The sequence below is a fragment of the Zingiber officinale genome, chromosome 7B, assembly GCF_018446385.1.
Source record: "Zingiber officinale cultivar Zhangliang chromosome 7B, Zo_v1.1, whole genome shotgun sequence".
Taxonomy (NCBI): Eukaryota; Viridiplantae; Streptophyta; class Magnoliopsida; order Zingiberales; family Zingiberaceae; genus Zingiber; species Zingiber officinale.
The window spans coordinates 83,642,666-83,714,754 of NC_055999.1; the positions used below are offsets into that span (position 1 = coordinate 83,642,666).

General features: G+C 37.1%; 4 protein-coding genes across 6 annotated transcripts; 1 reads left to right on the forward strand and 3 right to left on the reverse strand.

The window, feature by feature from the left end:
* Positions 1 to 7,230: 7,230 nt before the first annotated feature.
* LOC122006164 (zinc finger protein ZAT4-like) lies at positions 7,231 to 8,625 on the reverse strand. The gene has a single exon (XM_042561549.1). The coding sequence runs from the start codon at positions 8,574 to 8,576 to the stop codon at positions 7,518 to 7,520; it is 1,059 nt and encodes a 352-aa protein (XP_042417483.1). The 5' UTR covers positions 8,577 to 8,625; the 3' UTR covers positions 7,231 to 7,517.
* A 360-nt stretch (positions 8,626 to 8,985) lies between these two features.
* Positions 8,986 to 15,176, forward strand: LOC122006162 (UPF0496 protein 4-like). 3 transcript variants are annotated; one of them, XM_042561547.1, is made up of 3 exons: positions 8,989 to 9,132; positions 9,249 to 9,453; positions 13,847 to 15,176. In XM_042561547.1, exon 3 carries the CDS (start codon positions 13,878 to 13,880, stop codon positions 14,988 to 14,990), a length of 1,113 nt encoding a protein of 370 aa, XP_042417481.1. In that variant the 5' UTR covers positions 8,989 to 9,132; positions 9,249 to 9,453; positions 13,847 to 13,877; the 3' UTR covers positions 14,991 to 15,176. The 3 variants fall into 3 exon arrangements, with proteins under 3 accessions (XP_042417482.1, XP_042417481.1, XP_042417480.1); XM_042561546.1 differs by having other exon boundaries at positions 13,852 to 15,176; XM_042561548.1 differs by lacking the exon at positions 9,249 to 9,453 and having other exon boundaries at positions 8,986 to 9,132; positions 13,852 to 15,176.
* Positions 15,177 to 36,286: 21,110 nt separating this feature from the next.
* On the reverse strand, positions 36,287 to 37,685 carry LOC122006165 (salt tolerance receptor-like cytoplasmic kinase 1). The gene is made up of 2 exons (XM_042561550.1): positions 37,127 to 37,685; positions 36,287 to 37,049 (listed from the first exon to the last, which is right to left on the reverse strand). The coding sequence occupies exons 1-2, from the start codon at positions 37,626 to 37,628 to the stop codon at positions 36,361 to 36,363; spliced, it is 1,191 nt and encodes a 396-aa protein (XP_042417484.1). The 5' UTR covers positions 37,629 to 37,685; the 3' UTR covers positions 36,287 to 36,360.
* Positions 37,686 to 54,767: 17,082 nt separating this feature from the next.
* LOC122004491 (probable protein S-acyltransferase 22) lies at positions 54,768 to 55,981 on the reverse strand. The gene is made up of 4 exons (XM_042559369.1): positions 55,897 to 55,981; positions 55,543 to 55,671; positions 55,366 to 55,446; positions 54,768 to 55,028 (listed from the first exon to the last, which is right to left on the reverse strand). The coding sequence occupies exons 1-4, from the start codon at positions 55,915 to 55,917 to the stop codon at positions 54,768 to 54,770; spliced, it is 492 nt and encodes a 163-aa protein (XP_042415303.1). The 5' UTR covers positions 55,918 to 55,981.
* Positions 55,982 to 72,089: the final 16,108 nt, after the last annotated feature.

The following is a 72,089-nucleotide window of genomic DNA, read 5'->3' on the forward strand; positions in this document are numbered from 1 at the left end:
TCTTCATTACTAATTTGCAAGGTAGAAGGATCAAAGTATTAATTGAGATTATTCACATTGTAAGAAAAGATTGTTTGACTTGTACGTTGTAGCTGCTATATGTTGTAGCAACTACCACATAGTAGCTGCTACAACATGTAGTAGCTAGGGCTTGTACGTTGTATCATAAACTCTAATAAAAAAAAAGTATATAGAGAGAAAAAACATATACTGGAGTGGTAGAGCTTACGATCAAGAATATTAAATCTATATACACACATACATACTTGTCTTACCTAACTTGACGGTCCCTTTTTCCCTACTTGATTTACCCTTTTGTTAATATTCCAAGTGGTTTTGGTTTGACTAATCTTGAGATTCACGATCTTTCCCTTGATTGGTCATCTATCAAGTAAATTCGAAGTACAATTCATGTACACTTTGAAATAAACCCTCAAAGATATTTCATCACCACACCCGTGTGGACCTTACTTGATATGTCCAGTGACAATCTATCATCTGTGTTGGGTTTTTCGGGCCGCGAAAACCGCTTTTCGCGTCGCGGAAACCCCGAATCGCCCAAGCCACGGATCTCGTGCAAGGTAAAACTTTCAAAAAATACGAGTACGAGTTTAAAACACGATCGACTCTTAGATCTACGAGGGAAAAACATTTGCCCTTGATGCGTGCCCTTCGTAATCCCGCAACGTCCAAAAGGTAGCCGGATCTCGAGACCGTCAAGCGAACGGTCCTCTAGCGGTATCCACACGAACAAGGAGTGGTCTTCTACCACTCAAAGATGGAGAGGAGAACCCACAAGTGTGCTAGCACTTTCTAGGGCTCTCGGATTGGATCTAAAAGGTGAGAAAGGAGAGAAGGGAAAAAGGAACTCACACACTCCTCTAGGTACTCTCCTTTTGTGACCTTCACACCACCTAGTTGCTTGGAATCAACTCTCACTTCTTCTCCACCATGAAGCCACGACCATCAGCAAGCTAGAGAGAGGGAGAAGCACCCAAGGAAGAAGAAGCATTGAACATCATTCAATTTCCACCAAATGAAACCCTCTCCTCACTTAGTGTGGCTGGCCACCACATGTGTAACCCCCACATTAATGTGGCCGGCCACATTAAGAGGATTAATGGTGTGTAACCTCCATGAGGTGACACACCATTATATAAGGGGATGATGTGGCATGCCATGTAGGATGAGTCATCCTCATGATGTGTCAATTCATCAAGTCAAAACTTGATGTGTCAACCTCTATTTGGTCAAGTCAAACTTGACCAATGCTCTTCCTTGTTGAGTTAAATCCAAGCTTTGATTCAAGTCAATTTTAATTTAATGAATCTCAATTCATTAATATAAATTGACTCATGAATCAAATTTAAATTAGACTCATTGAACAATTGAATCTAATTGAGTCTAACTCAATAAGTCTAATTTGAATCCAATCTTTGATTCATCATATGAATCTAATCCTATTGGTTCATCATATGAACCTAATCTCCAATCACATGTTCTTTGTGTGTGACCCAATAGGTTCTTGTAACGTTGGCAATGTTATAAACTCCTTTAAAAACATAAGCAATGAGCGGCATCTAGCAATACATCATTGCTACCCAAGTTACAAGAAATGTTGAGATCCAACATCACCTTGTGACTACTAATTGTGACTCCTCACAATATGTGACAAGTGTCCTTCTATCCTAGACATCTAGATTGATCAATGTGAGGCATGTCATCCTCCGACCAATCTAAATCTTGAACTCCGAGTAGACTCACTCAATCAAATGAGCTCAATATTTCATATTGACTCATTTGGGCCATACACTTCGTGGTCTCACTCTATCAAGAATATCGATGTCTCTCCGTCATATAGGAGGATAGATCCCATCTACATCACTCACATCCCTCTGCATAATTTGTTATATACCCAAGAATCGCCTTTATAGTCCACCCGATTACGGGTTGATGAAACTAAAGTACATAACTCCTTATGTAGGGATCCATGGTGACTTGGTCTAAGGACTAATAGTCATACTAATAGCCACGAGAGTATATGACACTCATATAACGATCCATGATACTTTCTCATGGCGGGTCATTCAAGTATACATGTGTCAGCTTGATATCTCTATATCCATGACTTGTGAGATCAAGTCATCGAGCTGACCTACATGCTAGTCTTATTGTATTAACATTGTCCCTGAATGTTAATACTCGACTAGGAATGATTTAGAGTAGTGTTCCCTATATCATCTCACTATCGATTCAACTAATCGATTGATATAGGTATGAACCTTCTACTCAAGGACGCTATTATACTTAGTCTATTTGGCACTAATACAAATAAGTATAATAACCAAACAAATGCCTTTATTAATATACAAGAATATGATATACATGAGTCCATACAATCATCAAATGATTGACTCTAGGGCTCTAACTAACAATCTGAATACCAGCTCGATCCTACCAAGAGAGCCTTTACTTGGTGTGCTTGGATCTAACTAGATGTTGTATTATATATCCAATCCACCTGTAACATTGAATTAACTTATTTGTCTCCCTCACGCCACTTGGCTTATCTATATACCCTCCAAGTTCACATTAAACTTGCTCAACCTATTGAGCACACAAGTGACAACTATTTAAGCCTCGTGATCATACCTGATTTATTAGAATGAGACCATGCTACTCCAAGTAAAGAACAAAACAAAGTAATCCGTATACGTCTTATCACAATTATGGGATCCACCATGTGCTTAGAAAAGGAAGCAAAATGTACACATTCTTTTTTATCATTAAATCATATTTAAATTTATCTTGTCGAAAACCAATACTTCATGTGGATGTTGAGATGGATGCTAGAATAAGTGCCAAAAGTTTGCTTGAGCGGAGAGATAATTAATGTGGTCAGGTTGGCCATTGAAATGAAAGCTCGGTCTTATAAACTGGTGGAAACAAAGAGATTTTAGAAAATAATTAGAGATAAATTCCAATGATTGCATAGGGAGTAAGGGTTGTCTCTAGAAGACTCGTAACCTACTGAACTCGGAAAGGAGAACTTAAAGAGTTTAAAATGCAGATCAGCTCGAGGAGCTCTGACCGGAGAACCCGAGGACTTCAAAGCGTTCGAGGAGTTCGAGCCAGTGACTATGGGTCTCCATAAATATTAACCTTGCCGACCTAATGGAAAAGGTTGACCCTCACGACTCACAGTCTTTGCCTACATAAGCAACGATAATATCGATCGGGGTAACACCATGTAGGGAATCATTATTACAGGGTATCAAATCTCAATCACTCTTATATAGTATAGATTTCACAATGATCTAAGGTTTTATTGTTTTCCTTGTTTTCCTTGTCACGCTCTCAATGTTTCCTAGTTATATCATCTTGAGTTTTTGGATGGGATCAACCATCGTGTGGCTCCACCTGTAACCATTGGGCCATTACAATGACATAACGTCATATAATTTCTAGCTAGTTCCATAGTGATAGATTTGGATCATAACGTTAAAAAGTTGGTATTTAGCCCCACCTAATAGTCAAGGTTCAACATTCTCTATATTTTAGGTTGGAGGAATGAGTTAAATCAATTCAGTTTTGTATTTTGAATTTTAAAAATCAATTTAGTAGATCAAACTAATTTTTTATTAAACCGATTAAGTCTTATTAAGATTTTTTGATTTTTTTTTATTTTTATTTCTAAATCTGCTTGGGTTAATTTGAATGATATGATTGGTGGTTTAATACTTTAATTATTATTGTTTGATTTGTTGGAAATAGATAGTTCAAAGTTTAGCCCTATGCATGATTACAATAAACACAAGCAAACCACTAAGGTGTTGACAGACAGGTAATAGAAACACTGGACCAAAGCCCAATAAGCTAGGCCCAAACTCAGTTAGCGAGAATTTTGGGTAGGATGAGATCCTTACGTAAAGCCTCATGAATGTATTAATTAGCTTCTATAAATATGATTACAAGCTGGCGACTTCCACTGCTGTCGGACCGGTAAAACAATGCTAATCACTAACCAAGAAGTTATACAAATAATTCAGCTGGGTTAGAATTAGTTCTTGTCGTTCAATAAATATACAATCAATTAAATTAATAAATTTAAATAATTTATTAAACTAAATAAATAAGATTCAACATGTATGTATTTAATTTATTAATATTCATAAATAAATATTACGAATAATATTCACAAATAAAATTTATGAATCATCTATATCAATAAACTCTTATTAATATGATAAATAAAAAAATTAAAATGAACAAACAAATTTCTATTATCAAATTCAATAATAATTAATCAGACATTTAAATAAAATTGAATGAAAGATTGATAACATCTAAATAAATCAAACTCATGAAAAAGAAACTAAATAAAATTTGAACCATTTTAACAGTTTGATTCATTTTCTCAACTTGATTAGCTCCATTAGCTTTATCAAATAAATTTGAATGATAAAATTTGACTGAACTTGACTCGCTTATAACCCTACCGTACTTGATGCAAAGCTCATCACCTCGCCTTCTTGTGAGTTCGCAGACTACTTACGAGTTATTGGCGGTTGCATGACCAGCCAACTTGCAAGCTCACGCCCACAATCTAGACTTCGGAAAACAAGAACTTTCATCAATGGCTTGAAAATTTTCTACGTGTACTACTGGAAATCATCCCCTACATTGTCTCTTCTACCATCTCAAAATGTGAAGTGTTTTATCTGCAGTGTTGTACTGATTTAGACTCTTGATTTTAATTCTTATCAAATGGCCAGTTGGCTAACATATGATGATGTTACAACTGAGGTCTAGAGTCAAATCCTAGTTATTAACCGGGTGTATGTCCTCTCTCATGTGCTATTCAACTGTCCAATATTAGTAGTCATTTATGATTTACCTCTTCTTCTGTGTTGACCCAAGGATGGACTAACAGATACGTTGGACGAGTGAATTGCCTTTTACCACCTAGATACAAAAAAAAATAATCCCTATAATACTGCTAACAGTACAATCCAGCACCAACAGAACACACCTCAACGGCTTTCGTCTGGCACTGACCAACTACTATTAACCTAAAGCCAACTGGTAGTTAGACATCAAGCATCATAAGAGACACTAAATGAGTAAAAAAGGATCAACATCAAAGAGAGGGGGACCAGGGAAGTGTAAAATGTGTGACTCACTGACAAGTTTCCATCCAGTTTATCAGTATACCTAAAGCTTTAGAAGAAAGCAACAAACTTAAATGCCACCTCTAAAATCTCTTTATGTGCACTGCTCCATCCCTCTTTAATAGTGAAACTTCAGAAATCAGTGCATTCCCCAATCTCTGGCTACTCTTTCGCTGAATGTGCATTTGGTGCCTTTAGGTTTTTGACTCACAGAAAGAACATCATGATTGCAGTTACCTAAAGCTTTGCAGCTTGTGCTAGCTTCCACTGACAGCCATTAAATATGCAGAGTTTTTGCAGATGCTCAGTAGATGCTTCCAGTATTTTAATAATACTAGTATGATACTAACTCTTCTCTATGTTTTCTGGTCACAACTTTTGATAGGTAAGGAAGCTTGCTTTCTCCTACAAAAGGAAGAAGTGTTTTCATTTCATTTATATACAGTGGATCCAGTTTGAGATTGCCGATCTAATGCAACTACAATGAACTAATCAATGGAGAGCATGAATCAAAGTTGATGAAAGTATTTGACTTGCCACTGGTGCACATGGAATGCATTCCAAGTAGGTAACCAACTTAAAGCAAAGCTATATCAATTATCTTGTTGATGAAAGAAATTCACCATCTAACCTCTCTTTTCAACACACACATTGTAGCTTTAAAGTGGTAGGGTTACTCTGTCTGTATGATTAAGGAACTTACAGAATATTCCAGTGGTGATATTGTGATCTTGAGACAAACTTCAATCATTCTCGAGCAACTACTAACTGCTACTAATAGACAAAGGTCATGCCAGAATTGATTCAACACACACATTGTTGGAGCAGTTAAAATTTTAGTTGGGATGGTGGGGCTCTACTACCAGGACCTAAACCAGTATAAGTAAAAACAATCAAGTCAAAAGAACTTCCTTCACGGTTGAACTGGTATGAGCATCGAGCAAAGAGAGAGAGAGGGAGAGAGAGAGATCACAAACCCCACACCCAACGCTCTCTTTGTTCCCTTTTGATCCAAGCCGACAACAACCAACTCATTGTCACAAGACCTGCTCATCTCGTGATATATGTTATTGTTCTTTGCTTCCTACTTTATTCCTTACCCCCCTTCAATATTTCATCCCATTAATTAGAGCCTTGTGGATGCTTAAATTCAAAGAAAAGAAAACTTGTGTCATGAGCATTGAGCAACTGAAAGCAACCAAAGGCCTACCTAACATGTGATTTGATCAAAGGAATACTTTACTACACTACTCTCCCTTCAGCTACAGTCCAGTCGATATACAATTCACGAAGAAAATGAAAATGGAGTTGCAGAAAGTGGATTAGAATAGGAAGGAGGTTGTGGTGGATGAGAAAGAAACAATTAAATGAGGAAGTCTTGTGCTTGATTTGATCCGTATTTTAAAACTAGAATTCAATAAATGCAGTTCGAGTTTGATTAGAAAAAGGGACTGTGAAACAAGGTCTAAAGATCTGATAGGGTCCAGCGCGATGGGACGGCCAAACTGTAAGGCCAAGGGAGAGTTGGAAGGGGGGTAAGAAGTGAGCGATGATTCCAAAGCGATGGCAATTAATGGACACACCGAATGTGAGCTCAACTCCTGCGTGGGTGCGGGTGTGCTTACTGCAACACGGTGCTTAATGGAACAGTGACATTAAGGTCAGATGGCAACAGAAGTGGTGACGCACTACGTTCCAAAAAGTGGAGTGAGGGAGCGAGAGAGAGCTCGATGAGCTTCTTTAAGAGGAAGAAGAAGTGGCCAAACACCAGAAAAGAACGAGTCACAGTGGAGCAGTGGGGTTTTACAGGTGGGGTGTGGGTGTGGCGGCAGAGAAGGAACAAAAGCAGCAGCAAAAAGTAGCGGTTCTACTCTGCTCACTGCTCAGCTCTGCCCTGCTTCCCCCATCCATTTCTCTTTCTCTTTCTCTTTCTCCTGCACACTTGTGACAGAATTGCATACGAAGAGTGGTGTTAGTCACTTGCTAATCCACCCTAAGACGATAGAAAAGCACATTTAGCAAAGAATAGATGAGAACAAAGAAACAAATTAGCAAGGGAAAGATGTCTCGTTGCAATGGATTCAACCCACTCTGTTCTTGATCAACTGATGCAGTGAGCAACAATGGCAACTCAAACAACGAAAATATATGCAACTGATTTAGCTAAAGCAAAAGAGAAGCAGATCCAGAAGCATACAAATATAATCACCAGCTTTATCCGACTGAAAAAAGAAAGAAAAAAAAAATTTGAGCTTCATTGTTATGGGTTCTTTATCCGTCCATTTCTTACCTCGAACTTGGACTCGGTTCCTGCTTGCTCAGAAGTTGGAAATGATGCTTGTAAATTCAGCTCGATGCGGGGTTGGCAAGGAAATCCATGTCAGAAACGGCTGACAGCTCGACCTCGTCCTCTGCCATTGCCGGCAAGTTGAGGTCGAAGAGACTGACGCCGGTCGCACGCTTGGTAGCGGAGCCGACGACAGGTGACATGCTCAGCCGAGAGCGTGGTGGCGGATAAAGAGGGACCGACACAGGCATGTTGCGGGTGACCGAAATAGAGGAGGAAGAGCTGAAGTGGGCTCTCTTGTGGCCTCCTAGAGCTTGGCCGGAGCTGAAGACTCTGAAACAGAAGGGGCACTCGTGAACCTTCGCCCCGCCATTGGCGTCGGCGGAGTCAGCCTCGCCAAAGATCTGGACGGGCTCCGCGGCGGAGACGCAGCCATTGTTCTTCTTGTGACTGGCCCGGTGGCCACCGAGCGCTTGGTACGAGCGAAAGATCTTCTTGCACGCACCGCACTGGTACCGGGTCCGCCCCTTCCGCGGCGGCATCGGAGTTGCCCGCGATGGAGTAATTTCCCGACGCGCCTCCACCTCCTCTTCTTCCTCGCCCTCGTCTTCATCGTTGGATCCATCGGAAGGGTGGATCTCTCCGGCGACGGTCCAAGAAGAATCGCGGGAGAGCATCATTAGGCAGAGGGCGACGTCTTCCGCCGGGGTCACGTCGGAAACGGAGCTCGCCGGCTCCGCCTCAACCGCGCACCCGCGTGGTCGCTTGTCCTGGCCACGGTGCGCTCGGGGAGACTCGGTGTCGCTCTCCCGGTCCTGGACGACGACGCTGGATCCCGCCGGCTCCGGAGCGGCGAAGGACGAAGAGAACTCAGGGTCGGCGAGGCGGATGCTCTTCCTGGGATTGGCTCTCAAGCCGTAAGAACCGGCCGCCTCCTTCCCCTCCTCCGCCTCTCCTTCTTGGGGCTGGCTCGACGAGGCGGAGGCGGAGGAATCTCCCGCCGGAAGCAGGGGAGCCACGGCAGCCAGCGAGGAGACCGCGTGCGAGCGCATGTGGCCGCCGAGCGCGCGGCCGTTGTGGAAGCGGCGGAAGCAGAGGTTGCAGCTGTAGCGCTCCATGGAACCGAAACCAATCAATCGCCTCAACTCAATTCCATCCTTCTTCGCAGACTAAAAAGAGAGCAGGCGACAAGAAGCCACTTCATCTCCCCCGCACCACCGCATCAACAAAGCCAGAAAAACAAAAATAAATAAAATAAATAATCAAAATAAATAATAATAATTTTAAAGACATTTTTAAAATTAAAAAATATTACTAAAATAAAATACATATATATATTAATCAGGGATTAGTTCTCTCGATCTAAAGCTTATCATCATTAAAGTCAGTAACAAACTCTCCGATAACAGCGTTCGATGTCTTCATGTCGATGACAAGTGCCTGCCAGATGCGATCATCTTGCCACATAAATAGCCTCAATCAACAATGGTTCAGAAAACGGTCCAAATATGGTTCGATCGAACCAGACCATTTGGTTTTACACGCATCCTAAAGCATTCGTGTACCCTCGGCATTGTCGATGTCTTCGGTGGAGTAGGGTTGCGGCGCCTGCTCGGCGGAGTAGTCGATCCAGATCTCGTTCTGCTTTCCTTCGGCCGGATTCCGCTTTCTCAGGTACGAAAGCTCTACCGAGCTCGATTTTATTGCCTTTTCTTCTAATCTTCTCAAGGGATCCATTGCTTGCGCCGAAAAACTATCCTTTTTATTATTATTATTATTTCCCGGAATAGATTGATCGACGTACCGAGTGTTTCTTTGGGAGAACGAAATGAAGTACGGTTCGCGTTGTTCTTATAAATGGATGGTGTGATTATCCGCACCTCTTTGTCGTTCATGGAGGAGTTGCCGATTTGAGATTTGGGCATTTCTTGATGCCTTGCGATTGTCGCTCTCTGCTGGTTCCTGCACGGAGAGTTAAGTATGGGTGATTTTATGGTAAGTTAAATAATCTTTTTTATTATTTGTTGTTGCCTTTCATTTTAAGCGATAATAGGGGTGTAGATTGGTGGAAAAAGCGCCATGGATAGATGTGTTTTACATTGTCCTGAATTATTTAGGTTTGCTCGTGGTATAGATCAGCCTTTAGTTATCGCCCCAAATCAAGCCAATTTAATGGTTTTACTGGTTTTTATTGAATGTGAATGTGCAGAAAATTGAGCAATAGGACCTGTTGATATTGGAAGATGTCAAATTGGGTCATTTTGTTCCATAATATCTAAATAAAATCATTTTCATTTTTCTTGACCAAACTAGGTTTTACTTTTTAGCCGAAGTAGCTGATTCAAAGAATCAATTTTGCTTTGGTGAAACAACTTGGGGGATTTGAAAAAAAAATTCGAAAAAAATATATAAATGGAGGAAAATGCTTGCTTAAATTTATAAGTAAATCTGTATTTTTATTTATAAAAAAGGTAAATTTGTTAATTACAATTAGACAAGTTAGTTTGTGCTAGACTGAAATTGACTAAATGATATTATTGTTGATTTTTTTTCACTTTTAATTTTATATTAATTTAGATATTCTCTTTTTTTTTTTTGGAATAATTTTCTTTCATAAAAAGAGTGGGTTTCTAACTTTATGAAATTTATGGACAAATAATTAAAAGTTAGTTAGAAAGAGGCAAATGGCCATTTATTTTCGTAGGTAAATATTTCTTGGTTTTAAAAATAGTCCACTATCAATTTCATTCTATCAAGATATTTTAATAAACATCTTGATGGACTAAAATTAGAAAAACAAAAGTATTTTTTTCCTTTTTAAATAAGCATTACTCTTAATTAATTAAAATAGGTATTTATTTGCAATTTAGAAGAAAATATTTTTTCAAGTCAATCTTAAGCTACTTCACCAACCAGCTTAACTAATTGAAATAGAATAATCTTATACTTAAAATTAAAAAAATATTTATTTGTATAAATAAATTTCCATTTGGCTCCTATTTTTTAAATTCTTTTCTTTGAATTTTCTTTGGAACCAGTCAAGTTGTTTCACGAAATAGCTTGATTATTTTCACATGAGACTGATTTGGGTATTTTGGAATATGAGAGCCTGAATTTGGCCATTTCATATTCCCATGGGCTCTATTCAGGTAATTGCTCAAGAAAATTACTAGGTTGTAACCTTGAATTCTGTGGATAAGTTAATTGTGGATGCAACCTGGAGCTCATATGTTTATGTTATAACTTGGTAGTACCTGTTCCAAAATGTTAAATTTTTATCTCAAAAATTTCTAACAGATGGTACCTATCATCACATCTGAGACTAGAATGCATTTTAAAAATCTCTCTTTTTATGAAAAAGGAAAAAAGGGTATATATCATTCTCCCAATATATATATGGCAAGTAAAGAAAGCATACCTGCTGGTTACATTGTCAAGCTATAGGATAATACCACACTAAATTATCTACAAACTACCAATAGAGACTGAATAGTAGTTGAGTAACAACATGCAAGCAAAGTTTACTACAAAGTATAAGAAGATTTTAAGAGCCTGTAATTGTAATGCCTTGGAGGTTGGCATCTGTCCAATACTGATCTTTGAAGCTTCCTCGGGTTTCTGTCAATCAAATTCTTAAGTTTTACTGGGGCCTTAACTGACCAAGAAACCACCAATCTTTCCCATTCACCACTAACTCTTGAGATGTTTTCCTTGGCTGTCTTTCATGAAGTATATTATTCCTTTCCTTCCAGACAGTCCACAATCAACATTGGCATACACAAGGAAAAAAAGCTTGGAACTGGTTCTGATATGATCATGATTAAAGAAGAACCACTGCTTGCAAGTTTCAGTGGACAAACCAGCCCACTCCCCAACTATCTCCTTGTATACCATTTGAACTACCTTCAAATTTTCAAATGGATATTCAAGTGTTGTTTATTGTTGATCACAATTGAGATTGAGAAAAAAGACATGGTCTGTTATTAGACATCCTCAAAGGTATCTTTTTAGCCTAGATTGATACATTAGCTGGAAACTGTGATAACCATTTGTGAAAAGGCTTACCATTAAGAAGCTGAAAACACCAAAACATATGGGGTCTTACTAGTGATTTTATTGATTGAAAACCATCAAGGCCGTGGATACCGACAATAGTGGACATTGAATTGCGAAATTAGACTTGAATCAACATAGTAAAACTGATAACACCCAAAATTGACAGTGAAACTACAATAAATTGTTGATTTACATGTTGGTAACATGAAATTTAGGGCTTCTCTCTAGACTTTCTGCTTTCTGTAGAGTTTGACCAGGCGAATTTGTGTAATGAATCAATATGCCCAAGAAGAAGAACATTGATAAAATGCATGAATACAACTAACAACAATCTTTACTAGTCGGACTCTGACATGATAGGCATACATCCACGGGGAAAGGGATTCTTTATAAACCATGAACACACTGCAGCCTTTCTTTGTCTTTATCATCTGAACACCTGACAATTTTAATAAGGTCTCTTCTTCTCCATTCTTATTTGATACCCTAGTTGTAGATCCAGACCGGCTAGAGGGGATGAATAACCCTAAAAATAAGTTAGAGGAATTCTCTTGCTTTTGAACTGGCAAGGATACAAGATTAGTTAGGCATAAACAATTAACATTTAAAAGAATAACAACTTTAAAACGATAAGTAAGAAAGCTAAGATTTACTTGGTTACAACCTAGTGGTTGTTAATCTAAGGCAGTTGAAAGGAGTAAAAAGATCTCCTTCGTTGAAGGCGGAGAAGCTTCATACATTCTTTGATAGCTCAGAAATTAACTATGAATTGAATATAGTAGTTGTTTAATTCCTAACTCCAAGGGGTTTTTTATAACCTCCGGATCAATTATCGTTAATTGGAGACGTCTCCAAAGCACTCCGGGGCGCCTCCAAGTGGATAAAACTATATCCACTCTTCAACAATCAGTCAACGACTAACCAACACCTTTCTGCATTTGAGGGCGCCTTCAGCTTCCTTGAGGGCGCCTCCATCAAGAGGCGCTAGGGCACCTCCAAGCTGCTTCAAGGCGCCTCCTTCGAGCAGGCACGATTGCGCCTTCATGCTCCTCAAAGGGGCCTCGGGTCCGATATACAACAGCTCCGCCACCAATGCTTGAGATGCCTTCAATACCCTTGGAGGCGCCTTCACTCGGGATGGCCTTCGCGTGGGTGATGCTCCGATCAACCGGAGTTGAATTCACCCAAACCCAATTCTGACCTTCTTCTCGAGCAGGCTTCTTCCTTGGCTTCTCGTCCCTCGGATGCGCTGTCTGCGTTCCTTCTTGTCCATCGGTATACTCTTCCGTAGCTTCTCGTCCCTCGGTTGCACCGAGCCCTTCGATTCGCTTGCCATGCCATCTTTCTTGTCTGCTACGTATTTCGCTCGACTTCTTGTATTTCTAAGTTTCTACATACTTAGACATAAGGTATCAAAATAACACAAGATCTAACTTACCTTGGTTGATCACATCAAAATCAACTTGGGGTACTTGCACTAGTTTTATAAGTAGACTGTCCAAGATCCCTTAGGGTTAGTTTACTTGGAATATACGAGGGAAGGAGGGAAAGTGACACAAAAGATGTGCATAATGATGATATGAATTTGTTAGCCTTTTTCTCCCCGTCCTGATTTTCTTTCCAATAAATTCATTCATGTCATCTGAAGCGAAACCAATTTCAACCACTCACTGGTGCTGCAATTGCCACCTTCCCAAGGTTAACTGCAGAGCCAGTTTCCTACCTTCTGGCTGGGTTTATCTGCATTGAACCTCCATCCTTGGAGCAAAAATGGATGATGAAAGGTGATTATTCTTATTGTTGTTTGCTATACTAACTAGAGCAACTTCAGACTTTAGATTTGATCGATCTAAGGTATGACCAAGTTGATTCTTTATTAAACTTTGGCGTATTAAGTTTGTTTTCCCCTTTCTATCATTCAATTATCAGATGCATGTGGTTTTCAGATAACTGATATCTTTCCTCAAATAAGGTTCAATGGCTTTAGAAAGTTTTTCAATGTATGATTCCATCATAGGAACTTCTTCATACCTCGTGATAATCAATGTCGTTGGATTTGTTGAATTTCTTTTCCAAGGATAATTGAATTAGGTTGGTTGCTCTATTGTTTGTCCTTTAGGATTTTCCAATTCTTAGAGAAAGTAATAGAGGCATGATTCTTTTTCCACTTTTTCACGTGAAGGAAACAAACTGATCTTATCCGTTTACCCTTTCTCGTCAATTTGTTAAAATTTAAGTTTTCCTATATACTATATTTTTTGCCGTATTGCCAATTCCTGATCTTTTTCCTTCTGCTCATTATTTGTCTGTGGTTATGTCTACCATTGTGAAGTACAGATAAACTCTATTTGAGTTGAACAAACATGAGCCGACCACAAAATGGACAGAGAAACTTCTTTCCTTTTGGAAATCCTTTTCGGATTTACCTCCACAAGGGATCTAATTTCTCCCCCAAGCTTCGTGAATTACTGTTTTCTTTTGAGAAAAATCTGGCAGAGCAATTGAAGAAGCTGAAGCCTAAGAATGTTGAAGATGTCTTCACCCTATCTTGGATGAGACTTTCGATTCAGTTCTTATCAGATATGCATAATAGCATAAGAACTTTAATAACTGATCTTCAGTTACCTGTTTCTGACTGGGATGAAAAGTGGTTTGACATATATTTGGACAGCAGTGTGAAATTGCTTGATATCTGCATCGTATTAAGTTCTGAGCTGTCTAGATTGAATCAAGGCCAACTGCTTCTTCAATACGTGCTGCATCTTTTGGATATCTCAGCAGGTGATACTTCTTCCGAAGTACTTACCAAAGCTCACTTGCATATTCATGAACGGATAGAGCATTCCAAATCTAAAAGTTCTAAACTAGAAAGCTGTCCTGCCATGATAGTGTGTCTTCAGAGAACTCTTGGTTATCCGAAGGTCAAGAGCCCCAAAGGTAAGGTATTGATGAGGGCCTTGCATGGAGTCAAAGTAATGACTGTTTTTATTTGTGGCTGCTTTTTAGCAATGCTATCAGGGTGCTCAAATGCAGTGGTAGACTCACATGTTTCCGATGGTTTCTTCTGGTCTGAAGCCTTCAGTGACTTGCAAGTTGTTTTGAACAAGGAAATAAAGAGACAATTTGCTGGTGGGAAAGTGAAGGCATGTAAAGAGATTGAAGAAGTGGAAATGGTGTTGCATAGTTTGACCAAGAGTTTGAGTTGCAAGAAAGAACATCTACAATGCAGCACAGGCATCAATCTTGAGGTGGAAACAATTCCACCAGCAGAAAGCTCCCACTCAGAAAGTCACAGGATTGAAGAGTGCGCCACAAAGTTGGCTGACAGAGTAAAGAGGCTTGGGGATGAATTAGATTCTCTTTCAAAGGAAGTCAATGACTTTTTCCAAAATGTTTTAGTCGGACGCGATGCTTTGCTTTGTAACCTCAGAGTATCTGCTTCTTTGCAGAAGAGCACCAACGAAATGAAGTCATGAGGTAATCGTTTTTACATGTACTTGTATGTGTATTGAACAATATGCCCTGGCAATGTTCTGTGTTCATAGTCATTCTCCAGTGTACTCATTGTCCAATTGTACTCTATATTGTTCAATGTGTGCCGGCAAAGTGGTATGCAAAAGTTGCTTAGTGGTGCTAATGATATTAATAGAGCTCGTTATGGATGTGCATTGTGGGCCTGTCTTTGTTGCTTATTTCATAGAGCTTCTTTATTGCTTATGTTCAGATGTTTTATACGATCGTCAATAATAATGACTACATATTTTATAGGATCATCCAATATTTTTCTTTATGGGTCCGTCTGTAACAATGCACCATTTACAACTCTTATCCTTGCAAACTAATTTCGTTTTGTAGCTTTTGGTCTTTTATATGTAAACTCAAATCCTTTTTGAAATCACATAATTTTTTAAATTCTTTTTTCAAGATTTTACCATCTAGTAACACTTTAGATAAGGATGATAAAAGCATAATACTTCATCTAAGGATGACAAAAACATAATAGTTCATCTAAGGATTATGTTTAAATTTTGATGAATTAATAGATAAATTTTTTTATAAGATTGAACTTATCATCTCAGAATTAGTGAAGGATTGAGTTCATACTTCGATGAATTAATAGATAATTGATCTAAAAATATTGGATTGATGTATTATCCTTTGTAAATACTTCTCAATTTCATGGGACTAGACGGATCATCTCATAATTAGTTAGCGTATGTTAAATATCTAGTGTTAATTAAAATAAATAAATAGAAGCATAATAACTATTATGATATTCACTAAAATTAATAAAAATGTATTACTCAAGAAATTTTAAGTTCTTTCACCAAGCTATTCTGTGTTTCGCATTCTCATATGTTGTATTTAAGAGTATCTTTAATGCAAGGGTTTTAAAAAGGTTCGTGAAACTAAAAAATTGGACGTGAGGTTTGGATTTTTATTTTAAAAATAGTAGTAAAATTTTGAAGTTGTTTTTTCTTCAACATTGGGAATGTGGGTGAAACCTATAAAAAAAAATATTAAATGAAAAGTATATTAACGATATTAAATACAAATAATAATAAATAAAATATATAATTTAATATAATAAAAATATATAATTTAATATAATAAAAATATATTAAATGTCAGTGGGTCTATAAAAAAAAGTTATAGGGAAATTTTTTATAGGAAAAAAATATAGTAGATTTTTATAGTTTTGATGTGATATATTAAGAAAATAGTAATTCATGATCTATAAAAATAATAAGAATAATAATAATATATATATATATATATATATATATATATATATATATATATATATATATATATATATATATATATATATATATATATATATATATATATATATATATATTAGTTTAATCTAAAATTTAATTTGTTTAAGTCAAGATTTGCTACATTAAATGCATAGTTAATCCATAGTGTTTAAGTAATCCTCCTCCAAATTCTTATAGGTCATCTCTGTTGTATTACTGATTACATAAATACAGTAATCTATTTGCATCAAAATAGTAAGCATATAATAAACTTGTAAATGAAAAGAGTAAGGTTGAGAAATCGTGTATCTCTGGTTGAAGCGCCGGCGTGCCGACTGTCTTTAGAGAATTTATTGCCGCCCATAGTGCAGAGGCTCTTCGGCAAAATTCTCCCAAGATCCGACAACCACTCGCGTCGTCCGTAGGTGCACTCCAAAACGAACGCCACACTCGGACTCAACCTCAGATCGCAGAACCAAGCCTCAGAACAGGGAAATAGAGGGAAGAAAGAAAGAAAGCAGAATGCTCTGTTTTCTGGAGTGAGTTAAGAAGGAACAGAGGAAGTGTATTTATACACTCCGAAGCAGTGCACACAACAAAGCGTACGTCGCTTCGCTTCCTCACGTGGACAGGACCGCATCGCTTCTCTTCCTCTCGCGGACAGGTGCGTCGCGTTGCTTCCTTACGCGGACAGAACCAAACCCAAGTGCGCGCAGGTCAGAACCTAGAACCAGACCAAACCGGAGACTGGCAAAAACAAACTAGGCCGCCTGCGCGAGGCCCACGAGTTGGGGATTTGCACCCCCCTACGCGCGATGATCGTGTGCGTCGCAGAACCAAGCCTCAGAACAGGGAAATAGAGGGAAGAAAGAAAGAAAGCAGAATGCTCTGTTTTCTGGAGTGAGTTAAGAAGGAACAGAGGAAGTGTATTTATACACTCCGAAGCAGTGCACACAACAAAGCGTACGTCGCTTCGCTTCCTCACGTGGACAGGACCGCATCGCTTCTCTTCCTCTCGCGGACAGGTGCGTCGCGTTGCTTCCTTACGCGGACAGAACCAAACCCAAGTGCGCGCGGGTCAGAACCTAGAACCAGACCAAACCGGAGACTGGCAAAAACAAACTAGGCCGCCTGCGCGAGGCCCACGAGTTGGGGATTTGCACCCCCCTGCGCGCGATGATCGTGTGCGTCGCGCCCGGTTTATGGATTTTTGACTCGAACCCCCCGAAGCCACCTGATTTGGGCTCGACCCGCGCATGCGTGTAGGCCCCCCTTTACTTTGCTAAGTAAGGATGGAAGAGCTCCATATATAAGGTCTTCCAACTTTCTTTGCTTAGCAATATGGGACTAAATATATACACACATGCATTACCAAAACAACCTAAACCAAAAAATAATTTGAATTAAAATATCAAACTCAACCATCTCTTCATCCTTCTCCATAGTTCCATAAAATATTTTCTCAACCTTAAGTCTCATTGTCATGCTCATCTTCTTCCACGAGCTCATAAAGTATTTCTTTTAATCATCTTTGATGCTACTCGGGTAAATATGATCAAGTCATAGGTCTTTTCAGATCTACTATACTCAATTAGCCTCCCTTCTTGCCTAGTGTGGCTCAATCAGCCTTAGACCAAGCCGTCACATCAAAGGTTTATTATGCAAGAGCCAAGAGGAGTTGGCTCCTCCAGGAGTTCACTTCTCATCACATTTGATGCGGTGTCAATATTTGCCAATGGTCTCCTAGAGAAAGTGGCATTAGCATGACAACAGGCAAAACCAGTAGTACATACCCATGGTTGTCACAACAGAAGAGAAGACTCATTCGTGTGGTCAGTCAATGAGCGGTGCCTCAAGCATGCAATCATCCACGTAGCTCAGCCTGAGCAGATGTTGCGATCGATATGGATCCTCTTAAACCAAGGCTTTATAAGCTTTCATACAGGTAGATGAAGGTATGATTCTCTGGACACTTGCAAAAGCTACCTCGTTTATTCTTCTTCTTGAGCTCTTCATTAACTTGACTATTGGAGGGGCAACACTGTCCCCAGACTCATGTTCGTTGATCCCTCAAGTTATGTCTCTCGATCGATCCTTGGCTACCAAAAGAGGAGGAACGAAGGAAGGAGTCCAAGTGGGTGTAAATAGACACCATCAATTTGACGTTGTCTGTGGGAAGAGATATAAAAAGCTACAATAAGAAGCATTAGGAAAGGTCGCATGGTGAACACCCTGGAAATGATGACACTGTTGGTGCGGTTAGCACTAACGGTCTAACTCAAGTTTTGATGAATGACAAATCAGGTTAAGTTAGGTTTGTTGTGATCTAACACTCTGAGCGAGTGTGCAGACGAAGTCCAGATAGGTCGACGGGCTGATCGGATGTCTGGCACGAAGTCCAAGCGGGTCGACGGGCTGACCGGACGCTTGGCGAGAAGTCCAGCTAGGTCGACGGGCTGACCGGATAACTGGCGAGAAGTCCAAGCGGGTCGAAGGGCTGACCGGACGTCTGACAGGTAAGTAAGGTAAGTCACTAGAGGGGAGTGACTGTAAGGACGCGTTCCCGGGAAGGAAACATTAGGCGTCGATTCGGCTTAGATCCATATCGGATATCTAAGTCGAGATCGTGACTAGATTCCGGTCTCGGAAAGACGGAATCTAATTCATACTCTTTTTTGCTTATCTATATAACTGTGCTAACAAACTATTTTGCAGGGCATACTTATTATTTGCCTCCGGACTAACATTTGTCTTGCAGGACGGATTCTGCGGGAAAACAAGGTTCGGGCGCCCGGAAGGGATCCGGGCGCCCGGGAGGCAAATTTCATCCAAACTCGCGCGTCGCCACGTGGAGCTTGCTGGTTGGACCTGCCACGTCCCACCAGGGCGCTCGGAAGGGATCCGGGGCGCCCCGAGCCTCATATAAAAGGAGGGTCAGAGGGTCAGAGGGGAGCTTAAAAACAACAACAAAAAGAAAGTCTTCTACTGCTTACTCTGCTGCTCTACGCTCCTGCGACGCTGACAAAGCTCCGACAACACGCTCCTTTCCTTTTTTGTTAAATTCTTGTCGGTATTTGCTTTAGTTCCATTAGCATTCCTGTACTTTAATTTGTAACAATTTTCGAACTGCTAGTGATTGCCCACCGAAAGCACCCTTGTGTGCGGGCCTTGGAGTAGGAGTCGACACAGGCTCCGAACCAAGTAAAACCAGCTTGTGTTAGCATTGTCCTTTTATTTCCGCTGCGCGTAACTCTTTTCGAACGATTTTGTTTATCGATATTCACCCCCCCCCCTCTATCGAACGCTTACGATCCAACAAGTGGTATCAGAGCAGGTACCGCTCTGATTTGGTGCAACCACCAATCAGACAAGAGGGGGATTTGTTTTTAATTTTTTTTTTCTTTTTTCGGAATTCAGTGTTTCGTAAAATTTCAAACTGGTGTAATTACCTTTTTGAAAATTTCCTTCCGTCGTAAATACATCTAAATTGGTGTAACACCAATTTAGCTATTTTTTCCCGCACTACTAATCCAAAACCAAGTCTTGGAACCTCTCTATTTGTTTTCTTTTTGCAGATAAAACATGTCCCAATTGGAAGGCTTCAGCACAGTATGTCCTCCCCTATTCAACGGGGATGACTTCTCGTACTGGAAGAAAAGAATGGAAGTCTACCTAAAGACGAACTACGATCAATGGTTCAGCGTCATAAAAGCCTATCGAGTGCCAGTCGACAACTCCGGAAATCCACTAGACCCGGAACAGTGGACTCTGGACATGAGAAAGAAGGCATCAACAGAGAACAAAGCGATTAACACACTACACTGTGGATTAACAAGGGAAGAGTTGAACCAGGTCGGACCACATCAGAATGCAAAAGAGATGTGGGACAAATTGATCGCGCTGCACGAAGGAACCAGGGACGCCAAGGTAATGAAAAGGGATTTACTATTAAATAGAATATTTAATATAAAAATACAGGAAGGAGAAACGGCGAGCCAGCTACACGCGAGGATCAAAGACATCCTCAACGGACTCCACGCGATAGGCCACCAAATGGAAAATAGGGATCTGATAAGGTACTCCCTAAACGCCTTTCCGCGTAATTCCTTGTGGGCATCCATCGTGGATGCCTACAAAATTTCTAAAAATTTATCAAAATTAAAACTAGATGAACTCTTCTGTGAATTAGAACTGCATGAGCAAATTAACGCCGTGGTCGAGAAAGGTGTAGCCTTATTTGCAGATCCCTCAAGAGAAAAGAAGAACGAGTGCCCGAAACTGAAGAACGACAAACCAAAGCTAACCAAAAAGAAGGCGCTCAAAGCAACATGGGACGACACTTCCTCGGACGAATCGGAAGCCGAAGAAAAAAAGAACTAGAGTTACCTCGCGCTGATGGCCCGCGAAGAAGAATCGGAGGATGAATCGAAAGACGGGTCCGAACTCGAATCGAGCCACGAGTCTGTACTCGTTTCCGAAGGTTCCGAAGAGGTATGCCGAAATCTAAACCGAAAATTTTTTAAAATTATTTCCTGCTTAAACAATAAATTAGTAAAAATAGAAAATGAAAATAAATCACTCCTTGAGGAAAATCAAGACCTCAAGGAACAAATCAAAAGCTCAAGTCCAACTCAAGATCTAACACTTGAGGAGGAGAATCTAACACTAAAAATAGAAATTAATAATCTAAAGGAAATACTAGAAAAATTCACAACAAGGTCCAAAAACTTAGATTTAATTTTAAACAATCAAAAAGCAAGTTACAACAAAACTGGACTTGGTTACAAATCAAGTTCAACTAAAACCTTTAAATCATTAGTAACCCAACACAAACCAACACGTAAAGCTTGGGTTCCGAAAGCGTGTCTCACCACGCAAGTAGGACTTAACCAATTCTACATACCTAAAGAAAAAATATATTATATAAATTCAAATAAACCAAAACCAAAATACAAACCTAAATCAAACAACTCAAAATCTAAAACCCACCAAAAATTAAACTATCACCAAGTTAATTATAATTATAAAAGAAATAGACATAAACCAAAGAACAAAAAATTAAATTAATGGTCATTAATTCAGGGGGAGGCTCCAGAATAGCTGGCACCTCCAAAACTAACCTACCCGGCAGGGTAACCCCAACCAACCTACCCGACAGGGTAATTAGGACTAGTTAAAGAGGGTTCAAGTTTAACTTGAAAAATGGTACTGGTGAAGTTTTGGATGATAGTACGTTAGGGAAGCTTAGTCTATGCATGTCTAGGAAGATATGGCTTCGACCTGGTGCATCTGGCTAAGTGGAACTGACCGAAGCTACCCTTAATGAATCATAACCAGTTAGACCAAAGTTTTGTACTAAGTCCAGTGGATAGGACTATTTGGAAAACCTCGAAGGCATGGTTACCTTAATGATGTCTGAGTGACTCATCATAGTCCAGAAGTTTATCCAGAGAACGCCTATTTGTTGAACCCAAAGCTAAACCTGAATCTAACACAAGTTAAAAACAAACCCTAAAGTTGTACCTAATTCATCTCACAAAATTATATGATTCCTTGATTGACAACATAGATTGGGTGAGATGATTAAGAAATTTAAATTAATTCAAATTAAAATAAAATTAAATTAAAATTAATTCAAATTTAAAATTAAATTAAATTTAAATTAATTTTTTTTTAACTCAAAAAATTATTTTAAAAATTAAACTTAATTTTTTGTTAAAAAAAAATTATTTTAAAAATTAAAATTTATTTTTTTTAACTTAAAAATTTATTTTAAAAATTAAACTTAAAATTTTTTTAACTTAAAAATTTATTTTAAAAATTAAACTTAAAATTTTTTTAACTTAAAATTTATTTTAAAAATTAAACTTAAATTTTTTTTATTTAAAAATTTATTTTAAAAATTAAACTTAAAATTATTTTTACTTAAAAATTTATTTTTAAAATTAAACTTTATTTTAACTTAAAAATTTATTTTTTTAACTCAAAAATTTATTTTAAATTAAACTTAAATTTTTTTAACTTAAAAATTTATTTTAAACTTAAAAAAAAACTTATTAAAACTTTTTTTCCTAAAAATTTATTTTAAAAATTAAACTTTATTTTTTTTAACTTAAAAATTAAACTTAAAATTTTTTTAACTTAAAATTTATTTTATAAATTAAAATTATAATTTTTTTAACTTAAAAATTTATTTTAAAAATTAAACTTAAATTTTTTTTTAACTTAAAAGTTTATTTTAAAAATTAAACTTAAATTCTTTTTAACTTAAAAAATTATTTTAAAAATAAACTTAAATTCTTTAACTTAAAAATTAATTTTAAAAATTAAACTTAAATTTTTTTTAACTTAAAAATTTATTTTAAAAATTAAACATAATTTTTTTTTAACTTAAAAATTTATTTTAAAAATTAAACTTAAATTCTTTTTAACTTAAAAATTTATTTTAAAAATTAAACTTAAAATTTTTTTTAACTTAAAAATTTATTTTAAAAATTAAACTTAATTTTTTTTTTAATTTAAAAATTTATTTTAAAAATTAAACTTAAAATTTTCTTCAACTGAAAATTTTATTTTAAAAATTAAACTTAATTTCTTTTTTAACTTAAAATTTTTTTTTACATATAAATTTTTATGTTAAAAATTATTTTTTTTTGTTTTTTTTTTAAAAAAAAACGGAGTCAAAAACCAGTGGCGGGCGCCCCTGGCATACGGACCCGGGGCGCCCGGAGGAGATCCGGGCGCCCCACCCACTTAACCTCGGGCGTCCGGACTCCCCTATATATAGGGGGGCAGGGCACCCCCCTCTCTTCACACCCCCAAGCTTTCCTCCAAAGCTTTCTCCAAGCTTTATTGTGAAAGCATTCAAAATTAAAATTTTCTCTCGCTCTGCGGTTAATACGCGCTCGCGAATCAATCGAGGTCGTCAGTTCTAAAATTATTTTAGCAATGGCTCCTCGGTAAACCTCCTGTCTTCTATTTAGAGTTTATTATCGTATGTTTATTTTTCGTTAATTAGTATTAGTTTATTTAGGAAACGTTCTAAATCTGGTGCTGGACCCTCTACTCCCAGTATTGATCCTAGGTTTCCCACTGATGAGCTTAGGATTAAGTTTGAGCCAACCATCTACATGGCCATTAGGACCAAATGTATAGATAGAGCATTCTTTTTACGCTCTTGCATTCCAGCTATGGAGACTATAAACCACTACAACCTTCAGAACCTTGTTGAGTGCACTAGCTCAGTAAACGTAAGTTTGTGTGCAAAATTTTACAACAACCTAGTAAAAGTAGACGTCCTTACCTACACTACTAGGGCAGCTGGGACTGATATCACGTTGTCCTCCACTGCCATCCGAGAGTTTTTTGGAGTTACGAGAGTCCACCTGTCCTTTTCAGTGCTATCCTCCCAGGGAGCTTCCCTTTGGAGATCCCTACTCGCATGTCACTCTTGATACGATTTATTCATATTTCTTTAGGGGCGAGCGAGTACCCACTGTGACCCAGTTTAGGTCAGTTACCCTTCGAGTCCAGGACTACGCCCTTTATAGGGTCTTAGTCTTTTGCATTCTACCACGTAGCACTCGCGACATCACGATGATGCGCCCATTCCATTCCTTTCTCCTCTATGCTCTGTGTCATATGCTAGATATTGACATTAGTCTGCATATCTTTTCCACCATCATTTACTCGGCCGGATATGTGACGAGCGGGCGAGTTCATATGCCCTACTGTCACATTCTGACAGCATATATGTCCTCTTTGGGCAATGATGTCACCGCAGGTGACATTCGCTATATGACCGAGTTTGACATTATAGGAGCTAGGAACTTTTCCCTAGCTAGTATTCATATAGATGATGAGGGTATCATGACCTGGCAGAGGGAGGCACAGCACCAGCCGGACTCAGACGCACAGCAGGAGGAGGCCGATGAGTTCTTTCTCGCACTCTTTCCTGACGAGGCCGCTCCTGCCCCAGCACCAGCTCGAGCCCCACGTCCCGCTCCTCGCACTCTAGCCGATCGAGTATCCGGGCTAGAGAGAGCCATGTCAAGTCTCCAGCACGAGTCCTCCGAGTTCCACCGAGATATACGACGAGAGATCTCCGATCTCCGACGAGAGGTGCGACAGGAGGTCACTGATTTACGGCTAGATGTGCGGCAGGAGATCCGGCAGGAGATCTCCGACCTATGACGGGACATACGAGAGGACGACCGGGCTCGTCACACCACGACCGGCTCAAGGCATAGGCCATTAAGGCCTATGCCTAGGGCCCCTATTATATTGGGGCCCACCAGATTTTATATATATATATATATATATATCTAGATTAATTTAAAAATATATATATGAAGTTGTATATTAAATATTTAAAATTACGATTAAAATAAATTTAGTCGAGATTTATTTTCATTGGTAATTTTAATTTTTTACTAGTCAAATTATATCAATAATTTTTAATTTTTAATAGATTAAAGTCTAGATGAGTTTTTTTTTACTCTTGTTAAATTTAATTGATAATTTTAATTTCTTACGATTAAAATTAGATTTGGTTAATAATTTATTTTTATTTTTTTATTAAAATTTAATTAGTAATTTTTAACTTTTTACTGGGAAAAATTTAATTTACTAATCAAAATTAAGTTTTGTTAATAAATTAAAAATATTTATGAGTTATATTTAATTGATATTTTTTATAAAAATTTAATATTACACTATTAATTTTTTCTAAATTTTATTTTTTTCTATCTACTCCTTGGTTATCATTTTTTTAAAAGTTTTATTTTTCTTTCAATTTTTTAATAATTCACCGTTAATGTTTATTAGTTAACTATTTTTGATTAAATAAATTTTCTTAATAATTTATTAAAGTTAAAATTGATAAAAAGATAATTTAGTTTATGAAGCTTCTTCCAATACAAGATTTCAAGAAATAATTTATTTTACGTAATGACTATATCTAGTACTCAAACTTATGTCTCAAGGTTACATACAATAATTTTATTATTGTGTCAAGACTTTCTTTCCTTAAAGTTAAAATTGATTGATATTTTTAAATAACAATTAAAATGCATATTAATAATATTATAATAATTTATTACTCGTTTCCAAATTAGTTAACATAAATATTTTTTATTTTTTAAATTTTACTAATAAAGAAGTGAAGTTTGACGCAAGATAAAGTTATTGATACGTGACATAGTTTGTCACTACTTCCAATTGTAAAAATTATTATTGACAATATATGAAATTGTTCTTTTAAATTTTACTAATAAAATTAAATGTCACCCCCGAGACATGGTTGAGTTGGCTAATGCACAATGGGCAAGGGGTTGAATCTTGGTAAAGCTGAGAAAAATATTCTTCCCATAGTAGTCAACTACAGTTTCTTGATTTACCTCCTCATAGATGATCGTAAGATTGACCGTGTTAAGTTGCTAGGGTGGTAACTTCTACTTTTTACTATAACTAATAAAATTAAACATCTCTAATAGTATTTATTTTAAAAAAATATTAAGGTCTTATTTTTTTCTGCCTAGGGCTTCAAAAAGGATCGAGACGGCCCTGCGTCACACTGAAATATTGGCACTCCTTCGGTCGATGGGTTCCGGACCACCTCCATCATCATCTCAGTAGTCATGATTATTATGTAGCATTGTTATGACACTATTACAGCTGTTTGCAGTAGATATTATTCTACCCTACTGATTTTCCTTTTCAAATCTGAGTGGTCATACTCTAATTTAATAGACTAAGATTTTCAAAATTCAAAATTGTTTTCAAATTGACTGTTTTAAAATTCTAGGTTTTCATTTGTTTTAAACCTTTAGAATTTCAAAACAACTTTAGCCTTAGACTAGAAAAATCCTCTTAGAAATCATGTTCCCCCAGGACTAATATTTGAGCATCTCACCAACACCCTAGGATTACCTTGCTTGTAATTGACAAACTTAGAAAGAGGAGAGATGTATAGGCCAATTGCCTGGACTTAAGATGCTTATGTCAGTGCATCGACATAAGTCTGGGCGTTAAATACAAAACCTACATTAATCAAGTTAAGTTATTCAGCTTAGTCAACCACTAACTGATCACAATGAACTTAACTTGACTAACCAAGTGAAAGTTGTCATCTTCTGATAGTCAGTAAGTAACTAATTGGTTAGACAGTTATTTTCGATGTCAGGTTTAAGGGGAGGATTAATTAGTCTCATCTTTATTTTTCCTTTACTATAATTGATTTTTGAAAAATACTTTCTTAAAAAATATTTTAACAAATCTGACTTATCTTTGTAAAATCTACTAAACTTGGTTTTTGTAAATAGTACTTTTGCAAAAATTATGTTTAAAAAGGTGGTTTAACTTTACTAGCTCATTTTAAAAAAAATTCAAGAATTAGATCTAGCTTTAAAGTTTGATTTGAAAATTCAATTTCACCTCATTTTGAAAATCTGGATTTTGCAAACTTGAAAAATAAATTTGAAATTTTGAAAAATCAAGTTAGATTTGAATTATTTTTTTTATCTGGAAACTTATGCTTAAGATTTTTTTTTCACTTTTAAAAACTGATTTTGAAAATTTTAAACCTTGAAGTTTTGAATGGTTAATTTTAAACTGATTTTTTTTTCAACAATAAGTTTGTAAAGAATTCCAAATTGAAACTTATTTTGAAAATTCAATTTCTTGAAACTAAAGCTAAATTACTCCCCCAAGTTAACCTAACATCATTTCCTACAGTTTTTTTTATATACATTCTATATTGTTGATTGGTTAATTTGTCTTCCTTATTTGATGAATGTCAAACGGGGAGGGATAGGTGGTTAAGTTAGAAAAAAAAATAAAAATAAAATTAAAAACTAACTTAAACCTCATACTAGAACAAAATGTTTAAACTCTTACTCGCATATTTTTACTAATTTAACCAGGTTGTCATTCCATCAAAAAGGGGGAGATTGTTGGTGCGGTTAGCACTAACGATCTAACTCAGGTTTTGATGAATGACAAATTAGGTTAAGTTAGGTTTGTTGTAATCTAACACTCTGACCGAGTGTGCAGACGAAGTCCAGACAGGTCGACGGGCTGACCGGATGTCTGGCATGAAGTCCAAGCGGGTCGACGGGCTGACCGGACGCTTGGCGAGAAGTCCAGCTAGGTCGACGGGCTGACCGGACGCTTGGCGAGAAGTCCAGACGGGTCGAAGGGCTGACCGGACGTCTGGCAGGTAAGTAAGGTAAGTCACTAGAGGGGAGTGACTGTAAGGACGCGTTCCCGGGAAGGAAACATTAGGCGTCGATCCGGCTTAGATCCATATCGGATATCTAAGTCGAGATCGTGACTAGATTCCGGTCTCGGAAAGACGGAATCTAATTCATACTCTTTTTTGCTTATCTATATAACTGTGCTAACGAACTATTTTGCAGGGCATACTTATTATTTGCCTCCGGACTAACATTTGTCTTGCAGGACGAATTCTGCGGGAAAACAGGGTCCGGGCGCCTGGAAGAGATCCGAGCGCCCGGGAGGCAAATTTCATCCAAACTCGCGCGTCGCCTCGTAGAGCTTGCTAGTTGGACCTGCCACGTCCCACCAGGGCGCCCGGAAGGGATCCGGGGCGCCCCGAGTCTCATATAAAAGGAGGGTCAGAGGGGAGCTTAAAAACAACAACAAAAAGAAAGTCTTCTACTGCTTGCTCTACTGCTCTACGCTCCTGCGACGCTGACAAAGCTCCGACAACACGCTCCTTTCCTTTTTTGTTAAATTATTGTCGGTATTTGCTTTAGTTCCATTAGCATTCCTGTACTTTAATTTGTAACTATTTTCGAACTGCTAGTGATTGCCCACCGAAAGCACCCTTGTGTGCGGGCCTTGGAGTAGGAGTCGACACAGGCTCCGAACCAAGTAAAACCAGCTTGTGTTAGCATTGTCCTTTTATTTCCGCTGCGCGTAACTCTTTTCGAATGATTTTGTTTATCGATATTCACCCCCCTCTATCGAACGCTTACGATCCAACAGACACAACCATATTTAGAAGAATTGGAAAGTAATATCTGTTGGTGCAGTTAGTACTAATGGTCTAACCCAGGTTTTGATGAATGACAAAATAGGTTAAGTTAGTTTTGTTGTTGATCTAACACTCTGACCGAATTTACAGGAGAAGCCCATACAGGTCTACGGGTTGACCAGATATCTGGAACGAAGCCCAGCTAGGTCGACGGGCCGACCGGATAGCTGGCACGAAGTCCAAACGAATTGACGGGCTGACCGGACATTTGGCACGAAGTCCAGCTAGGTCAACGAGCTGACCGGATAGCTAGCACTAAGTCCAGACGGATCGAAGGGCTGGCTGAACGTTTGGCAGGTAAGTAAAGGTAAGTCACTGGAGGAGAGTGACTGTGAGGACGCGTTCCTGGGAAGGGAACTTAGGCGCCGATCCAACTTAGAACTATTTCGGAACTCTAAGTCGAGATCGTGACTAGATTCCGGTCTCGGAAAGATGGAATCTAAGTCATACTCTTTCTATTTGAATTATGAACTGTGCTAATAATCTATTTTGCAGGAGATATGAGTGCCTCAGACTAACGTTTATTTTTTGCAGGAAAGAAACTGTTGGAAAACAGGGTCCAGGCGCCCGGGAGGTACCTAGGCGCCCGGAGGTGAACTTTTATCATCTTCGCGTCATCACCACGTGGAGCCTCCTGGTTGGGTCAGTTACGTCACACCGGGGTGCCCTGATGGTTTCAGGGGCCCCGAACCTCCTATATAAGGAGGGTCAAGGCTGAAGCTCCAACAACAACTGACAATCAGATCTTCAGTGCTCCTGCGACGCTGCCAAAAGCTCACCGACAAGTTTCTTTCTCTTTCTGTCTTAGTTTTCATAATTTTCAGCATTTTTTTTACTAATAATTCCTGTACTTTCGTTGTAATTCTCATTTCGAATTATTAGTGATTGCCCACCGAAAGTACTCTTGTGTGCGGGCCTTAGAGTAGGAGTCGACACAGGCTCCGAACCAAGTAAAAATTACTTGTGTCATCTCTCTTTACTTTACTTTTTCCGCTGCGTACTCTCGTTAATTTTTAAATCGATATTCACCCCTCCCCTCTATCGACTTTCACGATTCAACAAGTGGTATCAGAGCATGTACCGCTCTGATTTGGTGCAACCACCAGTCAGACAAGGGGGTGACATTTTTTTCGGCTTTTCAATTTTTCGCATAATTCCAAACTAGTATTATTATCTTTTTGGAAATATTTTCTCGTTGCAGTTAATCTAAAATTGGTGCAACGCCAATTTAGTTTTCCTCTATTATTTATATTTCCTCCCGCATTACTAATCCAAGACCAAGTCTTGGGATGTTGCTTGTCTAGCTACTCTCTTGTGTGCAAGATGTCTCAGATCGAAGGCTTTAATACAGTGCATCCTCCCCTATTCAACGAGGACAATTTTCCGTACTGAAAGAAAAGGATGGAGGTCTACCTGAAGATGGACTTCGACCAATGTGCATGAAAGATGAATTTATGTTCCTTACTGTGCTTATTCCTGGTCCAGCCAATCCAAAAGATAAGATAGATACTTTCTTACAACCTCTAATTGTCGAGCTGAATGAATTATGGAATGTAGGGTCGGTGACTTATGATATTGCAAGTAAAACTAATTTGACATTGCATGTTGCTTTATTATGGACGATCAGTGATATTTCAGCATACTCAATGTTGTTGGGATGGAGCACGACTGGTAAATTAGCATGCCCACATTGCATGACAGAGTTTGATGCATTTTCATTACCTTGCAGTGGGAAGGTATCTTGGTTTGATAATCATCGTAAATTTCTACCACTGGATCACCCTTTTAGGCGAAATAAGAAAAATTTTCTAAATAATGTTGCAGTAGAAAACCTCCCCCAGCAGTCCATGCTTTAGGTGAAGAAATCATTGAACAAATAGATAGTTATGGATTTCTCCCAGTATCTCAGCCTAATTATGATGAGATAAATAAATATCTTGTTAGGATGTGCAAGTGTGGTTGGAAGAAAAGGAACATATTCTGGGAGCTGCCTTATTGGAAGTATCTACTCATTCGACACAATATAGATGTGATGCATGTTGAGAAAAATTTCTTTGATAATATCTTCAACACTGTGATGAATGTACTTGGAAGAACTAAGGACACTGCAAAATCACGTGAGGAATTAAAAGAACTAGTCAACAGACCAGAGTTGCATCAGAATGAAACAACCAATAAGTTTCTAAAAGTTTGTTATACATTGGACAAAGATGGTAAACAAGCTTTATGTAGTTGGTTAAAGAAATCAAATTCCAGATGGATATGCTTCAAATATGGCTCAATGCGTTGACACGAACAAATTAAAGATGTTTGGAACGAAGTAGAGAGACATTCGGTTGATTCACAACTCTAATCTACATCACAATTACTTGTAGATGGTAATGCCACTGACGAGGAGATAGATGATGGAGAGAAATCTAGCAGTGAGAATTTTGCTGAACTAACCGAGTCTAGCGACGACGACTTACAAACTGTTAATGTTGAGTAGAAATGCTTCTAGAGTCTAGCATTGATTAAATTTTAACATTATTATTCATCTAGTAAGTTATGCTTCAATCATGTTTTGTTGCTTATTTATCATGTTATTAAAGACTTATTATGATGTGCTATAATATTTTTTATAGATATCAGGTATCATGGCAGATCTTCCAGCACCACTCCGTGGATCCACCGTCCTTAGGGTTGTTGGAGAGTCGTAAGTATTTTTTTATTATTAGTAATTCAAGTTCTTTATGTATAACATATATCTTATGTCTTAATATTGTTTATATGTTGGTTTACTCCCGACGATCATCGAGTATCGACATATATTACACAGAAATTTAAGGAAAGAGTCTGCATATCTGGTACTACATGGAGACATGTAGATGCTACAACTAAGGATTTTTATTATCAAGAATTTGTGGTAAGTAAATTGAATATGTACAATATATTTATCCTTTAATATACTAAAATTTTAATTTTTAATTGTAGAAAAAATATACGTGGGAGGACGGGCACGAGGTAGAATTTGCAGCAACTTGGAATATTTATTGTGCCAAGTTGTACAAAGACCTATTATACTATGTGAGAAAGGATGACACACTGCTACCTTATGTATTCGACGAGATCTGGAGTGCATGGACGACCACTTGGTCTGTAGAAAGATAGCAGACAAAGGCTCTAAAAGCTCGAGCGAATAGGAATACAAAGTTAGGTGGCCCGAGTACCGGATCTGTTCGGCATACATTAGGATCTTGATACATTGTTGATCACGCTATGGATCTGGCGATTTTATTTATTAATAAACTTATATAATTTTAGCCAAACTTATTTGTGCATGTAGGAGCATTCTTTAGAAAGACAACCCACTTGCCTGGAGATCTTTCTCAAGACTCATCAGAGAAAGGATGACACATATGTTGATCTTCGATTCAAGAACATTGGGGTTTGAATTATTAACTTGCAATTTATATTTAATCTTTAATAATGATTAATTAGCTTTAATAATTGTGTATAAGATATAAATTGTATATTTTTCTACACAGGAGGAAATGACAAGTAAGGTTGCTCAGGCATCTCAGCCACCGGTAGAGGGAGGGGAGTCACAGGATCTATCCATCCAGCAAATAAACCAAATTTATTATGATGTTGTGGGTGGAAGGACAGAACTCCTCCCTCTATGGCCTTGGCTCCCAGGCCAAGGTGGTATTTGATCGCTTGAGGACTCCTAGGGGCCATGCGAGTTCTTCTTCTTCTTCTGAGGTGGAGTCATTAAGAAAAGAAAATCAAGAATTGAAGACTCAAATGACTACAATGGATCAGAGGTGGGAGAAGAAGTGGGCTGCTCAGGAGCAGGCATTGGTCCAGATGCAAGCAATCATTGCTAGATGAGACCCATCACAGCAGCCCCATTCACAGTAGCCCCAGTCAAAGGAGACCCGAGACCCATCGGAACCTGACCAAACCCCGCTGATGATTAGATATTTTTGAGGTATGTTCAACTATAACTTGATTTTTTTTAGAATTTCTTAGAAATTAATTAAGTCAAATATATTTATTCTATTGGGATATTATTAGATGTTTATCTTAAAGTGTTTTACATTTTTCAGGAGTTCATATTGATACATTCACCATCACCACTATTATTGGTTATCCAAAATATAATCCAGGTATTTGTTTTACATGTAAAATTAGTTATATATTACAATGTTTGAGTTATATTACATTTGCATCAATTTATTCTAATCATAATCTCTTGTATTTGACTTTTACAGGATTATATTTGGATATATGTATAGGTGATGTATCATGGTAAGTATTTTTGATATTTTGTATTTGTCGTTCACTTATATACTTTTAGATACTTATGATTGTGAGTACTTGACACTTGGATATTATTGTATTTTGGAGATTTTACATTTGCCATTCACTTATATTTATGTATTATATTGTATGTTGCATTTTGGAGATTGTGGATTGATTTATATTGTGATCTTGTTGTTGTATGTTGTGATTTATATTGTGTGGATTGTGATATATGTATGAATTGTGTTTGTGATGTCATCGCTTGTGATGACTTGTATTTATATTAAAATTGTATATGGGAAATGAGTAAAACAAGAGCAGGTTTTTATTTTTTTTTCAATTTTTTACCGACGAAATTATGGTTTCCGTCGGTAAAATATCGGTAGCACAGTAATTTTTGCGATATATTCCCGACAGAGATATGGATTCCGTCGGGAATTCCCGACGGAATCATTAATTCCGTCGGTAATTTACCGACGGTATGAAGTTTCCGTCGGGAAATTTCCGACTGGAATTTATTCAGTTGAAAATTTGCGTTACCTGTCGTTTACTTTTTTACCGACGGAAAAAGTTTTCAGTCGTTAAATTTACCGACGGAAAATAGAATTCCGTCGGACCTTACCGACTGAATTGTATTTCCGTTGGTAAGTTGAATCACCGACCAAATGACTCCCGATACTGTAAATTCTGTCGGTAATGTCAAATATCGACGGAATATTCAGTCGTTATTAATTATTATTTTTGTAGTGAAACATCTTACTTGTATTCTATATAAGATATCTCTTTAAATCCCTCAATTCTTTTACAAAAGTGATCCTAAATACTTAAAACTCTCAGTTACAGATAACTTGTCATCTCTTATCTTAATAATTATCTCATTACGTCTAATATTACTAAATTTAAATTTATTTTTAAAAACGGTTTGAATCTACATAATAATTTTGATCAAAATTGCTAAAGGGACTTAGGTGTCCAAAATTATTAAATAATGGTATAACATCTTAACACAAATATATGAAATTGCAGAAGAAATTAAAACGCAAATACTTTGATAAGAATGATAATATAGATTATAGAAGCTAGGTGAGAGGTTAAGTAAAGGTGGTAAAAGGTGATTTACTAGTTTCTAATATTTCTATCAATTCGTCCGTAGGTCAATATGTAAGAGGTAAATCATGGATAACTACTAATCATTAGTACAGTGGTCAAGACATGAAAAAATATATGCTCAGACATATCGAGTTTTAATCCCAGGACGTCGGTAAATGGTTATATATAGGGAGATGTTGGGCTTTTGTTTTTGTTTTTGTTTTTGTTTTGACAAGATAGTAAGAGTGTAACAGTCTGGAGATGGCCAAATTTAGCAAAATACATTGGATGGAACATATGATAAATTATAAAAAATCAATAAGGGAAAAAAAGAGAAATTGTCCTAGGCCCTAACTACGAATCGAACAGGTAATGCCGTGCTTAGAAGGGAAATGAGGCAGTATGTGAATATATACCCTTCTGTTTTTATAATTAATTAAGAATTCATTAAGCATGTACTTTTTAGGTTCGAAAGACACTGGCTACCATGCATTCATTGCGAGACAAAACTCGAACAAGGCGAGGGATTGTTTAAGTTTATTTAATAAAATAATCAAATCAAGTCCAACTATTAAAGAAACTACAATTACTTAAACTTAACTTACTTACGAATTTTATTCGTTTAAATATTATTAAACTTTCAATTTTGACTTATTTGATTGTTTAAAGTTTTTATATTTTAAAATTTATTTGATTGATTAATGAATTTAATATTATTGATCATGTCTGAAATCGATAGGGACGACGCACCAAGTAGGTGACTTTGGTATTGACTATGTGAAAACTCTAAGTTAGAAAAGATGACTCCGAACGGTCATACGTGTCCAAAAGAGCGTTAGCAACCGGATCAAGGACTGGGGATCTCGACACAGACTCTCCAATGCTTAAGTCAGTGATTCGATTGAAGGCGATGAACATTAATTGAACAACGACTATGAGTATGTAAAATTGTGTAGCGTCACATACCTATGCTTGTAAATAGAGAGTCTCTTTTATAGTGTTATCGTTTGTCTGTAAACGAATCTTAAAGTATATCCAAAAAAAGATAAAATATAGAGATGCTCTGACACCTTTTTCAAACTGGACTCATAATCCTTCCGTTTGGCAAAGTGAAAACTTCTAATGTACAATTTACATATAAAATATTCTTTGTCATCCATAACATAAAATGCCAAAAAGAAATGTTGAACTAGTGAAACATTAATGTGTTATAATAATAGGTCGGCTAAGTCACCTCTATCGTTCGATTGGACCTTGCTTTCGGAGGGAGCCGACTCTGATAAAGGATGTAGACCACCTTGAGAACTCGATTCGCCAGGAAGATTGATCGGCTTAGATCGGCCAGGAAGAGTGGTCGATCAGTTAGAGTGACAAATCGATGAGGAAGAGTGACAGATCGACCAGAGTGTCCATTCAGCGAGCCAGAGTAGCGGATTGACCAGGAAAAGTGGTGGATCGGGCAGAATGGTGAATTAGACAGAGTGACAAATCGGTCAAAGTAACAGATTGACCAAGAAAAGTAGCGATTAAGACCCACTAACCGGGTCAGTCGGGAAAGATGGTCATTAATTTCCCTTAACTTTATCACAACTCAATTTGTTGATTTGACCTTCTTTACCCTCCCTCGTGGTCACTCTTCCTATTCTCCGTATCAATTACAAACTTATTTATTTATTTATTTTAAGTGTTTTTTAATCTCTTTATAAATTTAATATAAACTTTACTGATAAAAATTATTCACAAATATTATTAAGTTCAACTAAATGAGTTATATATATATATATAATTTTTAATAAAATTTGATGTCAAATTTGCTATGATCATTTAATTTATTTACATCCTTAATTAAGTGGGAAAGGAAGCTTAAAGCAAAGGTAAAATGATTACGATGTGATCTGAATATTACTGATTCGAGTTGTGAAACAGTCTTTTACAAAATAAAATAAAACTAACCCTTTTCAGGATCCATATTGAAGAAAATTTTATATACCGGACTACTCTTGCATCCTTAATTAAGTGGACCTCTCCTGATTTTGGAACTCCAATCACCAAGGAGAAGACCATGTGCTCAACTCATGGTACCAGACTCTATATACTCGACAAATTAAAGATCACACTAGTCCTCGAGATTGAGAGTGACCCTTCCATGACTTCCAGCCTAGCAGAGCGGCTGGAAAGCAGGTCGACTGCCTCTGCTTTCAGCTTCCATGCCATCCATTTGTGGCCTGACCACCACTCTTGTGGCACTACATGAAACACACTTGACTTCTCATCATCCAGCTTTAAGCAAGCTCATTACATGCCTGCCAGAGGCTTAGGCCTCGGCTTCCCTACTGCACAAGTAATCTGAAGAGCTCGGTAGCTGAACAAATTTAATGCCAGCTTCAACAAAACTAAGAGAGAATTGAATGCCTATAGCAACAGCCTTCACGGAGTCAACAACAGCACAGGACATGCAGTAATTACTTCGATTGGCGCCATGTGATGTCTGATGTCTACACTTCTTATCTCACATTTCTTTAACTGTAAAATTACTCTCGTGTGACTTGGACATCACGAATTAGAGCTTATATCCTTTTAAATAAAAGATATGGAGTTGTTATTAGAGAGCTTAGCCAAAAATTGATGTCATAGTAGAGTAACTAAACTTCAACCAAAACTCTCTTTTAGGTATTCAGCTGCGACGGACTCGATGGACGCCGCCGCTGTCTTCTGTCGCAGCATCGCCGCCACGTGGCACATCGACGGGCGGAGGCTAGGGTTGTCCCCGAGGCACATCGCCGCCATTCTTAGTACCTCGGCCGCCTCTCCGGCGTCGTACTCCCCTGATAAGCCGGGGTCCACCGCCTCCGATGCCCGGCCCTGCGGGTCCCGCAACGCAGGGGCCATTTCGGCCGTCAGCCGTCTCTCCCTCTCCGCGTCGAATGCCTCCGCGCCGGTGACCAGCTCCAGCAGCAACACCCCGAAGCTGTAGACGTCGCTCTTCTTGGAGATCACCCCGCACCGCAGGTAGTGCGGGTCGACGTACCCCGGCGAGCCCACCACCATGGTCCGCCCGGATCGCGGCGGCGCCACCGCCGCCGAGAAACCCACCCGCGAGGATCCGAAGTCGCACAGCTTCGCCGCCATCCGCCCGTCGAGGAGCACGTTCGCGGCCTTCACGTCGCCGTGCACCACCTGGGGGTCGCAGCCCTCGTGGAGGTAGTCCAGCGCCTGCGCCACCTGGTGCGCCACCGCCATCCGCCGCGCCCACGGCAGCACCTCCCCGCCGCTTCCATGGAGCTTCTCGTGGAGGCTCCCGTTCGCCACGTACTCGAACACCAAAGCCCCTTCCGCCTCTGTAATCCCGATCCAAAATTAACCACAAATTACGGAAGATGCCCCAAAGGGGGGCGATTTAGGGCAGATAAAATACCACGGTCGTCGCAATAACCGAGGAGGCGGACGATGTGCGGGTGGCGGAGCCGTAGGAGGACGTCGAGCTCCTGGCGGAACGCATGGTGGAGCCGCTCGCTGGGGCGGTGTAGCTTGAGGGCGGCGAGGGAGGAGCAATCCGAGAAGCGGGCGAGGTAGACGGTGCTGGATCCCCCCTCGCCGACCACCGCGGAGAGGGAGAACTTACCGGTCGCCGAATCTACCTCATCCCACCTGAACCGCCGGGGAACCGCCGCCTGCTTCGCCGCCGGATTCCCCTTCTCCGGCTCGGTCTCATCGGCGACGCGGGCCTGGCCTGGACCCATCTCCAAGCGGCCCAAGTCCCGAAAGCACCCGGCGGACGGTATGCGCCTGCGGAACATCCTGACGCACGCAACGGTCGCCGCACAAAAAGTTAGTACGACGACGGCGGCGGAGGTGAGAAGGCCGATGAGCAAGGCCGAATGCATTCTCCAGAGAGTCGAGGCCAATACCAGAACCATGAGAGGGCGAGCGAGTAACAGAGGAGGGAGAGAGTATATTTATACGGAGATAAAAAATTTCATTTGGCCCCCAATAGTTTGATCTTTTTTCACATATCCCTGTGTTTTCGATAATAAATGACTTAAATTTATAGGTGGTTCTATAATTTGTAAGTTTACGGAACCATGAAAGGTCAAGACCATCATTAAAAATATTTATAAATTGTAAGGGTGTTTTAAAATAAGTAAATTATGGGGGGAGTGTATCGGATTTAGGAAGTCGAGATGTAAGGACTAAGGAGACGGTGGGGCCTACTGCTAATGGAAGAGAGGATGGTTTGTTGGTGGGGGCAGTGATCTATCACGTTGGAATATTTAATTTGTGTACTGGTGTATTTAATGCTATGTGGCATTTCCAACGTTTTGATAGTTTCATAATTTACTAAAGAAATGAATTTATCCCCGCTGTTTAAAATGGGGCAGGAGTCTTTCCGGAAGTGGGGAAAAAAATAAAAAAACACATCTTAATTGTTTACCATGTTAAAAAGGTACTATTCGGAATACTTTTCCTTTTCCTTCTATAAAAATTTTATATAAATCTAGAATCTTTCTTAATAATTTATTATGTTATTTAAAAATTAAATTTAAAATTATAAACAAAACTTAACATTATTAATTTCAAATTCAACTTATCTGTTCTTAGAGGTTTAAACTTAGATCGCAAACGATGCTTAATATTATTAATTCAAATTCACCTATGTTACAAATTTAATTAAATATTATTTCAGAGATCGACTTCCAAATTAAACATGGCGAGACACTAGGCCTTCTTGGGTATGAGATCATCCACCACTTCCTAGACAAAGCCTTTCGACGAAATTCAATATTTAATCTCCTTATAGTAATCCTAAGTTTAACCATTAAGAACAATCGAATCACAAGATCGAAAAACAAAAGAAACACAAAATCGAATCATAAATCTGAAACCTAGAATCGTTAGCCTCTTGTGTTTGGTATTTCAAAATCCATACAAAAGATGAACTAGTTATGATCCGGAAACAAAACTAGTTATACATTTTGTAGCTTATAGACCCCACGATCTTCTGTCATATTCCTCTTTTTATCTCGGACGTCGTGTGAGCGACGATCTACCGAGATGAGAATCCACCCAAGTCTTCTTCCTTCCAAGTTTTGGCCACTACCACCAAAATCCCAGGGATGCTAGGAAACAAAGCCTCCTTTCTCTCCTTCTTCCTCAAACAAGATCCGGCCACCAAAAGCTCTAAGAGATGTGATGCCACTAGCCTTCAAGGAAGAAGAGAAGAGGATGAGCAAGAGAAGAGGGCTGGCCACTACCAAGGAAAAGAGAGGAGAGGAATAATAGATGTGTTCACTCATGGGGCAACCCCTCCCTCTCTTTTATAATCCTTGGTCATGGCAAATAAGGAACATTTTAGACATAATTAAAACTTCCTTATTTTCCTTACCAATGAATAAAAGGAAAATTTAATTAAAAATTTCTTTTTATTCTTTCTATGGCCGACCACCTCATTGAGCTCCAAACAAGAAAAGTTTTAAACACAAAATTAAAACTTCCTTATTTGTTTCCCTTCATAATAAAATAAAATTAAAATTCCCTTCATAATTGGTTATAAAAGGAAACTTTTATAAATTAAAATCCCTTTTAAAACATGTGGACGGTTAAAAAAAGAAAAGTTTTCTCCAAAATTAAAATCTTCCTTTTCAACTACAAATAAGGAAAGATATCAAATCTTTCTCTTAATATTTTGTAGAAAGCTATAAAAGAAAAGATTTAAATTTAAAACTTTCTTTTAAAACCATGACTTTCACATAAGGAAATATTTTAAAAAATTAAAACTCCTTTTAACCTAATGTGCCCGGCCACCCTACTTAGGCTCCAAGCTAGGGTCGGCCACCACTTGAACCCATCTAGCCTTGGTTTGGCCGGTCCTAGCTTGGGCTCCAAGCTTGGCTTGGCCGGCCACTTTAAGGTGGGTAAGAAGATAGGTTTGGGTGGATATAAGAATTTATAAATAAGAAGCTACGACAGGGACCGAGAGGAGGAATTGGTTTTGGTCTCTCGATGAACTTGAGCTTCTCGTGTTCGCCCCGAACACCCAACTCGAGTTCATCAATAATAACTCATACCACTAAAGAGTTATTATTGAACTACCGCACCAATCCCATATTACTATATGGGCTCCTTCTTATCATGAGTGTGTTAATCTCCCTGTGTTTAAGATATCGAATGTCCACTAATTAAATGAGTTACTGACAACTCACTTAATTAATATCTAACTCCAAGAGTAGTACCACTCAACCTTATTGTCATGTCGGACTAAGTCAACCTGCAGAGTTTACATGATAATCCTGTTGGTTGCTACTCGGAAAACCTATAGGTTCCACTGTACAAAAATTTTGTACAAAGGTCTGAACCTTTTCCTAGCTACCATGTGTTCTTTTAAATTAAATTTTGGATCGCCTGCGGAACTTAACACGTTTGATCCAAAACTTAATCTATTTGTTCTTTTAGGTTTTGACTTGGATCTCCTGCGGAACTTAACACGTTCGACCCAAGTCTCCTTAAGTTATTAATTCCATTAAATATTAATTTCCATAAAAGGTTCCCAGTACTGACGTGGCGAGGCGCATGGCCTTCTTGGATATGGGAGCAACCACCACCGACTAGACAAAACCTTTAATAGAAAGCTAATATTTAATTTCCTAAAATAACTTTAGGTTAACCAAATAGAACAATCAAATCACAAGGAAAAGAAAGAAACAAAAGAACACAACCTCGAAAAAACATATTCGAAATTCTAGAACGTAAGCCTCTTGTATTTGGTATTATTTCCATAAATAACTAGCATGATGCGGAAATAAAATTTACTAGTTATACCTTGTAGAAAAACCTCTTGATCTTCTACCGTATTCCTCTTCTAACCTCGGACGTTGTGTGGGCAACGATCTTCCGAGACGAGAAACCACCAATCACCTTCTTCTCCTCCTAGCTAGGTTCGGCCAACAAAGAGGAAGCTTCACCAAGGAAGAAAAACAAAATACTAACCAAGCTCCAAGAGATGCTAGCTTTCTCTCATTCTTCTTCTTCTTCTCCGAGTAGTATCCGGCCACCACAAGAGCTCCAATAGATGGGTAGGGTTCGGCCACCACAAGAGGAAGAGAGGGAGAGGTTGGCCGGCCACACCAAGGAACAAAAGAGGGAGAGGAATAATAGATGTTGTGTCTTGTGAAGGCACCCTCACCCCTTCTTTTATATTCCTTGGCCTAGGCAAATTAGGAAATTTAATTACAATAAATTTTCCTTAATTTCCTTGACATGATTTAATTGAGAGAAATAAAATAAAATTTTCCCAATTAATTTCAAGTGGCCGGCCACATTATTGGAAAACAAAAGAGGACAAGTTTTAATCAACAATTAAAACTTCCTAATTTGTTTCCGGAAATTTTAAAAAATAAAATTTCTCTTTAAAATCTCTTCATGGTTGATAAAAGGAAATTTCTATAATTTTAATTTTATCAACATGTGAATAATTTTAAAGAAAAATAAAACATCTCTCCAATCTACAAATAAGGAAAGAGATCTAATCTCTTTCTTTAATCTTTGTAGATCTTTTACAAGAGAGATATTTTAATTTTAATTCTCTTTAAAATATATCTTCCACATAATAATAAAAATTAAAATTAAATTTCTTTTTAATTTATTTTGGCCGGCCCTACTAGCTTGGGTTCAGCTAGGGCCGACCACGCCGGCCCTAGCTTGATCCCAAGCTAGCTTGGCGGCCCCCTATGGGTGGGTATAGAAGGTGGGTATAGGTGGGTATAGAACTCTATAAATAAGAGGCTACGATAGGGACCGAGAGGAGGAATTGGTTTTGGTCTCCGATAAAATTAAGCATCCCGTGTTCGCCGAACACAACTTAATTTTATCAATGATAATTCATTCCACTAGAGAACTATCATTGAACTACCGCACCAATCCCAAATTACATTTTGGGCTCCTTCTTATTATGAGTGTGTTAGTCTCCTGTGTTTAAGATATCAAATGTCCACTAATTAAGTGAGTTACCGACAACTCATTTAATTAATATCTAAGTCCAAGAGTAGTACCACTCAACCTTATTATCATATCGGACTAAGTCCACTGCAGGGTTTAACATGACAATCTTTATGAGCTCCTCTTGAGGACATTATCAACCTAGTATCTCTAGGACACTTCTTTCTATAATCAACAACACACACTATAAGTGATACCATTTCCCAACTTATCGGGTTTATTGATTCAACGAACTAAATCTCACCCATTGATAAATTAAAGAAATAAATATCAAATATATGTGCTTGTTATTACATTAGGATTAAGAGCACACACTTCCATAATAACCGAGGTCTTTGTTTCTTTATAAAGTCAGTATAAAAGAAACGACCTCAAATGGTCCTACTCAATACACTCTGAGTGTACTAGTGTAATTATATAGTCAAGATAAACTAATACCTAATTACACTCACGACCTTCCAATGGTTTGTTCCTTTCCATCATGGTCGTGAGCTACTGTTTATAATTTATAAGGTACATGATCTTCTGTGTGTGACACCACACACCATGTCATCTACAATATGAATTAATTGAACAACTACATTTATCATAAATGTAGACATTTGACCAATGTGATTCTTATTTCTAGATAAATGTTTATACCAAAAGCTAGGCTTTTAGTATACACTCAACACAATCTCCCACTTATACTAAAAAGACATATCTGCTGCCATATATCTGATTCCTAACCCTTCAACATGCCCATCAAAAGCTCTTGCCTTAAGGACCTCAGTGGAAGGATCAATAGGTCATCACCTGATGCAATCTAGGCGGCAACAACTTCTCCTCGTTTATACGATTTCTCGTATTGGGTGGTACTTGCGCTCTATTGTGTTTACTTGCCTTATAGACTTATGGTTTCTTCGAGTTTGCTACTGCACCAACATTATTACAATAAATTGTAATAATTTTTGGACAAACCAGAAATCATATCTAAGTCTATCTTTATTGAGTCATACAGATTTTAATGGCTACCTCAGAGGCTTGCCATATACTAAGCTTCTATGGTGGAGTCCAGAAAAACACCTATGCTTATCACTCTTCCATAGTTATGACTTTATCTCCTAAAATAAACACAAAACCCTGAGGTTGACTTATTATTATCCCTATCCGATTGGAGGTCAAAATCCATACAACCCATAGGAACCAAATTAACTTCCTTGTAAGCTAGCATATAATCTTTAGTGCCTCTAAGGTACTTTAATATATGCTTTACTGCAGTCCAATGTCCTTGTCTGGGGTTACTTTGATATCTGCTAACTATGCTCTTGGCAAAACAGATTTCTGATCTCGTGCATAGCATACATTAGGTTGTCTAACTGTCGAAGCATAAAGAACTGCCTACATGTCCTCAATCTCCTTTAATGTCATCGGAGACATCTCTTTAGATAAAGACACTCCATGCTTAAAAGGTAAGAAACCTTTTGAGGAGTTTTGCATGCTTAAAACGAGCAAGGATTTTTCCGATGTATCAAGCTTGGAATAAATATATTTTTTCTTGTGATCCCTTATTACTTTGATCTTAAAAAAATATATACATTCTCCCAAGTCCTTTATATCGAATTATTTGGACAACCATACCCCTACTTCTGACAACATTTTGATATTGTTTCCAACTACCAAAAATGTTATCTACGTATAGTACAAGAAATACCACCATGTTTCCATCACATCTTTTGTATACACAAAACTTTATCCGTTTACTCAATAAATCCATAGGTGTGGATTACTTTGATAAACTAGATGTTCCAAGACCTTGAAGCTTTATATCAGTCCATAGACTGATTGAGCTTGCACACAAGATGCTCTTAGCACTTTGCAATGAACCCTTCTGGTTGTTTTATATGGATGCTTTCTTCAAGACTTCCATTAAGGAATGCTGTCTTGACATCCACTTGCCAAATAGATAAAAGAATCTGGATAGACTTAAGCATGGCTACCAGTGAAAAAGGTTTCCTTTTTCATCAAGCCTTGCTTTGAAGGTTTCTACCTTCCTGTCTATCCATCTTTTTCTATTATAGACCTTTTACACCCAAAGGCTTTTACACCACTTGGTGGTTCTACAAGCTTCCAGATTTTATTAGAATACATATATTCTAATTCTATTATTCATTACTCTTTGCCAAGATGCTTCATATATATCTTGGAGTGCTTCGTCATATGACCGGGGATCAGGTTCATGTTTACCCAGGATCAAGTCCGAAGACTCTCCCAAAAACATGAATCTTTCAGGCTGCCTCACAACCCTCCCACTACGACGAGGTACTGTCTGTGGTTGTGCATCATGTGTGACACGTGTTGCAGTCTCTTGTGGTACTTCATCTTGTACTGTTGGTACTGAAGTAGACATGTCCTCTCTAAGTTCTTCTAAAACAACTTTACTACTGGGCTTGTGATCCATTATATAGTCTTCTTCTAAAAACTGGGCATTGGTACTAACAATGACCTTCTGGTCTTTAGGACTATAAAATAAACCACCTTTCGTTCCTTTAGGATATCCTACAAACACGCGAACTTCTGTACGAGATTCTATCTTATCAGCATCTGGTTTCAGCACATGTGCTACCCCAAATCCGAATATGTCTTAGACGGGTTTTCGCCCATTCCACAATTCTATGGGAGTAGAAGAAACGATTTAGAAGGTACTAAGTTCGAACATATCTTCTGTTTCAGAGCATATCCCCAAAACGAATTTGGTAATTCGAATAACTCATCATTGATCTAACCATCTCCATAAGAGTCCTATTCCTTCGCTCTGCTACACCATTCTTGGGGTGTTCGTGCGAACAATTGGGATTGAATCCCACCTCGATAAGTAATTCCTAAACTCTCCTAAGAGGTATTCGCCACCACGATCGGATCGTAGTGTCTTGATACTTTTACCTAATCGTTTCTCCACATCAGCCTTGTATTCTTTGAACTTGTCAAAGCATTCGGACTTCGGCGCATTAGGTAAATGTATCCATATCTTGAATAATCGTCTATGAAAGAGACAAAATATTCAAAACCTCCTCTTGCCTGACGGACATAGGACCACACAAATCAGAGTGAACCAACTCTAACACTTCTTTGGCTCTATACCCCTTGGCCTTGAACGGCCTCTTGGTCATTTACCTTCTAAGCAAGATTCACAAGTTGGAAAATTTTCCAACTCTAATGAACTCAAAGTCCATCGGCTATAAGCCTCTGAATCCTACTTAAATTAATATGACCAAGTCTTAGATGCCAAAGATATGCTTGGTTCATTTCTGAAGGTTCTTTTCTCTTATTAGAATTAGAAGATGAGTTATAAATTTCCATGTTTTGCTTTGTGGAAGAAATTGGATTTAAAATATACAAATTGCCAACTAATGCACCAGAACAGATAATCACTTTATTTCTTTTAATAACTACATCGTTACTGAAAGAAACTGAATATCCATCTAAAAACAGTTTAGAAACTGAAATTAAATTCTTTCTAAAACTGGGTACATAAAGACAATTTCTTAAAACCAAATTTCTATTTCTACTAAAAGACAAGTAGACGTCTCCCACTGCAACAGCTGCCACCTTAGTAGCATTGCCCATGTAGACGGTAATCTCCCTTTCAGATAGTCATCGGGTTTCCTGGAACCCCTGCAAGGAATTGCAGACATGATCAGTGGCTCCCGTATCTACACACCAGGTGCTGGTAGATAACACCGCTAAACATGTTTCAACAACTAGAGTATGAGATATACCTTTGTTTTGGTTCTTACGAGGACAATCCGCCTTCCAATGTCCTGCCTGCTTGCAGATGAAGCACTTGCCCTTCGGCTTCTTCATTCCAGCTTTAAATCCCGTACTCTGAGATTTATTCACTTTCTTTGCTGAACCAGCTTGTTTCTTCTTCTTCTTTCCTTTCGGTTTAGAAGTAGAACCATTTTCAGCATAGTGAATTTGAGCATTGTGACGAAATAATCCTTCTGCTGCTTGAAGTTCTGTCAGTAGTTCCCCTAATGAATAAATCCTCTTATTCATATTATAGTTCAGGCGGAACTGCTCAAAATTTTTAGGTAGCGTTTGGAGGATCATATCGATCTGGGTTTCCCATCAATTTCTCCTCCAAGGATCTATATCTTTCAGATAAGCCATCATGTTTAGGATATGATCCCTTACAGAGTACCCTCTTGCATGGTGGTGTCATTATCTTTCTCATAGCTTCTTGTCTAGAAGCCCTATCCTGATGACCAAAGAGTTCCTTGAGATTGTTCATAATATCATAAGCTGTTGGTAAATCTTGATGCTGATGTTGCAATACATTTGACATTGAAGCCAAAATGTAACACCGCGCCATCTCATCTGCCTTTACCCATCTCTTATGATATTCAATCTCCTCTTGGGTAGATTCACCAGTGGGTGCATCAGGACAAGGTTCAGTCAGTACAAATTTATAGCTTTCAGCAGTCAGAACAATATCCAGGTTTCTTTTCCAATCTATGTAATTTGGTCCGGTAAGTCTATTTTGTTGAAGTATGATGGACAGTGGGTTGAAAGTCATCCTAAGAATCACAAATAACTTTTGGTCAGAACTCTAAATTTAGAATAATATTGATTCCTCAAACAATACTATTTTAAATTAACCAACACCTCATAACACCGTGAATTTTGTATGCCACGTTAGTGTGGACGTATACAATTTCAACATTTGTAAAAGGAGGGTTTTAACCCATTAATTTTATTATCTTGTCAACCTAACTTTTTGACAAATAAAATTAATAGTTGGTATTATTTGGTCACACAAATAATAACAGTGACTCCGTTGGGGAGGATACTATTAGATGTGTCTAAGTGTACACCATTACTTGACACTAAGTCCATTAATAAGATTATGCCCCTTCCGTTGGGGAAGATCACACGCTCTTGATTAACTTCCTATAGTCATCCAAAATTGGAAGTCTGTTCTAGTGATCCGCAAACAAGCTCATCCGTTATGGAGGAAGGCACTCAAAGCCAACGCGCAAGCTTGTTTGCATCACTTACAAACCAGTAATGGAGACCATGGGATTTACTTAAAAATCCCTCTCCCACTTAGTTATTTAAAAATGAGGAATTTTAACTATGCTAGCCTACTAAACTTGTAAACTAACATGCACACACAGCACAATATAAAAGTAATAAATAGAAAATCTAATTTTCAACTATTATGGCTTTTATCTTTAATTGTCTTCCGTGTGTTGTCATCCGAAGCTGCTGCCATATTTGGCCACCGCCACCGGGTCTAACTGTCGCATCCATCTTGCTCCTAGTTCCGCTGCGCCTCTGGTCCTTAGAAGGTTCCACGCTTTGCAAGATTCGATCCGCGACATAAATAGAATTTTACATTTTGATCCTATATTCCATAAAAGGAATGTACATGTATCTAGATCAAAAATAAAATCCTAATAAAACTAAATACAGCTCCTGCTGTATTTTAATACAATCATGCACACACATATAAATGCCCTTGACATGTCCAAGGGTCCAATCACACACATAATAACTAAAAGCCATAATAGTTGGATCCTGCATCCACAAAGTTAGCACATCCTACTATTAACCTGCCTAAATTATGTATGACATGTGCATAATTAAACTAATACCAAATACACAGAGGCAAAACCCGATACTGTTGGTTGCTACTCGGAAAACCTATAGGTTCCACTGTATAAAAATTTTGTACAAAGGTCTGAACCTTTTCCTAGCTACCATGTGTTCTTTTAAATTAAATTTTGGATCGCCTGCGGAACTTAACACGTTTGATCCAAAACTTAATCTATTTGTTCTTTTAGGTTTTGACTTGGATCTCCTGCGGAACTTAACACGTTCGACCCAAGTCTCCTTAAGTTATTAATTCCATTAAATATTAATTTCCATAAAAGGTTCCCAGTACTGACGTGGCGAGGCACATGGCCTTCTTGGATATGGGAGCAACCACCACCGACTAGACAAAACCTTTAATAGAAAGCTAATATTTAATTTCCTAAAATAACTTTAGGTTAACCAAAAAGAACAATCAAATCACAAGGAAAAGAAAGAAACAAAAGAACACAACCTCGAAAAAACATATTCGAAATTCTAGAACGTAAGCCTCTTGTATTTGGTATTATTTCCATAAATAACTAGCATGATGCGGAAATAAAATTTACTAGTTATACCTTGTAGAAAAGCCTCTTGATCTTCTACCGTATTCCTCTTCTAACCTCGGACGTTGTGTGGGCAACGATCTTCCGAGACGAGAAACCACCAATCACCTTCTTCTCCTCCTAGCTAGGTTCGGCCAACAAAGAGGAAGCTTCACCAAGGAAGAAAAATAAAATACTAACCAAGCTCCAAGAGATGCTAGCTTTCTCTCCTTCTTCTTCTTCTTCTCCGAGTAGTATCCGGCCACCACAAGAGCTCCAATAGAAGGGTAGGGTTCGGCCACCACAAGAGGAAGAGAGGGAGAGGTTGGCCGGCCACACCAAGGAACAAAAGAGGGAGAGGAATAATAGATGTTGTGTCTTGTGAAGGCACCCTCACCCCTTCTTTTATATTCCTTGGCCTAGGCAAATTAGGAAATTTAATTACAATAAATTTTCCTTAATTTCCTTGACATGATTTAATTGAGAGAAATAAAATAAAATTTCCCCAATTAATTTCAAGTGGCCGGCCACATTATTGGAAAACAAAAGAGGACAAGTTTTAATCAACAATTAAAACTTCCTAATTTGTTTCCGGAAATTTTAAAAAATAAAATTTCTCTTTAAAATCTCTTCATGGTTGATAAAAGGAAATTTCTATAATTTTAATTTTATCAACATGTGAATAATTTTTAAAGAAAAAATAAAACATCTCTCCAATCTACAAATAAGGAAAGAGATCTAATCTCTTTCTTTAATCTTTTGTAGATCTTTTACAAGAGAGATATTTTAATTTTAATTCTCTTTAAAATATATCTTCCACATAATAATAAAAATTAAAATTAAATTTCTTTTTTAATTTATTTTGGCCGGCCCTACTAGCTTGGGTTCAAGCTAGGGCCGGCCACCCAATCTCATACCTAGGCCGGCCCTAGCTTGATCCCAAGCTAGCTTGGCCGGCCCCTATTGGGTGGGTATAGAAGGTGGGTATAGGTGGGTATAGAACTCTATAAATAAGAGGCTACGATAGGGACCGAGAGGAGGAATTGGTTTTGGTCTCCCGATAAAATTAAGCATCCCGTGTTCGCCCCGAACACACAACTTAATTTTATCAATGATAATTCATTCCACTAGAGAACTATCATTGAACTACCGCACCAATCCCAAATTACATTTTTGGGCTCCTTCTTATTATGAGTGTGTTAGTCTCCCTGTGTTTAAGATATCAAATGTCCACTAATTAAGTGAGTTACTGACAACTCATTTAATTAATATCTAAGTCCAAGAGTAGTACCACTCAACCTTATTATCATGTCGGACTAAGTCCACTGCAGGGTTTAACATGACAATCTTTATGAGCTCCTCTTGAGGACATTATCAACCTAGTATCTCTAGGACACAGTTTCTTTCTATAATCAACAACACACACTATAAGTGATACCATTTCCCAACTTATCGGGTTTATTGATTCAACGAACTAAATCTCACCCATTGATAAATTAAAGAAATAAATATCAAATATATGTGCTTGTTATTACATTAGGATTAAGAGCACACACTTCCATAATAACCGAGGTCTTTGTTTCTTTATAAAGTCAGTATAAAAGAAACGACCTCAAATGGTCCTACTCAATACACTCTGAGTGTACTAGTGTAATTATATAGTCAAGATAAACTAATACCTAATTACACTACGACCTTCCAATGGTTTGTTCCTTTCCATCATGGTCGTGAGCTACTGTTTATAATTTATAAGGTACTGATAACATGATCTTCTGTGTGTGACACCACACACCATGTCATCTACAATATAAATTAATTGAACAACTACATTTATCATAAATGTAGACATTTGACCAATGTGATTCTTATTTCTAGATAAATGTTTATACCAAAAGCTAGGCTTTTAGTATACACTCCAACAAATCCTTATGAGCTCCTCTTGGGGACATCATCAACCTACATTGCTAAGACACAGTTTCCTTCTATAATCAACAACACACACTATAAATAATATTATTTCCCAACTTATCGAACCTCTTGATTTATCGAACTAAATCTCACCCACTGATAAATTAAAGAAATAAATACTAAATATATGTGATTGTTATTATATCGGGATTAAGAGCACACACTTCCATAATAACAGAGGTCTTGTTCTTTTATGCAGTCAGTATAAAAAGAAACTACCTCAAATGGTCCTGCTCAATACACTCAGAGTGTACTAGTGTAATTTTATAGTCAAGATAAACTAATACCAAATTATACTACGACTATTCCAATGGTTTGTTCCTATCTATCTTAGTCGTGAGCTACTATTTATAACTTATAAGGAACTGATAACATGATCTTCTGTGTGTGACACCATACGCCATGTTACCTACAATATAAATTAATTGAACAACTACACTTAGCATATAAATGTAGACATTTGACCAATGTGATTCTTTATTTCAAAATAAATATTTACAAAAGCTAAGCTTTTAGTATACACTCTAACAATCTCCCACTTATACTAAAAGACTATGTTGCCATAAACGCTGTCATACATCTGATTCTCATTCCATCAACATGTCGATCAAAAGCTTTCGCCGGAAGGGCCTTAGTGAAAGGATCTGCCAGGTTATCTGCTGATGCAATCTTGGCGACAACAACTTCTCCTCGCTTTACGATGTCTCATATCAGGTGGTACTTGCACTCTATGTGTTTACTCGCCTTATGAGCTCGTGGTTCATTCGAGTTTGCTACTGCACTACTATTATCACAATAAATTGTGATGATTTTGGACAAACCAGGAATCACATCTAAGTCCATTAGAAAGTTCCTAAGCCATACAGCTTCTTTGGCTGCCTCAGAGGCTGCCACATACTCAGCTTCCATGGTTGAGTCTGAAACACATTTCTGCTTAGCAATCCTCCATTCTATGGCTCCACCTCCTAAAGTAAACACATAGCCTGATGTAGACTTACTATTGTCCCTATCTGATTGGAAGTCAGAATCTGTGTAACCCATAGAGAGCAGATCATCTGCTTGGTATACCAGCATATAATCTCTAGTCCTTCTCAGGTACTTTAATATATGCTTTACGACAGTCCAATATCCATGTCCTGGATTACTTTGATATCTGCTAACCATGCCTACGACAAAATAGATATCTGGTCTCGTGCACAACATAGCATACATTAGGCTTCCTACAGTTGAAGCATAAGGAACTGCCTTCATTTCTTCTATCTCTTTTGATGTCTTCGGAGACATCTCTTTAGATAAAGATACTCCATGCCTGAAGGGTAGAAAACCTTTCTTGGAGTCTTGCATGCTAAAACGAGCTAGGATTGTATCGATATATGAAGATTGGGATAAGCACAATATTCTTTTCTTGCGATCCCTTATTACTCTGATACTGAGAATATGTGTGCATTCTCCCAAGTCCTTCATATCGAATTGCTTGGACAACCATACCCTTACTTCCGACAACACTTTGATATTGTTTCCAACTAACAAAATGTCATCTACGTATAGTACAAGAAATATCACCACGTTTCCATCACACTTCTTGTATACACAAGACTCAACCGGACACTGAATAAATCCATATGACTGGATTACTTCATTAAACTGGATGTTCCAAGATCTTGAAACTTGCTTCAGTCTATAAATTGGCCAATTGAGCTTACACACTAGATGCTCTTTGCCTTTTGCAATAAATCCCTCTGGTTGCTTCATATGAATGTTTTCTTCAAGACTTCCGTTAAGAAAAGCTGCCTTGATATCCATTTGCCAAACCTCATAATCCATATGAGCGCCAATAGATAAGAGTATCCGGATAGACTTAAGCATGATTACCGACGAAAAAGTTTCCTCATAATCGATTCCCTCTTTCTTAGTGTACCTCTTCGCAACAAACCTTGCTTTGAAGGTTTCCACCTTCCCATCTGTCCCTCTTTTCCTTTTGTAGATCCACTTACATCCAACGGCTTTTACACCATTTGGTGGTTCTACAAGCTCCCAGACCTTATTAGAATATATAGATTCTATTTCAGAATTCATCGCTCTTTGCCAAGATACTGCATCTTTATCTTGGAGTGCTTCGTCATATGCTCGGGATCAGGTTCATGTTTACCTAGGACCAAGTCTGACAACTCTCCCAAAAACATGAATCTTTCAGGTTGCCTAACAACCCTCCCACTACGACGAGACACTGTCTATTATTGTGTATCATTTGTGATACGTGTTGCAGTTTCTTGTGATATTTCATCTTGCACTGTTGGTACTAAAGTAGACGTGTCCTCTCTAATTTCTTCTAGAACAATTTCACTCATGGGCTTATGGTTCATTACATAATCTTCCTCTAAAAATCAAGCATTGGCGCTAACAATGATCTTCTGATATTTAAGATTATAAAATAAACCACCTTTCGTTCCTTTAGGATATCCCACAAACAGACAAACTTCTGTACGTGATTCCAACTTGTCAGTGTCTCCCTTCCGTACAAATGCTGGACTACTCCAAATCCGAATGTGTTTCAGACTAGGCTTACGCCCATTCCATAATTTTATAAGAGTAAAGGGTACTGATTTAGAAAGTACCATATTCAGAATATACACTGCTGTTTTCAGAACATATCCCCAAAATGAATTTGATAATTTTGAATAATTCATCATCGATCTAACCATTTCTATAAGAGTCCTATTCCTTCGTTCTACCACACCATTATGTTGGGGTGTACTAGGTTAAGATAATTGAGATTGAATCCCGACCTTTGATAAGTAATTCCTAAACTCTCCAAAGAGGTATTCGCCACCACGATCAAATCGTAGTGTCTTGATACTTTTACCATGACATTTCTCCACATCAACCTTGTACTCTTTGAACTTATCAAAGCATTCAGACTTGCGGCGCATCAAGTAAATGTACCTCGAATAGTCATCACTACAAGAAAAAAGCTAAACAACAACGCTTTTTTGGCGTTGTCGTATGTACTTAAAAAGTGATGTTGTAGATGGTGTTGTAGAAAGTCATATCAAAGACAACGCTTTAAAAGCGTTGTGGTTGGTCACAAAGACAACGCTTTTTAAGCGTTGTCTTTTCGTTCTTAAAAAGCGTTGTTATAGATGCTGTTGTAAAAATGCACATATCAAAGACAACGCTTTAAAAGCGTTGTGGTTGGTCACAAAGACAACGCTTTTTAAGCGTTGTCTATTCGTTCTTAAAAAGCGTTGTTAAAGATGCTGTTGTAAAAATGCCCATATCAAAGACAACGCTTTAAAAGCGTTGTGGTTGGTCTCAAAGACATTATTTTTTAAGCGTTGTCTTTTATTACTTAAAAACGTTGTCTTTTTAAATTTATAAAAAATAGTGTTTTTCTTAATTAAATAGCAAAAATTATAAAAAATACTCAAAATTTACATATAATTGAATATCCACAACCACAATCATTTTTATAAGAAGACTATTTAACAAATAAATAAAACTTTATATTATACAAACAAAATGTATACATATTGATCCACAAATTAAATTTGTATCATACAAGTTATCCTTAACTTCATGACAATAATTTTTCAAACACACAAGTTTTACAAAACCTCATCATTGACTAACCCCTGTTGTTGGTGTCCATCGCATGGAATTGCTTCTTTAAGTCCAGCAATCTCTTCTTCTGAAAGGCTTTCAGCTATCACTCTTAGAGCCATCTTCTTCAACTTGTCATCAGCACACCTGGGGTTGTAGGCAATCAAGAAATTTTGTATGAAAACTTTCATACATGTAAATCTCGTACTAAATAATATGTCAATGTTATATATACATGTAATTCATACCGTAAGTGTGTTTATATCGTAACTGACAAGTTTTCTTTAGGGCCAACTTCTACTCAAGCTCTTTAAACACTGCATCAAAATAAAAAAATTGGCATTAGTTCTGTGCTAAATGAAAATCATATTTAAAGGAAAAAGCGGGAGTGCTGTAGATGGATATATTAACCAAGCATATTAATGTTTGACCTGTCTTTACAAGTTCTAAGCATATATATTAACCAAGCGAGAGTGCTAGCTGTAGACTCCGAACCAAGTAAAAATAAACTATGTTAGCAATTGTTTTTACTTAACTTATATTCTGCTGCATTTTACTCAATTGTTTTTAAACGAACGTGAAAAAGCAACGAGTGCTATTGACATTAATTTTGAACTAGAATTAATTTTGAACTAGAATTTCTGTAATAGAATCTAACTTAAGTTATACCATGAGATTGACAATTATTTACACAATTGAGCTGAAGCAAGGTAAAAGTTCAACTTGACATGACACATTCACAGTCCCAAAATCGAGGACGACATTCTATTCCCTTCCAACACCCATGCGTCATGGAAATATATATATTAACAAACTGTAGACATTATCCTACTATCAAATTCTCAGAAGTCAGAAGTTGGCAATGGAAATGTGAATGCAGTTCAATTTATGAATAGCTAATGATCAACTAAGTTGATTTTGGTTAGCTTTCCAGCGAGAGCTTGAATAAGAAATCGCATGCAGTGTACAAGATTCTTAGTTCACGAAATTCCATAAAAACGGGTTAATTATAACAACATTAACTACCCATATTAAAAGATATATTGCATCTTTCAAAATAGGTTCACAAGAAACAAATCATCTAAAGAGGTCAATGCATGAAAACAAAATTCAAACAGCACACACCTAAGTTCGCTAACCATTGAACCAAGTGTACAATAAGCAAGTGGATTACATTTGTTATTTCAATTTTTATTCAAAAATACGATAATGATGAATAAGGAGAAATGAATGAAGTCTTGATAAAGATTTACAACTAGGCTTTTTTACCAAAAAAAAACTTTTAATTAAATGGATTTGCCTCGTACAGTAAAAAAAATCTTATTAAAAGGTTTTTCAAAATAATCTTAACCATGGTAAATTACATTCACAATAACTTTCTAAATAATGAAAGTATGATACCTGATCCTCAAGGAATAATCTTGGCGGAGTACACCATGCACCGCGATGGAATTGATTGAAAGAACTGGTGCTGCTTAGTCCAGTAAAAGAGCTCACTTGGGACATTTGCGGACTTTGCTGCCCACCAACAGCAAGTTGCTCCTGCTCCTGATCTTGCTTCCTCAAAGCAATAATGTAATCATAGGTGCTGATTCCCTGTAAGCGCATCCATGTAGAGTAGCATGAGCTAGTTAAAGTGTCAATTTTCTCCAGAATTGATGAATAAACAACACCATATCGTTCAAATTCTACTATTTGTTTTCCACTATGGAAAATCTATCAGTTAAATAACAAGCTGTAATAGTTCAGTTGGATAATAAGTTTCAGTAATGCTCAGTGTATGGATGAATGCAAAGAATTTGAAAATATAAAAGATATATTCCTTGAAATAGAGATATTTGACCGGATACATAGGTTTGTTTTATATAAATGTAGGAGCTGTGTAACTGGTAGTGTTTGCTGTGTCACAAGTAGAAATATGAAAGTAGTGTACCTTTTTTATTAAAAGAATATGGAAGAAGAAAAGTTGTGCAACTGGAAGAGTAGCAACCATGGCTAATAAAGTGCACACAGCCTGCATTATAGAGACATTATCAAATTAGTATCAGAACCTTGAAAAATCCTCATTATGATGTGTGATTTTCATTCATTTTCTCTTCTGAGTACTCACCACCACAATGATAAAGGGTGCCAAGGAAAAGCTACTACCCAGCTTTGAAACAATTTCAGCAGAAAATCTCCTTCTCTCAACAAAACACAGTATCAGCACAAGCATCCCAACAGCCCACTGCAGAATAAGCTGGCCCAAGGTGCACAAAGCATGGAGACCAATCAATAGTCAATCAGAATGAAAAGGACCTGACATAAAATGCATTCTATGTATCAGGTCCTTCACGTACTAAGAAAATAGTATCTTCTAAGTTGATGCACACAGATGATAAATCTACACTAAGAAAATAGTGTCAATCACTATGCATGATTAATGAATACAACTATTGGAATGGTAGGAAATATTTGTGCTTACCAAGAGAAGAGCAAACACCATGAGGATGAAGAACCTTTTGTAATTTTTTCTTCCTATGCAGTTATTGATCCACTACAAGGAAAGATGAATACTGCATATTACTACAAGATAACAAAACATATAAGGTTGTGAATGGAGAAAACCCTCACCCTGCAATGATGATCAAAGCCATCAACGCATTTGTCACAGACTCTACAATGCTTACTATATTTTAGAACCTGTAATACAAACAGATAGAAATCATTAGAGAAAAACCAAGTTAATATAAAGCACATAAGAACTTTATTTTCTTGAAAAGATTGTGTGGCTCATCGTAAATGAGATCTCTATCACCTTTCTCCCTAATAACCAATATTCTGAATTATCCATCTTTTATGGTTATGCATTTGTCCAAAGGCCATCTGATCAAGCAATCAAAAAAAGTAAATTACTCATCTTACTGTCCTATTCTTTTTAAGACATCCTACCACACCACATGAGAAGCACCCACATTGTTTTGGTTAGCCTAGAAATTTGCAACTTATCACCTCGAATCCCAACGGTGGCATCACTCTGAATTATTGCACAACTTCTCCATCCATAGCAATCCAAACACCAGAACACGAAATGGCGAAGAAATATTACCTTAGTTAAGATGGAAGATTAAAAGTATTGATCAGGAAGAGACCAACAACTTTAGAAGCCTCGAAGTTTTAAATTTTGTCCATGCTGGTTGGCACAGGGAAAAAAAATTCATTCCATCTGCCAACTGGCACACGAAAAAGAACAAAACTACTGGTATGCTCCTATGAACTGCACCACCGCTTGCCGCCTTTAACACCTCATGTGTTCCTCTTTGTCGGTTGAAACCTACTATGTCACCTCATTGCCAATTGAAACCCACTGCATCCCCTCACGAGCAGTCTTCTGAACAGCCACCCACCGGATGAGGCCAATAGCTTTGAATGCCTTAAACACATCAAGCAAGGAATATAGAACAATCTGCTTGAACACTAATACTTTGGTTCATGTTCAAGCAAGAGGATAACAATCTCATCGACAGTTAGTATTTCCTTTTAATATAGAACACTAAAAAGAAGGAATATCAATGATGAAACAAACCTGAAAATGCGAGCTACTGAGGCAGCGAGCAATCTGCTTGAACAAGGTAATCATGCAGCGTTGGAACTCTGTCGTGAGCATCAAAGACCAAATATTACCAAATATTAAGATCACTGACAAACCAAATAATACCTTATTTTTAACAGCTATCTAGAGGATCTGGCTTTTTGACTTGAAGCTGGTTCAAAGAAGACAAATCAAATATACAAATACTAAGATGAAAGCATAATGAAGTAGTTAACTTTTTCTACTTTACCTGATTATAAGATCTACAGCTTCTTGCTCAGTATATTGCTGCACGAGTAATTATTAGAAAAACAAACCCAATAGTGGAACAAAAGCTTGATAAAGAAACTAGATAATTTACACTGATAGAACTTTACAGAATAACATATAATACAGTGCTTTGTACTTGCATATTAATCCAGAAAACATCCTTTCACCTAAGTGACAATTTTTCCAAAACATCATCATTCACTAAAAATTTTCACAAGTTTTTAAACTTCAGTGACAACTTTTCTTTGGGGTCAACTGCTCAAGGTCGATCTGGTAACTATGCACTGCATCAAAAAAATTGGCATTAACTATGATTCCACCAAAAAAACCACCATTCCATGAACTTAAATCTAAATAGAATTATGGCAACTATCATTCCATACCTATTCATAAATATGATCTTGTATGCACTCCGCCAACTCGGACCGAACCTCATCAATTTGTTCACGAGAGTACCCTTTTTTTGTGAACTGTGAGCATACACAATTTATGTTAATGGAAAAATAATCAACACTGATCACTTTGCAATTTTAAATAGTTTATGTCAAATAATTTGAGATAAGCTAAATAATGTTACTATTGATTGCAGCGAATCTCTCTCAATAGTCTCAACTTCTTCAATAATTTCTCTCATAAAGCGCATCACAAAAAAACCACATTGTTTCGCATCCGGTTGTTGAGGAGCCTATATATAGTAATTAGAGTCAAATTGTTAATGAAAATTATACACATTACAATATATGTTAAACAAAAGTACACATACCTTAACTACTTCCCACTTAACATTTTTCCTACCTTTCCTTCCCTTGGTTGAATTAAACAATTTTAAGGCCCTTCATACGTTAAGAATATTTGTTAAATAAGATTTTTATTATAATAAATATTTACTAAAAGAAATCTGAACTCACATTTCCATTACGTATTTTGAATCATCATCGCGAATGCGGCAACTTAGGGAATCCAGTAAATAGCATCCTTGTAAGGTTCAATAACACTAAGATTCCAATGGAAACTAGGCAAATACATAGGATTAGATCATAAAATTGAATAAATTATCGAAAGGAAGCAATTGAAAGTGATGTTTTACTTCTTGCTTACCCGACATTACATGGCACTAACACTAGTTGATCTGTTGATGCACTTGTCAGCTTATCTGCTAAAAGAGTTGCCCTTTGATTCAGGGTTTCAAGCTTAACTGATTTGTCTTGTGCCGTTTTTGCCAGATATGGGAGTTTGTGAGGATTCATAAATCTGAATTTCTTTGTCTTGGTATCTTTCACCATCTTTTTATACAGACACCTATCATTGCAAAGAAAAAAAATATTTAGATACTAAATAATAAAATTTAGATACAAAACACTCATAATAAGTTGGAAAAAATAATGATCACTCATAACACTAAGTTATGGTTGATGATAGTAACATCCATACGTGAGAACTTACTATGAGCAGTCTTGCATATTAAACATACCAGAAATGTATACATGCAAATTCTTTTATTTCTTGAGGACAAGCACATTTAAGATACTTAAAAATATACAAGAAAAAAGATATGAGCAAAGTACTTCCTGTCTAGAAGAACAAATGGCAGAAGGCAAACATTAAGGGCCGGTTGAAAATGAATGAGCTATATTTATGTAAAGTGTACCACATCAATTGATATTAGTAAACCTCTCAATAGAAATGATGAACTATTAACTTAATGAGAATAACATGGTATGAGAAAATTACTAGAAGTTGAATTTTCAAGAGTAAACTTGTTCACACAACAATATTAGTAAACTTCTTGCAGTTCAAATCAGGGATTTTCTGTCTTGCTAGATATTAGAATTTCCCAGCAAACATAAAGCAATGCAGTAATTTCCCAGCATAAGTAAAGCAATGCAGTTGCAACCGAGAAAATAATATTTAGATACTAAATAATAAAATTTACTAACAAAACAATCATGTGGATTAAAAAATAATGATCACGCATAATAAGTTGGTGAAATTGTAACAATAAACCATAATAAGTTGCTAAAATTGGGAAGCAAACATGTGATGAAAAAGTTGCTGAAATTGCTTAAATAAACTTACTTACCATATGTAGGCAACGATCAAATTTCCTGAAATTGCCTCCAAATGATACAAAGAATTGATGTCCTCAAGGTCAAGAAAAAGTTCACAATCTTCATCAAACACTTCATTATCTAAGCACATTGATATACATTTTCCTCCATCTAGAGCATGCTTACTGTAACAATATAACATATGTAATGATCTTGGGACACTTGTTGACAAAGTAGGTTTTGATTTTTTTCGTTCAAACTTCTTCCTTCTAGGCTTCTAATAATTTCAAATATAAACAAGTTAGATAGCTAGGTTGAATAATAATAAAGTGGCAATATAATTAGAAATATAATAATAAAGTGACAATATAATTAGAAATATAATATCTCATATACCTCATCTTGCTTCACAATCTGCTTGTTCAGGCCAAGCCACAACAGTTCCTATGGCATCACCAATTACTTCACATTCACTTGGAATTGGATATGGCAAAGGAGCGGATTTGTCCACTGCTTGATCAATGGAGACTCGAATGCAATTCTTGGGAAATGGAATACCATGAAGCATTTTTTCCATGCCATTGAAACAAACAATTGTACCATATGCAGCAATATTTGAGCAAGATTCCAATGTCAATGCAACTGATTGACCCTAAAATATTAAAAAAAAAACATGTTGATTATATTTAGTTTATAATGCTATAATAATAATGAATATCACTATAACTTGTATTTTACCTGTAAAACTTCGTCTTTACCCACAATCTGTACGTCATCTTCTTCAATATTCTTCTGATGAAACTTCACCGAGCAACTACCTTTGTCATCAATTGAATTGTCCCATGCACCCCTTTTATGCATTAATGCTTCAAGTTTTTGGATGCGTACATCTTGTTCTAAAATTTGCATCTTCGCCTCCTTCAGCTCCCTTTTATGCTCAACGATTATATCTAGGGTAACATCATATTTCTTCCTTGTTCTACCAACATTGAAATAGATTGTTGGGTTGATATGACCTCCGATACCCCGGACACGCCCAGAATATTCCTGAGTTTCAAGTGTCTTGGTAAGAATATCCTCTTTTGCTCCTTCGCATTGCAGCTTACCCTCCCTCTTTTGCTGTATATATTCATCCTGTAATGCAACATTAAAAAGAATTATCAGTACTTTACCAAGGATAATTACCAAGGATATGCAATATTGGTTTAAAAAATACTGATGTCCAGGCCGGTTCTTCCCGTGATAGCTCAAGTCAAGTGCTTAGTAAGTCATATTGAACAAATATGAAGTTGACTTTGAAATATTTTTTCCTTTTTTGGCATTCAATCATATATTTACTTCTGCACAGTTCTAAAAAAGGCACATATTTGATTGAGCAATTGACTACAAGTTTAATAAAATGACAAAATTTTAATAAATTTTCACTACACAAACCCATAAAGAGAGGACCACCACATAATTGAAGCTAATTGTCTGGAGTTGCAGGAAAGAATAATCAAAAGTAAACCTGCTAAATGTGTATACAAATTAAAGAGTTCATTTTAATATATCGTTTCTTATTAACTTATTAATTGAGTTGTGCCTCATGCACTTATGTCCTTGTATGCAGTGTTATTCCGAAGTCTTTGATGCTAAAGGAGGTGAGTTAGTTCTCTGAAGCTCCCTCTCTTTCTTTTATACAAATTAACAATGAATGTGAATGAAAAGCACTGTTTGTTCTTTTGTTGCTGTTACCTGTAGTTAACTGGCGGGCCAGTAGGAGAAGTTAGGGAAGTATCGGACATGCATGAAATGTAATGTAAGTCCAAACAAACAAATTTTGTTTATCTTAAGTCCTTTATCTTATCTCAATTTTGTAATGTTAGGCGGGCCGGTAGACCAAACAAACTTCTCCTTCAGTCCTTTATCTTATCTCAATTTTGTTTCTTCTTCTGGATCTAATTTTTGCTTATAGAATTAGCTTTTTGTGAAATGTAATGTAAGTGCATGCGTATCACACCTTCCATTTTCTATAAGCATATAATATAATAATAAGATCGGTATTAAAATAGGAGATAATGAGTTATTTATAAGGAAATGTAGATGAGAATATTAGGATGAATATGTGGACATATGACAATGAAAAATATAAGACATGAGAATAATCAAAGTTATACTTATCAAGAAAAAACTGAAAAATAAATTTAAGATGAAAATATGTACGTAAACAATTAATAAATAAACGATGTGAAATTATAAAAGTTATACACATTTAGCAATGGTTGTTATATATTCTTTAATCTATATTTCCTAAGTGGGAAAACATAATAGAAGCTTCAGAGCAGTGGTCTGGGGAACAACTTTACTGGCCCTTGGGTTACTGAAGCTTACAAATTTCTTACTGCCAAGAACGTTTCAAACCTGGTTGATTTATCTGCATCTATTCTATAGAAACTCTAGCTATCACCTCTAAGTTCTCAATGCATTCACCATTAATTGATTGCAGCAAAAGGAAACCACTGCATGTAATAGACTTTTCGACTTGATCTCTTCTCCAAGTAAGAACATTTCAAACCTAGATACCTAGTAAATCCACATCTGTTCTATATAAACCCGTCACCTCTAAGCTCTCAATGCATTCATTCACCATTTACTTCCTCAATACATGCTCTAGTACTGAGAATTCAAGCTATGCAAGGAATGACTATTAAACTCCTCATTGCACTGCTTGCCTTGGCTTCCTCACGCAAAGGGTATGCATGCATGCAACTTTACTCTCGAAAACTAGAAGATATATTGAAGTCATTATCAGAAGAACATGAAAATTTACTTACAATCTTGTGTACTGTGTCCACCAAATCTTCACCTTCAAACTCTCCTCCTTTGTTGGCGCGTCCTTTCTTCCACATAATAGCTCTATTGATGTCATTATCATCACATAATTCAGTCCCCTACAACAAAGAAAAATCAAATAACAAATGTGAAATAATTTAATGTGAATCAATTAGAGGGTTCTTAGAGGAAATATATTTTAAAAATACTTACAATTTCTTCAGCAAAGCGTGCATACCCTTTGCGTGAGAGTCGATGAGGATATCTATTTTTTTCCTTCGCTCTTTTTGTTGATCACTGAGTTTCTAGTTATTTCAAACAGGCGACATATCAAATTTGAATAATACATAATGAATTATGATCGAATAGTTTCAAAAGAAAAAATTTAGAATCTTACAATGAAATCTTCAGAAATGCGACTAATGACAAACGCACGCCAATCTTCTCTTGTAATTTCAAAGCCAATAGGTGGCTCATTCAACTCCTCAGGTTTGTCACGCCTGCTTAAAATAAATTTTTGGGTGAGATGGGTCTTGTATTGCCTCCACTTACTGTTTGCAGACCTCAAACATCCCTTTTTCCACTTTGAGTCAACATTATAAATCAATTGTACATCAAATAAGTGGAAAACATTAATAAGATTAATTAAGACAAACATAAAATATATCTATCATTAGTAGTGAAATATTATAATTGTTAAAACATGCTAACTTGCTTACATTGACTGATTCCCATATTAATTCTTTGACAGCAATTGGGACTTGCTTCCATGTCTTGTATTTAATATTAACCTTTTGCCGAGCCAAGACACCAATGTAACTTTGCATGGCTACAGCAGCTGGTCCTATCGGTTGTCCAAAATTATTGAATGACACCTCATTTCTAATACCTTGCATTCTTTGCTTTGTAATCTTATCCAACTGTGTGCGACCTCTAGAAGTTCTTGAGGAGATAGTGTCTTTGGAATCCAACACTTTATCACCCTCGCAACTCTCTTCACGGGCAGCTGTAATGACTTCTTTACCCTTGTCCAACTTTGCAAGTTGCCCTATTCTCTTACTCTTTCTAGTAGAATCCATTGATCTGTAACAACTTAGACTGATCAACATAAGTTTAGTTAGAAACATGCATAAACTCACAGCAAGATGATATATTTACACCAACAAATTCACAACAGTATGAAAAAAAATAAAAGATAAAAGCAGAAACTTGCAGCAACATCACAACATATCTGATTCGAATTAAAGTGAGGAATATAACATATTAATATTGTCCACAAATTCATCCTCATAGGTAAATTGTTTACACACTTATAATCAAAAGCAAAAATTCAGCAATTAAATATTGTCAATCCAACTTCCATCACAGTCTTCACGAATACATGGTGGTTCATTATCATCTTCTCCGTCAATATCCATTGATGGTAACCCCCTACTAAAACATTGATAGTGGATAGCAGTGTCCTCTAACTCTTCGCCCTTTAGGTATTCAAAGTAGTCTCTGTTTGGTGTTGCAAGTACAACACTCCATAAAGGATCTTCGGGATCTTGAATGTAAAATACTTGCTTTGCTTGGCTTGCCAGGATAAAAGCGTCAGATTTGAATCCAAGTCTATTGAGGTTTACCAATGTGAAACCAAGATCATCTACTTTAATGCCGTTATTATGCTCCACCCAATTACATTTAAACATTGGAAGTTGAAATTTATGGTAATCAACTACCCATATTTCTTCTATAACTCCATAAAAAACCATATCTGACACAATAGGATTTTTATCCTTTGCACTTGCAACTTGCATTGTCTTTGCAACTAAGCTGACTCTGGAGTTTTGAACAACTCGTATAGCATCACGCTCTTTTGTAGCATAAGTAACCCCATCAATCAAATAGCTAGAGTATTTTAGTACTTGCTTGTTAGGCCCGCGAGCTATCCACATCAATCTTTCTGAAACTTGATGAGTGGAATGGTCAACTACATCAGCAACCTAAATTTTTTATGCAATAAATATTTAATTATGCATAAATATGAAAATGAATGTATGCCAATATGTAATACTAAAGAAACTTACACGATCACGCAACCAAGTAATAAACGTTCGATTATGCTCATCTTGTAACCACTTCTTGGACTTAGCCTTACGAGGAAATCTTGCATTCAAATACGTCATGTGTTCCCTAATCAAATTATTTGGTATAAATAAACCAACAGAATGTAAGCAAACCACATTAAAATATTAATAAGTTAGATACATTACTCGATATAGAGATCAATCTCAGCATCATTTGCCAATACATAACGATGTGCTTGCGTCAACTCATCGTGAGTAGTGGAGTAGACTACTGCACCTGATAAAGGCTTAGTAAGTTCTATTTGTCGATGACTTGATGGGATCCCAATTGTGTGCACACTAGACAGATAGTCTGAGCAAAATTCAACAGCCTCTTCAGCAATATAAGATTCAGCCATACACCCTTCAGGTCGATTGCGATTTCGCACATAACCTTTCAAAATCTTCATGTATCTTTCAAATGGATACATATACCTATACCAAACCGGTCCACACAGTTTCACCTCCCGCACAAGATGAACACTTAAATGAATCATTATATCAAAAAATGAAGGGAAATACTTTTCAAGTAAACACAATATTGTCACAATCTCTCTTTGCATATCATCCATCCTTGAAACATCTATCACTTTATTACATAACACATTGAAGAAGAAACACAAGCGAGTGATAGTGTCTCTAACATGTTTGGGCAAAACACCACGTATCGCAACAGGAAGCAATTGTTGCATTAAAGCGTGGTAGTCGTGTGACTTAAGGCCAATAAGTTTTAAGTCCTTCAACGACACGAGGTTTTTAACATTAGATGAGTAACATGATGGAAGTTGTATTCCAAACAAAGAATTCAAAATTTTCCTTTTCTCATCCTTACTAAGTGTATAACAGTCTGTTGGCAAAAATGTTTTCTTCTCCCCCATCCTTGGTGCCAAATCTGTCCTGACATTCATTTCCAAAAGGTCTAATCTCGCTGCTACTCCATCCTTTGTTTTTCCTGGAATATCAAGTAACGTTCGATAAGACTTTCACAAATATTCTTTTCAATGTGCATCACATCAAGAACATGTCGAATGTATAGATGTTTCCAATACTGAAGTTCAAAGAAAATTGATTTTTTTTCCAGCATGATTTTACATCATCATTCGACTGAGACTTTCTACTCATTTTTCCCCAATGACAATTAATTCTTTCAACTCTTTCAAAAACTTCATCGCCACTTAATGGTTTTGGAGCAGGGTTAAATTCTTGGTTCCCATTAAATGCCTTCCGTTGCCTTCGATAAGGATGAGTTGCAGGTAGAAACCTTCTATGACCTGTATAAGACATTTTCCTACTATGCTTCAACCTTGTTGAATAGGTATCTTCACCACAAATAGGACATGCATGATATCCTTTCACAATGCATCCTGACATGTTCCCATATGCAGGAAAATCATTGATCGTCCATAATAAGATAGCCCTAAGCATAAAAGTTTCTTGGCGATATGCATCATATGCTTCGACACCTATATCCCATAAGCATTTTAAGTCATCAATTAGAGGTGCTAAGTAAACATCAATATCATTTCCTGGCTGTTTGGGACCAGAAATTAACAATGTGAGCATCATAAATTTTCTCTTCATACACAACCATGGAGGAAGATTATAAGTAATCATTAAAACTGGCCAACAACTATATGCAGAACTCATTAAACCATGAGGATTCATCCCATCAGCTGATATAGCCAATCTGAGATTTCTTGCCTCAATACCAAAATCTGGCCATTTGCGATCAACTATTTTCCAAGAAGGTGTATCAGCTGGATGGCGTAAATATCCATCACAAAGTCTTTTTTCGGCATGCCAAGTCAACTCCTTAGATATCTCTTTATTCCGAAACATTCTTTGAAATCTTGGAATAGGGGGGAAGTACCACAAAACCTTGGCAGGAATTCCTTCATTTATCATATTTTTTTTCCCAACTTCCACCTTGACATCCCGCAAGTAGGGCAATTAGTTAAATCCTCATACTCCTTCCGGTATAAGATACAATCATTAGGACAAGCGTGAATTTTTACATAATCCATCCCTAATGCAGATAAGCTTTTCTTTGCATCATACAGAGATAAAGGCAATTTATTGTCATCTGGAAGTATTTCTCCTAACAAACTGAGTAGGTCGGTGAAACTTTTATCACTCCAACTATATTTGGCCTTCAAGTTGAATAATTTCACAATTGCAGATAACCTTGTAAATTTAGTGCATCCCGGATATAAAGGTGTCTCGGCATCTTCAAGAAGCTTATTGAATTGGGTTGGATTCTCAGCATAACTATCATATGCATCATGAACCATATTTATTGGTTCCTCACGAACATATTCATTTGGCCCTACTTGGTCACTTTCATTTTGTGAAATCCCTATCGTAGATCTTTCGCCGTGCCATATCCATGTATGATATGTCATATCTATACCGTTACAATACAGATGTGCCCTGATAGTTTGTATATTTTTCTTCTTTAGATTGCCACATTTTGCACATGGGCAAGATATTCCCATATTCGGATCATTAGTGTTTTCCATTGCAAATTGCAAGAAAGACTCAACTCCATTCTCATATTCACGTGATAGTCTATCCTTTGACATCCAATCTTTGTCCATTCTTTATAACTAATCAATCAACAATGAGCTAATACCTAAAAATATTAACACAAACAATAGTGTGAAACTATAACAAAATATTTAAACAATTAATCAAAATTGTATTTCTACCTGAAAATTTTTGACCATACAGGTTTCTCATCAAAATGCAATCCCAATAGCAATTTTCTCACTTGGGGAGATAACCTAGTTATCTATATTATCCATATGTACATGTTTGTTAGAGTCTACGTATAGGTAGTTAGGTACTTTTGCCTTGGTATAAATTGTAGAGTCATATAATATTGGAGCATTCACCAAAACATATTCTCTATTGAAACATGTTAACCTTTAGTTGAAAAATGAAACCATTCCAGGAAAATGCTTGAATTATAACTTATAATAAGCAACTTTGTTTCTTTAGCACTTGAGAATCTGCAACTTCCTCAAAGGGACATCAACATAAGCAACTCAATGCAATAGTGCATGATGTATTAAATCATACTTAAGCCATTAAGCTCTTAGAAGGCATGTGACATAAATATAACAATAGTAGTTGATATAAATTCAACAAACTGAGTAGGCACAAGTCACTGCCCAGAATTAAGATGAGATAATGCAGAACACAAGTTTTAGATACAATAAAAATGAGAGATATTCTCTGCGCATTAAGGGTACACAATAAAAATAATAGTAGAATAACACTAGAGATTGATTAATTTCAAGCTGCACATTATACCTGACGACAAAGAAAGGCTGGAATGTGAATAATATCTGCAACTTGGCCAACAGCTTCACACTGAATTTGAGAAAAAAGGATAGCATGTTATATGCTTCATGCTATTTTTAAGGATTAATACCTATTGCCAAAGTCTATAGCTAAACGTTTAAAAATTCCAGATTAAATCATGAGAAAATACAATCAGGGGAGGGGGAAAATTGATGCAGTATGAATCCGGCAAAATGGCTAGTTCGGAAAATAATCAAAAATAAACAAAATCTTATTCTAGAGGGATGGAAGAAATTTTACCTTTCTTTCTTCCGTTCCTCCTACTCTCGAATCTGCTCTGCGAGGAAGGAACTAAGATCGAAGGGTTCAGAGGAGTTGAGGAGCCGTGAGAAGATTAGGAAGGATAAGCTGACTTTGATTGAGGAGATGGGGAAATGCGAGATTAGGGATCTCGACTTGGAGGAGTTGGGCCGGCGTGAGGAGTTTTGCGTGAGGAGTTTGGGTCGAGATTAGGGTTCAGAGGAGATCACGCGGCAAGGAGAGGAGAAGGCGCTCGTGGAGAGGAGAAGGCGCTCGTGGAGAGGGGTGGAGAGGAGAAGGCGCTCGTGGAGAGGAGAAGGAGAGGAGAAGGCACTCGTGGAGAGGAGTGGAGAGGAGAACTCGTGGAGAGGAGTGGTGAGGAGAAGGCGCGCGCGCGTTGAGGGTTTAGAGTTTAGCAAAGCGAGGGCTGCGAATTTATTTTAAGTGAGTTTAGGGGAAACATACACAACACTTTAAAAAACGTTTTTTAAAAAAATGTTGTCTTTGACCATAAACAACAACACTAAAGACAACACTTCATTAAAAACCGTTGTCTTTAGTAAAAAGTAAATACCATAGACAACGCTTTTCACTAAAAGCGTTGTAAAACAAAGAACGACAACGTTTTTATTAAAAAGCGTTGTCTATTGGGTGTTGTTGAATGCAAAAATTCTTGTAGTGCATCTATAAAAGAGATAAAATATTTGAAACCACCTCTTGCCTGGATAGATATAGGACCACACAAATTAGAATAAACCAGTTATAACACATCTTTGGCTTTATACCCCTTGGCCTTAAAAGTTCTCTTGGTCATTTTTGTTAGAGTGTATACTGAAAGCCTAAGCTTTTGTAGACATTTATTTTGAATAAAGAATCACATTTGGTCAAATTATCTACATTTATTTGTAGTTGTTCAATTAATTTATATTGTAGATAACATAGTATGTGGTGTCACATACAGAAGATAATGTTATCAGTACCTTATAAATTATAAACAGTAGCTCACGACCAAAATAGAAAGGAACAAACCATTGGAAGGTCGTAGTGTAATTAGGTATTAGTTTATCTTAACTATATAATTACACTAGTACACTTAGAGTGTATTGAGTAGGACCATTAGAGGTCGTTTCTTTTATACTGACTTTATAAAGGAACAAAGACCTCAGTTATTATGGAAGTGTGTGCTCTTAATCCTAATATAATAACAAGCACATATATTTGATATTTATTTCTTTAATTTATCAATGGGTGAGATTTAGTTCGATAAATCAATAAGCCCGATAAGTTGGGAAATGATATCACTTGTAGTGTGTGTTATTGATTATAGAAGGAGACTGTGTCCTAGTGATCTAGGTTGATAATGTCCCCAAGAGGAGCTCATAAGGATTGTCATGTTAAACCTTGCAGGTGGACTTAGTCCGACATGATGATAAGGTTGAGTGGTACTACTCTTGGACTAAGATATTAATTAAATGAGTTGTCAGTAACTTACTTAATTAGTGGACATTCGACATCTTAAACACAGGGAGACTAACACACTCATAATAAGAAGGAGCCCAAAAATGTAATTTAGGATTGATGCGGTAGTTTAATAATAGTTCTTTAGTGGAATGAATTATTATTGATAAAATTAAGTTGTGTGTTCGGGGTGAACACGGGATGCTTAATTTTATTGGGAGACCAAAACCAATTCCTCCTCTCGGTCCCTATCGTAGTCTCTTACTTATAGAGTACTATACCCACCTATACCCACCTTCGTACCCATCTAAAAGGGCCGGCCAAGTTTTGCTTGGAGCCCAAGCAAGGGCCGGCCAAACCATGTTTAGATGGGATTGATTGTGGCCGGTCCAAGCATGGGTTCAACCTATGTGTGGCCGGCCATTAGAAATAGAAAAAGAATTTTAATTTTAAATTTTTTCTTATGTGGAATACATGATTTAAAAGAGAGTTTAAAAATTAAAATATTTCCTTTTATAAGATTCTACAAAAGATTAAGAGAAGAGTTAAATCTCTTTCCTTATTTGTAGATTAAAAGGTTGATTTTAATTTTGGTAAAAACTTTCCTTATTCATAAATCATCCACATGTTGAAAAGATAAATTTTAAAATTATAGAAATTTCCTTTTTAACATCAACCATGAAGGGATTATTAAAGAGAAATTTTATTTTAAAATTTTTCCGGAAGCAAATTAGGAAGCTTTAATTTTTCTAGCGAAAAATTTCCTTGTTTGCTTGTTTGATGTGGCCGGCCGTATACACTAAGAAAAGAATTTTAATTTTAATTAATTTTAAAAAAAATTTCAATGGCAAAAGAATTAAGGAAGGTTTTATTAAAATTTCCTTATTTGCCAAGGCTAAGGAATATAAAAGAGGGGGTTTGGGTGCCTTCATGGACACAACCTCTATTCTATTTTCTTTCTCTTTTCTTCCTTGGTGTGGCCGGCTTCTTCAAGGTCTCTCCTCTCCTTGGTGTGGTCGAACCTCTCATCTTTCTTGGAGATCAAGTGGTGGCCGGATCTTAGCTTGGAGAAGAAGGAGAGAAAGCTTGCATCCCTTGGAGCTTGGTTGGTGGAAAAAGCTCTTCATCCTTTGGAAGTTTTGTGCTTGGCTGAAACTTGAAGGAAGGAGAAGAAGGTGCTAGGTGGTTCTCGTCTCGGAAGATCGTTGCCCACACAAGGTCCGAGATTAGAAGAGGAATACGGTAGAAGATCAAGAGGTCATTATTCACAAAGAAAGGTATAACTAATAATTGTTTTCCGCATCATGTTAGTTTTGTTTCTTTGTAAAAATATCAAATACAAAAGGCATACGATTCTAGTTTTTTTGAATTAGTTTTCGAAGTTGTGTTCTTTTGTTTTTTCTTTTCCTTGTGATCTGATTGTTCTTAGTGGTTAACCTAGGGTTACTATGGGAAGGTTAAATATTTAATTTCCTTAAAAGGCTTTGTCTAGTCGGTGGTGGTTGCTCCCATATCCAAGAAGGTCATGTGCCTCGCCATGTAGTACTAGAAGCCGATTTTGGAAATAGATATTTAATTGTCTTCGTGACCTAGGTGATTTGGATCGAACGTGTTAAGTTTCGCAGAAGATCCAAGTCTAAACCTAAAAGAACAAATAAATTAAACTTAGGATCAAACGTGTTAAGTTCCGCAGGTGATCCAAGTTAATTTAAAAGAACACATGGTAGCTAGGAAAAGGTTTAGACCTTTGTACAAATTTTTGTACAGTGGAACCGTTAGGTTTTCCGAGTAGCAACCAACAATTGGTATCAGAGCTAGGGTTTTGCCTTTGTGTATTTGGTATTAGTTTAATTATGCACATGTCATACATAATTTAGGCAGGATAATAGTAGGATGTGCTAACTTTATGGATGCAGGATCCAACTATTATGACTTATAGTTATTGTGTGTGTGATTGGACCCTTGGACATGTCAAGGGCATTTTATTGTGTGTGCATGATTGTATTATAAAATACAGCAGGAGTTGTATTTAGTTTTATTAGGATTTTATTTTTGATCTAGATACATGTACATTTCTTTGAGGAATATAGGATCGAAAAATATAAAATTCTATTTATGTCGCGAATCGAATCTTGCAAGGCGTAGAACTTTTAAAGGACCAGAGGCGCAGCGGAACAAGGAGCAAGATGGATGCGACAAATAGACCCGGTGGCGGTGGCCAAAAATGGCAGCAGCTAGGGATGACAACATACGGAGGACAACAATAGATAAAAGCCATAATAGTTGAAAATTAGTTTTTCTATTATTGCTTTTATGTTGTGCTGTGTGTGTTTGTTAGTATGCATGTTAAGTAGGCTAGCATAGTCAAAATTTCTCACTTTAAATAACTAAGTGGGAGAGAGATTTTAAATAAATTCCACGGTCTCCATTACTGGTTTGTAAGTGATACAAACAAACTTGCGCGTTGGCTCTGAGTGCCTTCCTCCATATCGGATGAGTTTGTTTGTGGATCACTAGAACAAACTTCCATTTTGGATGACTATAGGAAATTAATTAAGAGCGTGTGATCTTCCCCATCGGAAGGGGCACAATCTTATTAATGGACTTAGTGTCAAGTAATGGTATACACTTAGGCACGTCTAATAGTATCCTCCCCATCGGAGTCACTGCTATTATTCGTGTGACCAAAGGAAACCAACTATTAATTTTATTTGTCAAAAAGTTAGGTTGACAAAATAATAAAATTAATGGGTTAAACCCTCCTTTTACAAATGTTGAATTTGTA

Bases quoted from the DNA above. Each gene is read 5' to 3' on its own strand.
- LOC122006165 (XM_042561550.1), bottom strand. From the start codon at position 37,628: ATGGTTCTGGTATTGGCCTCGACTCTCTGGAGAATGCATTCGGCCTTG. The intron at 37,050-37,126 runs GTATTTTATCTG...TCGGGATTACAG, and splicing joins CGGTTATTGCGACGACCGTG to AGGCGGAAGGGGCTTTGGTG.
- LOC122006162 (XM_042561548.1), top strand. From the start codon at position 13,878: ATGAGCCGACCACAAAATGGACAGAGAAACTTCTTTCCTTTTGGAAAT.
- LOC122004491 (XM_042559369.1), bottom strand. From the start codon at position 55,917: ATGGTGTTTGCTCTTCTCTTG. The intron at 55,447-55,542 runs GTGAGTACTCAG...TCTATAATGCAG, and splicing joins CACCCTTTATCATTGTGGTG to GCTGTGTGCACTTTATTAGC. The intron at 55,029-55,365 runs GTACACTACTTT...ATGCGCTTACAG, and splicing joins ATATTCTTTTAATAAAAAAG to GGAATCAGCACCTATGATTA.
- LOC122006164 (XM_042561549.1), bottom strand. From the start codon at position 8,576: ATGGAGCGCTACAGCTGCAACCTCTGCTTCCGCCGCTTCCACAACGGC.